This window comes from Leopardus geoffroyi, chromosome B1, assembly GCF_018350155.1.
Source record: "Leopardus geoffroyi isolate Oge1 chromosome B1, O.geoffroyi_Oge1_pat1.0, whole genome shotgun sequence".
NCBI classification, from domain to species: domain Eukaryota; kingdom Metazoa; phylum Chordata; class Mammalia; order Carnivora; family Felidae; genus Leopardus; species Leopardus geoffroyi.
Genome location: NC_059327.1, coordinates 22,188,599 through 22,260,687, shown reverse-complemented (window position 1 = coordinate 22,260,687; position 72,089 = coordinate 22,188,599). Strand labels below are relative to the sequence as shown.

At 38.6% G+C, this 72,089-nt stretch overlaps 1 long non-coding RNA gene across 1 annotated transcript; it reads left to right on the top strand.

The window, feature by feature from the left end:
• The first annotated feature begins 36,098 nt into the window (after nucleotides 1-36,098).
• On the top strand, nucleotides 36,099-68,913 carry LOC123586184. Its single transcript, XR_006706660.1, has 3 exons — nucleotides 36,099-36,283; nucleotides 66,161-66,304; nucleotides 68,569-68,913. It is a non-coding gene; the product is annotated as an uncharacterized LOC123586184 (long non-coding RNA).
• Nucleotides 68,914-72,089: the final 3,176 nt, after the last annotated feature.

Here is a 72,089-nt window from a genome sequence, read left to right as displayed (position 1 = left end):
ACCATGTGAGCTGACAATGATAGACTCATATGGCAAATGGCTTCTTTTACTTACTTACTTATATATTGATTGATTGATTGATTGATTGATTGGCATGCAATACAGAGAGAATTAGCAGCACCAACAGCCTGTCTTCCCGGTCTAGGAGTGTTATTCTCCATGTTGGATATCAAGGTTTCTCCCCATAGCTTGGATATGCCTATTCATGGACACATTCATTGGTGCTTAACTCCTTTTGAACCAGCATAACTGGGCCCAAAATTTGGGTGCTTTTTTTCATGGGGAAATAGGAAGTCCAGCTGGGTCTGAGAATCCCATGGAGATAAACAGGAAACACATGCCCTGTGACCAGGATCTAATCTCCTTATCATTTCCCTTTTCTTGGTACTATCAAAGACTGCAGTTTGCTTCTCGCTGTCTCATATCTCTCAAGGAGGTTATATTAGAAAAAGCCCCTAACTCTTTATGGGATCAACTGCTTTTGTATTTTTTAATTACAGGAATATTTAGCAACATCCAAAAATAAAACTTACTGTGTAACAAATGCTGATAAACACTACTGTTACTTCTGTTATCTGAAACACTAAAAACAATAATAATAATGGCAACAAGATTGATAATTTCTATACCCGCCCCCCTCCTCTCTCAGGGTAAGGAGGAATTATTTGGAATCAATGGAACCTAGTCGGAGCTGATGTCACCCCAAATGCATGGGAATCGGAGAGCCAATTTTGACTTCTGTGGTGCTTAAAATATAAACAGGGCACAGAAAAGCATCATGTAGCTCTGGGCCCACAGTTCCAGAGCTGCTGCAGCTCAGAGGTCATGGACACTGGAAGGAGGTGGGTTCTACCGGAGGATTGGGGAAAAGTTGCCCCCAACACCTTCACCCCCCTTCTTGGGTCTATATTTAACTCACTTTGGAGGGTTTGACTGTGAAAGATACAAAAAGAATCTGAGGTGTTGGAAATGCTTCTCCATGTAAGTAAGGGACAGTTTTCTAAAGAAAGGAGTAGGAAACATCAGACGAGGAGTTAAAAAAAAAAAAAAAAAAGAATAAAACAAACAAAACACAGAATCAGACCCATAAATACAGAGAACTGGCAGTTATTGGGGGGCAGGGAGGGAGGCAGCTCGGCCAAATTGGTGAAGGGGGATAGGGGTACAGGCTTCTAGTTATGGAAAGAATGAGTCAGGGGAGAAAATGTACAGACAGCATAGGGAATACAATCAATGATACTGTAATAGTGTTGTATGGTGACAGGTAGTAGCTACACTTGTAACATGATGTACAGACTTGTGGAGTCACTGGTTGTGCACCTGAAACTCAAGTAACGTGTGTCAACTAAACTCAAATAAAATAAAAAAAAAAAAATAAAAACAAATACAAAATAACAGAGGTGCCTGAGCGGATAAGACGTGTGGTGGGCAGAAAGGCTGTCCCTCCAACCACCTATTTCCAATGCCTTCTAATATGCTTTCCTGGATTTCAGGGATTAGAAAGCTAATGAAAAAAAATCTATTTTTGAGATGCCCTCATTGTAAGGTCTTGGAAGTCATTTAATCCCTGTCCGTCTCATGAGCTGAGTTATGTGGAGTACAGAAAAGATGGGAGACCTCTATTGAGCTAGAGAGGAACGACAGTCATTGTAGCAACTTGATGCTTTGGCTGACCATTGCCTGCTTTGACTGTTTCGTGATCCTGGCACAGGTGGTTTTGTTCTGGAACTAGTACCCGTGGCGGAAGTTCTATGATCCTGTACCTGGTGGTCAGTCGTGGACATAGTCTCTCTCATGGTGGTCCAGGTCTGTGGTAAGGCACTGTTGGAGGTTCAGCCTACTGTCCATTTTTTTTTTCAGCCTCTATAACAATTCTGTGACAAATTTATACACTTTAATTAATTCTATTGGACTGGTTAGAGTGATTTAATTTGTCTAAAATTAAGAACTTGTTAGAAGATAGTTCTCCAGGGGCTTCTCACACTCCTTCTTGTCTTGTTGCCTTTGTTCCTTTCTATCATTTGAAATATGTCAGCATCATGTACAGCCTTAGGAGACACTAATCATATGGACTCTGGAACAAAGAAGAGGTATGCTTACTCAAAAAAAAAAAAAAAAAAAAAAAAAAAGCTGGCCATGTTGTGAAAGGCCCACATTGTAAGACACGGAGGGTGACCTCCAGTCAACAGCCAGCAGGAAATTAGGTCCTCTAGCCCAAGAACCTACAAAGGATTGTTCTGTCAACCGTAAGTGAGGAAGCCTGAAGTGGTTCCTTCCCAATTGAGCCTTGAGATGAAATCAACCCCGGGCGAAACCCTGATTGTGGCCTTGCAGGAGGCCCTGAGATAGAAGACCCCACTAAGCTGTGCGTTGTTTCCTGACCTGCAGATACTGTAAAGTGATGTTGCTGCTTTAAGCTCCCAAATCAAGGGCTGATTTACTAGACAGCAGTGAAGAACCAACACACCCCCTCTCTGAGCCCCAGGTCCTGGGAGACAGATAGACATAGAAGAATCTTGGATCTCGGAGTCATTTTGTAGAGATAAGCTGTCTGACCAGGAACACCTGTTCCATACTCTTCTATGACTAAGAATTTAATTGCTTAAGTCACTGAAATGTTCGGGTGGAAAAACCGCAGCTGGAATGACTTCTGGAAGAAAACTATCTGCCTTCTCTTCGTTGTTTTGTCATTTGCTCGGTATATCCCTGATCCGAATGCTGTGTCGATTTCCCCCCTACTTTCTCAAAATGATTCATTTGAATCTTTTCAATGTTTTCTCCTCTGCTGATTTGAAATTTACACATTCTACTTCTCTTTTTTCTAAACCTTACCCTTAATCTGTTAATATATGTATGTAATGGGTGATTGAATAAGCAGCAGTCATAAATTGTAAACAGAAGGCAACTTTCTCTAACTCCTGCTACTCATTGATTCTATGAGGCAAGTTCACCCCTGTTCCTAGATAAAAATACAGGAAATCCGGGGCGCCTGAGTGGCTCAGTCGGTTAGGCGTCTGACTTCGGCTCAGGTCATGATCTCATGATTCATGGGTTTGAGCCCTGTGTCAGGCTCCGTGCTGACAGTTCAGAGCCTGAAGCCTGCTTCAGATTCTGTGTCTCCCTCTCTCTCTGCCCCTCCACCACTCATTCTCTCTCTCTGTCTCTCTCTCTCTCTGTCTCTCTCTCTCTCTCTGATGAATAAACATTAAAAAAAAAAAAAACCTTTTGAATGTTGTAGCTCTCATTCATGTTACTGTCTAGTGTTTCAGCTTATCTCTATTTGTAATCTTACCAAATTGGTTGTTGTCATTATCATTTTAGTTGGTCAAGGTTTGTTAAGGTTTACCCACATGCTTCCCAATTGTTTTGTTTTGTATTACTACTTGCATTTATCACACTTTGGAAGGCTTCCTTGGGTCCCTTTCCAACATCACACCCCCAGCCCGCACCGCTTTCCTCCCAAATTCTCATATGAGAGATCACTTTTGCCTATATCTTCCTCACTCTTGAAAGGTATTTTCACTGGCTATAGACTTTTAGATTATCATTATTTTCTCTCCACCTCTTGAAGATATAGTAGACACCGTAATCCGTGCCTAGCGAGTAACCACTTTTGCATTTTTTTTTCTTGCTGAAAGAATACTCCAGCCAAATGGCAGCTAAATATCTCCACCCCCAGACTTCATTGCTGCTAGAAGTGGACACTAGCACACTTCTTGGTAATCAGATGTAAGTGAAACCCTACTTGTCATTTCTGCAGAAGGTTTTATTTTCATGGCGGAAAAAGGCAGCTATTGCTGACAAAATCCTTCATTTATTCTTCCTGCCTTGGATGTGCCTGTGACTTCTATAGCTATAGCAGCCGTCATGTGACTTTAAAATTACAAGCAGGAGGGTCCAATAGGATTTGAGAGGCCAACTCTGCCCATCTGCTTTTATATTAAGAAATCTTACAGGGCACCTGGGTCATGATCTCACAGTTGGTGAGTTCGAGCCCCACGTCGGGCTCTGTGCTGACAGCTCAGAGCCTGGAGCCTGCTTCGGATTCTGTATCTCCCTCTCTCTCTGTCCCTCCCCCACTCACACTCTGCCTCTCTCTCTGTCTCAAAAATAAACTTTAAAAAATGTTTTTAAAAAGTCTTATAGTTGTGTAGGACATTCCACGTATGTTGATTTCTTTGTCCCTTTGCACTGGCTTTTCTCTCTCTGCTCTTCTCCTGCCTAGCAGGTTCGTTGTCATTCTGTCTGTAAGTCAAGTTCCAGTTCAAAATTCCCCCCTTTTGTAAATATTTCCTTGACTCCCTCAGGCTAAACAATTCCTTTTTTTCATCTGTGTCCTATCAACTTGTCCATGTTTGTATTAACATTTACCACACTTTATTGTAACTTACTCTTTGAGTCTGCCACTCAACAGATCGTTCGCTCTTTAAGAATACTGGTCATACTTTATTTATGTTTTAACACAAAATAAGTACCTAATAATTGCTTATTTAATGAATTAATCTATGCCTGACAGGCCAGGCTGCAATGTCCAAATATAAACAGTATTATTCAGATGTTTTACCCCTCTGGCTTTCTTTTGCTGAGTATGTTTTGTTTAATGGCTCTTACTGACAAATGAACATAGAGATTCTACAGTTACTTCACGGTACAAATAATTCCTCCAGAAATCTCCCCAGGGATCACTGGAGAAGTTGTTGAGTATGCTCTTAATGAGCTCTCTGTTCCTGGACTACAACATAGAATGTTATGTTAATAACACTGTGGCTTAATTCTATTCTTTCCTCAAAATGCTGAGAGTGTGGGTATAAAGTTTCCTATAAGAGAAGAAATACTATTTTAACATCTGTTAGGCTCAAAGAATGATCCTCATTATTCAATGCAGAATTGGAGGAAAAAAACCAAGATAACATTGAAGAAGATCATCTAGGAGCAAAGTGATTTTACCATTTCAAAACATTTTACTCTTTTACCATCGAGATTAACCAGGCTGCAGAATATTTTCCTTTTCCTTCTTTTTATGTATTTCAATGAGCTTTCTAAGTAGGATTTATTTCAACATTTGTTGAATTCACTCTCTTTTCTAGGATATTACCTAGGGTTTAAAAACCTCTTCGTGTATATACACGAGTGAGCCAGACTCTGGTGATAAGAGAACGTCTCAGAAAACACAAAGACATCTTACTTGTAAGGGATTCATAACTAAAGGAGGCTGGTAAGACAGATGAAGAAGCAATCTAGTTAGACTAAAATAATTTAAACCCTGGCAGAGTAAAACCGTATTTGGAAAATGATACCTTGATACTATCAGACTGGAGTAAATTAAACCTATCATGACTTCAGACTGGGCATAAAATATTTCAGTCGTCGCTAGAGAAACGTTTGAGAGATTGCTAAACTCTCCTTGAGTTGTCATTCTGACATAGTATATATTCAAACTACAGATCCTTTAACTACACATGACATGTTTGATTTACTAGTTGCTCATATTTATTGCTTTGTATCTTCTACTACTGAAAAATATTTCCATTTTTCTGTACACATATTTTCCCCCAATATCTTATTTCTTCCTTGATCCATTCCAAGTGTTCTTCTTTGTATACTTGCTTTAATTAAGGGGAAAGAAAACAACCTTCTGCTCTTTTTTTGTCTTCGTTAAAGTGGAAAATGCTACTTGAGGTGTTGCAAACTTACATCCCTCCAGGAGGTTTGCTGGTGATATAGATGAGAGAGTGGCCCAACCAAGTAGAACTCTTGAGGAGTGGTTTTGTGGGGACTGGTGAGTCAAAAGAACACATACCTTATCTAAAGTCCGTAATTGCCACTTAGCTCTTGCTATTTTCAGTGGAGTATGTGATTTTTCTCCAAACAGGTTAGGCATTCAGATATTCCTGTGAAATCTCCATTTAAAAAAATGCTGCCATATTTGGACATCGAACATCAATAACTGTTTATATCACAAAGGGAAACAATGGAAGAATATATCATTGCCAATGAAGCAGTCCGGTAAAAAATAAAAAAAATAAAAATAAAAAAAATAAAAAATGAATGAATCGAATGTGAACACAATGTAACTTCTAGATCCAGCTCCCAATTTACAAGGATACAGAGAACAAAGGAACTCGTTAAACTACACCACGGGGATGTAATCAGCACAAGCCAGCCTGTAGAGAACTACCAGACCAACAACATAGTTTCTTCAACAAATAATTGCAAGGAAGAGAGAAAAAAAAAAAAAAAAAAGAAAAGAAAAAAAAAAAAAAGATGGGGTGGGAATTTATAAACCAAAAGAGATTTAAAGGTTAAATTAATCAATCATGATGTGTGAACCTATAGACATCCTGATTTTTAAAAATTCTAACATTTATGAGATACTGACTGGATATTTGATATCTGGGAATTCTCTTTTTTAAACATAAGGTTAATGTGGTTATGTTAAAAAAAATCATCCATATCTTAAGCAATTCATATAAAAATATTTATGAATGAAATTTTAGAAATGTATTTGCATTAAGAAAAACCCAAAATACTGGGCACGCACGCCATGTGTCTATAAGCCATGTCTGGCTTATATACAGCCAGTTTGCAACTCCTGATCTGTAAGAATATATGCAACTAATCTACAGTTCTTGTTTCCCATCACCATCAAAAATTCACACATATTAATTATGCTTAAGAGATATAAAGATATATAGCCACAATTTTTACTTGAAGAATATGAAGTATATAAATTAAACCTTAAAGAATCACACAATATCCTCTCCCTCTCACCCACTGTTTTAGTATAATACTCTATAAATATATATCTAATTGCTGGACTGCTGGATTATTTCCCCAGTTGTATGGCAGTTAAGAGAACGCTTCTAAGTAAAACCAAATTTAAATTAGTAAACAGCTCGGGGGTCAATTCTCTTGCAAAGAGTTATTCTGAGCAAGCCATCCCCAGGCCTGCCAGTCAGAGGACATGACACATTGCCATTACGCAACACACAGCAAAATGAGGCCATTTGAGAAATGATCGTACCCTCCTCCAGGGTCCCTGGGGAAAATACATCATTAATGTGTTCGAATCAATGAATTCTAATTTCCTAACTCCAACTTGAGGGAATGAAACATAAGGGATTCCGGAGATCTCAATGCTACACACTGGCCTGAGCCCCACTCTCTGAAGAGTGGCTGTCCCTACAGCAACTGGAATGTTCAGAGCGCTCAATGAAGACTGATCCCTTTCCCCTCCACCCTGCCCATTGCTTAATGGTGGCCTTCTAACCGATAAGCAAGATTATATGATACAGTGTTTCTCAGGTGCAGAGAATAAGTGTGGGTGTAGAGGGTACATATTGAACTTTTTCTGTAATTATACCCTTAGGTGAATCAGAATTCTGAAAGGTGGGGTAGGTCCATGCAATGATAATGAAAAAAAAAAAATCCTTCCCAAATGATCCTAACATTTCATCTTTCTGGTGATGCCCCTGCTCTTGGCCCCCTGCCACCCTCTCCTCTCCATCCCCTGTGGATAACAATTTTTCTAACAAAATAGATCTCAGAATCTAAGAGAATTTGAAAGGATGCTGTCATTCTGGTCTAACCCATCATCTGCTTGAGGAACTCTGTCATTCGGCAGATTTCTTAAGCAGTTACAATTTAAAACTAAATATTAAAATCACAAGAAGTCTATTCTATTGGTCTCTGTTAACTGATTCTTCTATTTTAAGCCATAAATGTTAAGAGAATCTTCTTTTTTTTCTTTTTTAAGAATTATCTTTAGGTTTCACAAAAGTTTACTGGCACAAGACCCACTGTGCTACATAACTGTCTTGAGAGAGAATGCACCCACATTGGGGTTGAGAAATGATTAGGGCCCAGATGATTTCTTTTTGCCATGGAAATACATTTAAAAAAATTATTATTATTTTTATTTATTTTTGAGACAGAGAGAGACAGAGCATGAGCAGGGGAGGGGCAGAGAGAGAGGAAGACACAGAATCTGAAGCTGGCTCCAGGCTCTGAGCCATCAGCACAGAGCCCGACACGGGGCTCGAACCCACGGACCGTGATATCATGACGTGAGCCGAAGTCGGACGCCCAACCGACCACCCAGGCACCGCATGAAAATACATTTCTTAAATCCTAGCACAGTTTATTTATTGTATGGACTGTTTTACAAAGTGAGACTACTAAGCTAAGGGGGTTACATTTTAAATATTAGTGACTTTTTTTGTGCTCTTTGCTGAAAGAAAAACCTACCTACCAATAAAAATTCCTTTGGAGATCATGGATCTTTCCGCAGTACAAATCTTAGCGGAAACCTCAGATGCTAGAGGGATGCAATGTCTTAATTTTTCTCTAATTCATCTTCATTTCTATTGGGTACCTCCACCCATGGTGTAAGGTGACAGTTTGGGGTCCCCTTCCCTAGAGTTGTAAGGTCTGAGAGACTCCGTCATCCAAGACTTTGGCACTGGAAGGACTTGATCCTAGGTGTCCTCTGTACGTGTGGGCAGCCACTGACATGACAGGCAACACATGTGGCTCCTGTCAGTGCACACTGATTATCACTGTGTCATCTTGCATTCCTGTCAGAGAGGTCCTTGTTGTCCTCAACTCAGCAAGGGTTTTATCTGCTACCTTAGTACCATGCTGAGGTACATAATTGTGCAGCAGTACAAAGGCTTCTTCCAATCCCTCATCACCCTCCATGCAGGGGACAATTATGCTGCCTCCAAGCCATGCTGGGTCGGGTGAACTTCTGTGACTGTCTCAGGTTCATCTGACTAAGTACACTCCACAAACCTTGACCTTGGCAATCTTCCTCTACAGGAACGTGCCAGGGAAGCTGGGCACAACTTACTCCTCTGAGGAAACTACGAAAATAGCTTTCCGCTGTAATAGAGCTTGGCCTGGTATGAGTTTCTCCTCTTTTTTCTTTTCCTTCTTCTCTTGCTCTTCCTTCATCTTTGTTTATTTGTGAAAATCAAATTTATTCATTGTATATAATATATGCACAATAAAATGCACTGTAAGTAGTAGGTGGAATGAGTTTTGACAGATGTTCACACCCATATCATCACCACCATCAAGATAGAGAACCTTCTCATCCCTCCTCATGCTTTTTGTTACCAACGTCTCCAATCCCAGAACCAAGCAACCACACAGATCTACTTTTTGTTTCTATAGATTAATTTATAGTTTGTTTATCCCCCTGGTGATGGACATTTGTGTTGTTTTCAGGTCAGGGTTATTACTGTGGAAGCATTCATGTACCAATACTGTTCGAAACACAAGTTTTGGTGTATCTTGGCTAAATACCTACATGTGCATTTGCTGGGTTGGATGGGAAGAGTGTGATTAACTTTACAGGAAAATGCCAAATTATTTTCTGAACTGGTTGTATCATTTTACATTTCCACCAGCAAGGTCTGAGAATTCCAATTTCTTCACATTCTTGCCAATACTTGTATTATTAGGGTTTGTGTTTTTTTTTCCATTTTAGCTATTCCAATGGATCTGTAATAGTTTATCATTTTACCAATTTTCCTGATGAAAAATGATCATGAACATCCCTGTATATACTTACTAAGCATTTGTATATTTTTCTTTGTAAAGTGTTCAAATCTTTTGCCAATTTTAAAAATGTATTCTTGTCTTCTTATTGAGTGATATGAGATCTTTACATACTATCGATACAAGTATGAAATACACTGTAGATATATATTTATTTCAAGTACGCAGATACATGTGTTTCAAACAGTTCTTCCCATTTATACATTTTCTTTCTGTTTGACTAATGGTGTCTTTCAAAGAGCAAAAGTTTTTAACTTTGATAAGGTTAAATTTATTATTTTTTCTCTTATGGTTTGTGTTCTTTTTAAAGAAATGATTGCCTGATGCAAAGTTGTAAAGATTTCCTTCCAACATTTTTATAATGTTAGTTTTTACAATATGTAATACCTATGTCTATTTTGACTTAATTTTGAGGTATGTTGTGAAAGCTAAGGTCAAGGTTCATACTTTCTCCATAGGGACATCAATTGTGTCAGCATCATGTATTGAAAAGATTATAATTTTACCATTGAATTATCTTGGATCTTTCCATGATACTATAGTTTATTATTGCCCATGAGCACATCTCTTTTTTTTTTTTTTTTTTTTTTTTTTTAATTTATATTAAGCCCTGGGGCACCTGGGTGGTTCAGCCAGTTGAGGATCTGACTTTGGCTCAGGTCATGATCTCGCCGTTTGTGAGTTTGAGCCCTGTGTCGGGCTCTGTGCTGACAGCTCAGACCCTGGAGCTTGCTTCAGATTCTGTGTCTCCCCCTCTCTCTGCCCCTTCCCCACTCACACTCTGTCTCTCTCTCTCTCTCTCAGAAATAAATAATAAACATTAAAAAAAATTATACTAAGCCCTGAAATATTTTTTCTAAGTCATTGCATTTTCAAGTAACTTTTAAAATCCATTTATTAATTTACACATTACAGGTTACTGGGATTTTAACTAATCTATAGATATATTTGGGGAAAACTGACATCTTAACAATACTGAGTCTTCCCATTAAATTTGTGTATTTCTATGTACCTTCTTCAGCACTGTTCAACAGTTTTCTGGGCAGACATCTTGCCCCTATTTTGTTAAATTTATCTCCAAATATTTCATGTTTCATATTGACACAGATTTCCTGCCAATACAGTCTATGGTGTTTTCCATGAAAAACAGTGAAACGTTCCTTGAAAATATGTAAGCTGTAATAGCAACTCCATAACCCAATTTCTTTTTTGGAGATCCACCTTCCACGTTAGTACGTTAAATGCTCTGAGCAGTCTTACAGCAAAGACTTCTCTTTAATTCTGGTTAACTAGGTGTTTCCCAGAGGAATTTGACTACGGTAACTTTCTGCTTGATTCCCATTGATGTTGTACTGAATTAAGGTTCTGAGGCAGACGTTGTTTAGGAAATAATAAAATGCCAAGATGATGGTTAGGTCCACCGTAGCCTGTGTCTGTGGGTTGGAGGGTAGAGATCACGTGGCATGTCCCAGGCTTGGGCGAGGGTGCATGAGAACCCTGGCCTCTCAGTCAGTGGTGGAAAGTGACACTGCAGCCAGTGGAACTTTTTCTGCCAGTTATTTATTCAACGTTTAGTTTTGTCTTGGACCTTGTGTGGCTCTTGCAGTCACTCCATCCTTGAGCGGTGTAGGTCAACTACCTGTCAGTAAAAATAAATTCTAATGATTTCTATAACGGGAACTGCTAATGCCTGAGAACACAGAGTGGAGGGGAGTCTCGTAAGGGCATTAGGAACATCCTGAAGCCTTTCCTCCTGATCTTTTAATGCATAAAGGAAACGGAGCCCAGAAACATGCTTTGAGCTAAACGAAGAATAGATGGAAAGGCTTATCTTGTCAAAGTGAGGTCTTAACATTGAGACATATATTAAATGAAATAAAAACAGTTTTTAAGGATTTGAAAAATATGCTAGAAGTGTCAGCATTTATAAACCCAAGGTGACAGCCAATGATTTAAGTAGAAATCATTTCAACTTCTGCTTCTAAGAAGCTTCTCTGTAGTATGACAAGGCTATTTTTGGCAAAAATCAATACAGGAAGATAAACAGATGAATTATTTCTCCGAAGCACTATATATATTTTTTTTTAAATGAGGGTTAACCTTTAGTATATCCATTGGCAGAATATCATTACTAGTGCCAGGAAGGCACATCATGTAAGGAGATATCATCTGAAAAGGGATCTGGATTCAAGAGACAGAAGAGGAAGACTGAGAAAAGTTAAATATTATACACTGACACGATGTTATTTTGTGCATCAGAAGTTATTAGTACCACATATGGTACATATCAGTTTTGACACACTTAGACCCTTTCATTTGGCCCCTCGTTCATGTGTCGTGACTTCCAAGACTGCGCTCTTTGCCTACTCCACAAACAGAATTAAGTTTGGGGAATAAACTACGTCCTTTTTTAAATAATATTCTGTCAGCCACTCTCAGGTTAGTTCTGTAAGGCTTTATCCCCTTTGTAATTCCCTTAAAACCACACACTGAATAGCGTTGGAAGGAATGGTCAATATCTTCAACTCCAGGCACATCCCCAGAGGGAGACCACACATGATCGCGTTTAAGTCCCATCAACCCGGAAATGGAGTCGTTATGATATCACTTGTATAACTGAGCACATGAAGATTGAGAAAGATTAAAGATTTTGCCAGAGATTACATAGCTTGTTGGTGACGGAAATAGGATTTGAATCTACCTCTGACGGTAAACCTGTGTTCTTGCTATTTTGTTCCCCAAAATGAAAGCGATTTTTTTTTTTTAATGGAGGGAGGCAGCTTTTATGAAAATGGTGGCTGTAACACATATATTTCCTGACCTCATTTTCTTTCTATTTCTGTGTAGCGACCAAAATAAGCATACTGATGGAGACTTAAGGATGGGTCTAAAGACTGCATTTTGTCCAGGAAAAAAGAGTTGTTAGGTAGTTTCTGGTGAGAAGCAGAGGCAAAGAGCCAAAGAGAAGTTAAGACTTTTTAAAAGCCTTGGGCAAAGAACAGATCTTAAACTCCCTAAGGGGGCTAACAGAGCTGTTCCTGTGTATCTAATTTAAAATTGTTAAAAGCCATTCTAAGAAACTTTTGTCCTCAGTGAAGGTGTGGTCTGGATTTACTTCAAGTTCCTTTGTTTATAACTTAAAGGACACTTAATGAGAGAAAAATCTTCCTAGATTTTGTCAATATGTGTATTTTAAAAGGGAAATTTATCTTGATTTTTTTCTCAGTTTTGGAGAAACGTATTTGGTTCTGTAAACAGCAAATGTAAATAAAGGCTCATATCAAATGCATCCAGACCTATGGCTGACGTACATCAAATCCATTCTGACAAAAATTTCTCCTCCATTCAGTTTCTGCACGAGGTGGCTCTTGCAAATTTCCTGTATTGAAAATCTCGCCATATTTCATACACATACCTGCAGTCCCAGCTCCCAAGGAAGCAATGTTAGAATTCTTTTTGAAAATACTCTCCAAGGAAGCTTTTGAAAATGAAAATGAAGAAGTTGTTTTGGTACTATAGCCGGGAGTCAGCAATATATCGATGTATGAGTTCACGTCATTCAAGAACCCCCTCATTGGCACGGTGACAAACTGGTAGATGCCATTATACACCCTGGGAGTGTGTGTGTGACCTGGGGTAGCACCACCTCAGAAAACTCCACGTGTCAGGGAGCATGGTGTAGGCACATGGTAAGTGGTCAGAGATACAGGCACATAGCTGGAATGGAAGTTCAACATAGTCTAAGGGCGGATTTCTTAATTTCCAGACGTGGAACAGAAGCTCAGCCGGATTAAGTTTATTTGACCTTGGATCACACGGTGAGTTAGGGGTCAGATGTTACTTTTACCCCCTTTCACAAGTTAATGACTATCCAGCGTCTTAGAGAATTAAAGAGAAAAACTGATTTCTCTTCACTAGTTGAAAAGCAGCAAAAAGTCTTTACAGATGAATAATCCCGGCACTGAATGAACATGAATTATTTTCATGTCCACATGCACATTTTCTTTTAGACAGATATAACTATGAACCAAGGAGAGAAGAAAAGTCTAATTAAGAAAGTATTCCAGTGACTAATGCTATTATAAAATGACAGACAATATGTAGGAACGTTTGAGACAAAAGTACAACAAAAGTCAACAATACGCTGTGCTTTTCTGTCATTGCCCTAATCAGTCTTTCAGTGTTAGAAACACAGTACCTCAGTTCTTCAAGATTTGTTATTATAAATTACATAAAAGAGTAAGTTAGTTATTTCAAGAGTACAGAATTACCTTTGGGTAAAATGAGACTTGGAGAAAAACTGAGAAGAGAAAACAAAGATGGGTTGCAGGTAGAGATACACGTTTACTTTTATACATCCATCTATAATTCTTGTTTCACTAATTCAATATAATTAGATATAATTCAATATAATTTGATATAATTAGAAATAAACCCACTGTTTGATGATAATAGCAAGAGTATTGCATTAGCTTTTTCTATTCCATCAAACCACAAAGTTTTTCCAAAGCCTCAACAGAAATTTCAAATACAACTAGTATAAGGTTGATACAACCATTGGCTTATCACCCATATTTGCTTTTAACTGTTAATCATAAATGCAAACGTTAGATACAAGCATTTGCTCATTTACCCATTCCAAATTTATTCAGGATATACAAATTATTAATTACTTTGTTGGATACTAGGGGGAAAAAAAGACACATTGATCATGGAAACTTGTGCTCTAAGAGTAAAAGCGGAGAAGCCACCTTGCATTTACAATAAGGTGTGAGTGTTATTGTATACTGTGTTATATAACACAACAGAGAGAGCTATGAGAGCGAGTACATTCACTTGATTTCATGGGGGGTTTCCCAGGAGTTGGCATTTGAGCCTTTAATGATTTTTATGATGGAGAATGCTGTCCTATACCAATCTGGGTATTATAATGTCGTGGTGTATGGGAGAAGGCCAAATTAACCAGCTTCTCATTAATACGGTAAGAAACACTTTTCCCTATCTTTTCCAACTTGTAGGAGTCTGGCTGTGGTCTTCAGAAACCAGAGCATTCTGTAAAGTGTTTCACTTGCCACAGGCATTGCTTTTAGTTACATAGAATATTTCTAGGATTTGCTGGGAACACTGCTTAGATACAAGGATTAAATTAGTCAAATCTATCGAAGTGCACACAGTGAAGAGAATTGGCAGTAGTCATTTGAGGCATACAGTGAGATTAGACTTAATGCCTTACAATGGCATTAGATTATATTAACATCTCAGTCTAAAGTACGTTCAAACCAACAAACAATGCAAGCTCTATTTAAAATCTACAATTGTCAGGGCACCTGGGTGGCTGAGTCACTTAAGCTTCCCACTCTTGATTTCAGCTCAGGTCATGCTCTCACAGTTCTTGGGATTGAGCCCTGGGTTGGGATCTTTGCTGACAGCATGGAACCTGCTTGCGATTTTCTCTCTCCTTCTCTCTGCCCTTCCCTATTTGTGCTCTCTCTCTCTCAAAATAAATAAATAAACTTAAAACAAGTCTACAGTTGTATAGATCTTCTTTGCTGCAATTCTTTCTAAAAATCTTTTAATTATACACAGACTTTAAATCGTCTATGCTGTCTGAATTATTATTTTCCTCATTAGCATTTTCTGATAAACTTCACACCCTTTTTGCTAGAAGGCTGTAACCGTGGTTGGTCATTTTCAAGTGCTAAATTTCTTAGGTCCGATCATCATTAGCCTTCCATTATTTGGGTTTTTATTTTCAATGTACTTTTGTAGCTATTCAGATGATTGCAGTTCTAGGAAAAAGTGGTGAAGGTTAAACTTTTATCAGAAGAGTAAATAAACTTAGGGTACCTGGGTGGCTCAGTCAGTTAAGCGGCCAACTTCGGCTACTGTCACGATCTCGCAGTTCATGAGTTCGAGCCCCACGTCGGGCTCTGTGTTGACAGCTCAGAGCCTGGAGCCTGCTTTGGATTCTGTGTCTCCCTCTCTCTATGTCCCTCCCCAGCTCATGCTCTGTCTGTCTCTATTGCTCTCTCACTCTCAAAAAATAAACATGAAAGGAAGAAAGAAAGAAAGAAAGAAAGAAAGAAAGAAAGAAAGAAAGAAAAGTAAATAAAATTATGAGAGATAGATAAATCAGTTTCTGCTGTGTTTAAATATGCTAACCGGCAGGGAAGGAAACAGGCATATGAATCTGTGTGTCTCCACATTTCCAAACCATTTTTCACTGCAATATTTTCTTACTATACAAGTAAATGAATTAGAGTCTGAAATGCTAATGTAAGAACAAGCTGCATGAATTTGAGACCAAACTGACATAATTAATTTGTCTCTTTTGGATTATTGCCCACTAAAAATGCTACTATATTATCAATTTTCATTATTACTTTTAATTTATTAAGCACCCATTGTGTTAAGAACCTCATTTGACACATAGGAAGAACTCTACCATTAGTACCCAGTTCTCAAAAAGAACAATCTTCCAGCTGCAGCTACCTCTTTTTTTTTTAGGTTTATTTATTTATTGGGGGTGGGGGTGGGGAGAGAAAGAGACAATACCAAGCAGCCCCTATGTGGCACTCCAACTTACGAAACTGTGAGATCATGAACTGAGCTGAAATCAAGAGTCTGATAATTCTTTTTTTAAGTTATTAATGTTCATTTATTTTTGAGAGAGAGAGAGAGAGAGAGAGAGAGCGAGCGAGTGAGCATGAGCAGGAGAGGGGCAGAGAGAGAGGGAGACACAGAATCTGAGGCTCCAGGCTCTGAGCTGTCAGCACAGAGCCTGACATGGGGCTTGAACTCACAAACTGTGAGATCGTGATCTGAGCCAAAGTCAGACGCTTAACTGAGCCACCCAGGTGCCCCAAGAGTCTGATGATTCTTTTAAATTTTTTTTTTCAACGTTTATTTATTTTTGGGACAGAGAGAGACAGAGCATGAACGGGGGAGGGGCAGAGAGAGAGGGAGACACAGAATCGGAAACAGGCTCCAGGCTCTGAGCCATCAGCCCAGAGCCCGACGCGGTGCTCGAACTCACGGACCGCGAGATCATGACCTGGCTGAAGTCAGACGCTTAACCGACTGCGCCACCCAGGCACCCCAAGTCTGATGATTCTTAACCATGTGAGCAACCCAGGTGCCCCCAGCTACAGCGACCTACTAAGTGGATCTTCTGTTCATATCCTTGAAGGCACCTCACAAGGTAACTTCAGAAGAGAATACTCTAGAAAGTGATTGGTTGGGGGTTGCTGTGTTTTGTCAGGATGCTTTCTCAAACATTAGCACACAGCAGAATCACCAGAAGGGCTTGTGAAGGTCTGGACTTTTGAACCCCACCTCCAGAGTTTTAGATTCCAGTGATCTGGGGTAGGGCCCGGGAATGTGCATTTCTATTGAGGTCATCGGAACTGCTGAAGCTGCTGGTCTAGTCCAGACGGTGGCAAGGCTGGTGCTGGATGGGGGTACCCAGGCTTCCTCACTCTCGGACACATTCATTCCTACAGAATTTCCCTCACCTCCACCCCCATCTATCCCCACAGTTATCTGCACAGGATCCACTTCTCAGGGCAACTAAGAAGCTTTCTTCAGAACCGTGTCAGCTTTACCACTCAAAGAGAATTTGCCACTCGGTTTCCAACTTTGTAGGTTTCTATTACTCCTGTACTTCTCCTAAGGAGAAAAAATGATTTCCCGAAGAGATGAATTTTATTGCTCAACCGTAAGTGAGCTGGTTAAAACTAAAGTGACTAATTTCTAGAATGTCAAATTAAAAGACAAAGTAGCACTCGGGTCTGAAAGAGCGGCCAAGGCCCTGGCAGAAGTCAGCGCTCCATCAGTGGAAGTCTAAAGCAGCTGAAGCAGCTTTTTTCACACACTTAACTGCTTGCTTCTTTCATATAACTCATTCATTCCCCTGCATTAGGAGACTCAGAAATGCAGCATTGTCATTCTGTACATATCCGCAAACTGGTTCTTCTGGAGAGATGAAATTAAATTTCAACTTCTAATAACATGCAACCAGCAACCCCTGATAGCTTGCTGTAAAATATATGCCTCCTTCTCTTCTTCAAGACCTGGACAGTGTGGTGACAGGTACTGAAGAGATGGGGGTCCAGTCTTTCTGTGTCCTCTCTGCACACAATCTGATTCTTTTTTTTAATGTTTATTTATTTTTGAGAGAGAGAGAGAGAGAGAGAGAGATAGAGAGTGAGTGAGTAGGGGAGGGGCAGAGAGAGAGGGAGACACAGAATGCGAAGCAGGCTCCAAGCTGTCAGCACAGAGCCAGACTCAGGGCTCGAACTCACAGACCACAAGATCGTGACCTGAGCCAAAGTCGGATGCTCAGCTGACTGAGCCACCCAGGTGGCCCCATAGTCTGATTCTTGAACTGAAGTGGGTTTATAATTTGGGCTCCTCCTAGGCAGGCTCCTTAGTCATTGCTCAGACCTAGCTTCCTAACTAGGGTGACAATGTAATTAAAATGTGTATTAGTTTTCTACTGCTGCCTGTTTGTCGTCTCTCCTCACCCCCTCACCATTTATATGTTGAAGCCCTAAGCCCTAATATGATAGTATTTGGAGATGGGGGCTTCGGGAGGTAATGAGGTTTGGATGAGATCGTGAGGGTGGGGTCCCCATGATGGGATTACTGTTCCTATAAGAAGAGAAAGAAACATCAGAACTTGCTTTCTCTTCCATGTGAGGATGCGGTGAAAGGGTGGCCTTCTACGAGCCAGCAGAGAACTCTCACAAGGAACTGAATCCGCTGGTACCTTGATCTTGGACTCCCCAGCCTCTAAAACTTTGAGAAACACATGTCTGTTGTTTAAGACACCTAATGTATGGTATTTTTTATGCCAGCCCGAGCAATACAGTACCCTGAAAAATTAGTACACTTAAAAAAATCTATTACCTGACAGTTCTATAGATCGGAAATACAGCATAAGTCTCATCAGGCTGAAATCAGATGTGTCATTGGGCTGTGTATTTGGAGGTTTGAGGGGAGGATCCATTTCCTTCTTTATCTGGGTTATTGGCAGGATTCAGCTACTTACGGTTGTTAAGTTTGAAGCTCCCCTTTCTTTGTTGGCTGTGAACAGAAGACTGTTTCTAGTTTCTCAAGGCCACGCATATTCCTTGGCTCTTGTTTCTGTCCTCCAGCTTCAAAGCCTGCAAAGGTAGGTCAAATCCCTCTTGTCCTTAGAATCTTTTCTCTTTTCTTTTCTGCCATAGATCTGACTCACTCAGGAAAGATTGTTTTAAAGGATTCGTTAGTTTGGCCCACCCAGCTAATCCAGGATAATGTCTGCATCTCAAGGTCCATGCTCTTAATCACATTTGCAAAATCCCTTTGCTATGTAAGAAAACATATTCACAAATAGCAGGAATTAGAGCATGGGCATCGTTGGGGGACATTATTTGCTGATCACAATGTTCATACAAGGTCATCCTTGCGAAGAGAGCACTATTAAGAAGTACGCCACGATAACAGGAATAAACCAGGATACATTTTCACCCGATTTATGACGCTGAGAGTTAAGAACAGGGTTTAAAATAAGATGTAAGTGTGTGTGTGTGTGTGGGGGGGGGTGGTGGTTATTTGTATGCTGGAGTAAAACGAGTTGAGCTGTATTATCAAGCTATTGTCTAATCAATGAAGTCAAAATAAATATTTTAATAGTGCCTTCTGTAGGCCAGAGGATGGACAATGAGGTATTAAAGAGATGAGTAAGAACTCAGCTGTGCCTTCAAGAAGCTTCCAGCTGGTTTTCCATAGATGTGTTTATAAATGTCCACCTTGATTCCCAGATGTGCTCTAGGTCCACGTGTGTCGGCAGGGATGGATGAGCATTTGCTTGTACATGAAGGGTAATGAATGCAGATGAAGAATACATTCTCCTTGACCGTGAAGGCACATGGAGTGTAGGGATGAGACTCTACCCTCCAACTCTTAGGCCGGCAAACCAGGGCCATTGGGTATAACTAAAAAGAAGATAAAATGAATGTCCTATTTAGAACAATCCTTTAATTAAGAAGTAGGCTACTGGGGACCCTGCTTTAATTAACCACAGAGTACCACATTAACCTTTTCCTATGTTGTTACAAAGTTGAAGCTCTACTCCCTGAGGTGGAATTTCTTCATATGCATTCTGCTATCCTTGGGCATATGCAGATTGAAAAAGAAATTAAATATGAAGATACTATTCCCATTAAAAGATAATTATAAAGCTCAAATTATGCATGGATTCATATGATTGCATAATGATTGAAAACGAAGTGAGTGCTTTGAGACATTCATTGGTCCTAGTTAGAAATGCTTGCATATTTTATAAAAGTTAATGTTTTATATTTATTTACATTTGAATCATTATGCTGTAAGATGAGACTTTTTGGCTTGATAATCTTAATGTTATTAATTCATCATAATCTTTTTATATGGGAGTGGCTATAATTCTGAGTCACATATGTACTATTTCAGCATTCTTGTAATCATCTGGTATTTTATGCATTATTTGAAATAATACTTTCTTCAGAAGCTGTTGTAAAGTTTACATTAAACTTTGGTGTTGTTCCTAGACAAGTATATTTAGAAATTTTTGTAGTTAAGAGGTGTATATAAAAACGCTAGCAAACATGAATGTACTTCTGCACGCATCACTAAACAGAAAATTGAATTGTGAAGCGCTTTCAGATATCCATAATTTACGAAGTTAAAATAGTACTGACTCTATTTTGAGTTATTAGTCGACAGGACATTTAATTTCCTTAATTGTGGCATATAAATCACATGGAAGTGGCTAAAGCTACACTTTAAAGAGAACAATGAAAGAAAACAATTTCATTGCAGAAAACTTGGATGGTGGGGCACCTGGGGGGGTTCAGTCTGTTAGGCTTCCAACTTTGGCTCACATCATGATCTCACTGTTCATGGGTTCCAGCCCCATGTCAGGCTCTGTGCTGATAGCTCAGAGCCTGGAGCCTGTTTCAGATTCGGTGTCTCCCCCTCTCTCTCTCTGCCCCTCCCCTGCTCATGCTCTGTCCTTTCTCTCTCAAAAATAAATAAACATCTAAAAAAAAGAAGAAATCTTTGATGGTTATAAAACAAAGAAAAGTTGCTCTTTTGAGAAGGTAAAAACAACACTGAACATAAACATCTAGCTCTACCCAGAAAATGATGTGATTGGTATCCATGAACATAAGTTTTTACAATAGGCCCATCATGAAGAGAGGAACACTGTGTCAAACAAGTTTTACTTCATAAAGTTTAGAAAATACAAATGTTGAATTCTATTATCATTTTCTATTGCATGCACATAAGTTAATATGTTTTTCAGGTGGTACATTTTCAATAAATACATTTTACCATGGGCATATTTACCAAAGAATGAGTGTGATGAATGTAATTATAATGAAATTAAAATTTTTTCATCTGGAATTAAGCGCCACAAAGAGTAGATTGTATTTGGATGAATTTGGAAGTGGTATATAATGGGGGATGGGAACTGAATATGTTATAGAAAGCAGCTGAGGGAGATGGAAAGGAGATAAATAACATTAGCTGATAATACTACATTGGAAAAGTCTGGGTCACGTAGAAGATTTTAGAGCAAGGGTCTGCTAGAGTATTCAAAATAGATTTTCAATTAAAAAAATGTTAATGTTGATTTAGTTTTGAAGGAGAGAGAAAGAGCATAAATGGGGAAGGGGCAGAGAGAGAGGGAGACACAGAATCCGAAGCAGGCTCCAGGCTCTGAGCTGTCAGCACAGAACCCGACACAGAGCTCAAATTCATTAGCCATGAGATCATGCCCTGAGCCAAAGTAGGACACCCAACCGACTGAGCCAGGTGCCCTGAAATAGATTTTCAATTTTAAAAATTGGGAAAAAAATAGTCTTTTGGGGTGACTGAACAGGTAAGACATGATCTCCGTCCCTCTAATAAGTCGCTGAGAACATCATAAACATGGTTAAGGTAACTTAGGGTCTAAACTGTAATTAAGGAGCTCATCAAGTGTAGAATAAGGACAGAAATCAGAGGGAAAACTCCTAGTCAGGTACGAAGCCATGGACTCATGTAGAGGCCTGACAAAGATGGTGATGGACAATCAGATGTCCAGCGGGACCCAGGCTTAAAGGGCCTTGACAGACACAGCTTACGCTTTGGACTTCACTCTGTAGTGATGTCAAAGCATCAAGGATGTTTTTGAGGGACATGTGTATTAGCAGGCTCAGGACAGAGTAGACAGGGAAGAGATTTGCTGACAGGGTAACACGTTCCAAGTGTCCTGCAATGGTCCTAAGGAGAGCTGTGGAGGGATCGACAGAAGAGAGATACAGCGGAATAGGAAGAAGAGAAAGGCTGGAGAAAAATGGCAGGGCTCTAATTTGGGGGTTTAACGGTGCTATGGAAATAGGCCATGTGTGAGCCAGTTTAGAGACAAGTTGTACGAAAAATCAGAAGTCCTGAGTTTGATTTTAGACATGCTGCATTTGAATTGCCCTTGGGACGTTCCATTCGATGTATCTTCAGCAGGCAGTTAAATATCTGAGTGTTGTGCTAAGAAGAGAGGTCAGATAAAAGACAGAGATTAGGGCATGTGGAACTTGAAACTATGAGAAGAAGATGTGATTACCCAGCGAGAACAAACACATCAAGAGGTGTCCTCGAATACTTAAAGGGTGAGCCGGCGAAGAGCTCTGAAAGAAGCTCAAAGTAAGTTCCCAGAAAAGTAAGAGGAAGGGCAGGAGAGGGTCATGCATCTTGCGTGTGACAAGTCTTGCGATCTGTGCCCCACATGTAGTCCATTTCACCACCGTAGAGCCGACACAGGGAACCCCAGCATGATGCAGTCTCTCCTTCTTAATTACACACAATTTCTTTAGTTATTGGCTGGGGGTTCACAGCCACAGGACTGGTAGTCCTTTTCCTTTCAAGAAGGGAGTTGTTGATAAGAATCAAAAGAAGCATTAAGATGTGAGTCTCTCATCTATTGTGACATCTCGACTTCAGTATTTCAGGTTGCACTTCCCCAATTTTATAAAGTCATCCCAAATACTATTTCTCAAAATTGCAGTCACAGTCCTCCATGTCTATTGGGTTATTTTGATGTAGCACAGGTAATGAGATGGGTCAGATACTTCACAATTCCTCTGTTTCCAAGCACACGTTTTGTCTGGTCCTTGTCAGCCCTGGCAGAAATGGTTTAAAAGAGACATTTTGAAAAGCCGCAGTGTTAGTTCTCTGCTGTTTATCTTTACTGAGCTTACATTATTTACACCAACACTATGTGTGCTATACTTAAATACCCTCTTTTATGTTCCTGTTTTATTGACACCTGAGGCATCCCACATTTATGCTGTTTGTTGGCTTGGAACACCGTCACCTAGAAACAATAACTTTCAAGAAGTGAAATTTTTATCTAGTGATTTCTTTTGGCTAACCTTTTAATTGCGCCTTCATCTTTCTCTGTCATTTTTCTTAGGTCATTGTCAAATAGGTATATTTTTTGCCTTTAGTACTGCTTTAAAAAAATCTTCAAACTGCTATTAGTTTAGTAGGTAATTTATGTTTACTAAACAAGAACAAAGGGAACAGAAATAAAAGAAGAACAAAAAGGCAGTCACGCCATCAAACACTCTGCCAGCATAGGCTTTAAGAAACTTGGTAGAGTTTGCAACTATTCGCAGAACTCGGCATAAGCAGACATAGACGAATCTACAGATTTGATCTCGTTCACTCACAAACGCAATGTTTTTCATGCTTTACGTAGAAATCTCTACTGAAAAATAAAAGAATATCCGAGATATAGGGAAAAGACATTATGAGATCATACAGTTGCTTGGGTGTGCTTCGTCCTCAAGTTTTGTCAAAGAACATCCTTGGGGAAGTCAGGGAACTATTTGACTCCCCTAGCCAATATGTCTGAAAGCATTGAGGGTGTTTCTGTAGCTCTCTTCGGACCCCTGATACTGAGGCTGATCAAAGCTTAGCTCATGTAACAAAGGTAGAAACAAATTCGAATACTTGGCACAGAAGCCCGAGCAGACTTGCCAGGGTTTGGGGAGGAGGGCGGGAATTACGGTAATGTGAATGAATGAGAAGGAGATGGGTGTTTAGAATTTTTGTCAACCTGAACTTCTGGGTTTCTGTGCAAATGTTCATGATTAGCTTTTCCAGAGGACTCAAGGAGAAAGTGTTTACAGAACCGGCGGAGTCGGATATGAACGCTAAAGGGCAGAGTCACACATTCTGATTTCTGAGAAGCTGACTCCAAGAGAGAGATTAGGGTGCAGGAACTTTATTAGGAGCCACCCTTGGAAGTTTTGATCAACATTTACCCACTAAGCCAATGTTTTCATACTTTAAGTAGGAAATCTCCACTGAAGAATATTGGGGATCGTATGAAAAAGGCGTGGTGAGTACATACACTTGCTCGGGTGGTTTGGAAAGGGAGAGAAGCTGGGGTAGCCCTTGAATCAACCAGTTATTGAATAGAGACTGCCGCAAAAGGGGATGACAACCTGTAGCTGAGGCATTTCCTGAAGAGGGCTGAGAACTGAGGACTTTCCTGCTGGTAACACTCTCAGGGGCCAAGGAAATAAATCTTTCGGTCCTCAAGAGGAATCTGTGCCACATCAGGGTGTCCACACCGCCCATTCCTTTTACCACTCAGACCTACTTCTTTAGGTAAGTCGTGGGAGCAACTCCTCCAAGAATTGGAAGTCTCTTTTTGTGGGAAAGTTAGAAGAGAAAGGAGAATAGGACGAAATACTGCCCCAAAGGCTACCAATAGTCTTGAAGGAGCAACAGATATTCACCATCTCTTTATCACCAACCACTCTAGATTCCTACCTTCACCTACCTCCTTCACCTGTTCCAGTGGCTTGCCTGCGGGCAAGACCTACCCCTTTACCTGTGAGGCGCACAAGCCCCTGGTTTCAAGCCTTTCTCAGGCAATAGCTTCTGCATTTGTCTATTTATTGTCAAAATTACTCAAGGGTGTACTGATAGGCATCCAAGGTAATCAGCTGGATGCTAAATATAATTCTCCCTGCCCCCCTTTATAAGAGCATCCCTATTTCCTTCTGATGATCTGTTAAATTACCTCACCAAAGTGGCAACTATTTTGCCAGCAAATCTCTTAGAATGAAGAATATAAAGTGCCATGAACTATGAGCAACCAGAGAGAACAGTTCAGTGGGCCTCTTGCTATGTCCCCCCAAATCAGGGCCTCCAATACCAAAAAACTGAGGTTTGGGGGAATGAGAAGCACAAATTTCTCAAACGGTTCACCGAGAGCGCTGGTAAGCAAGGCCAAGTCGCTGCTTCCCCTTAGTTTCTAGACGCATGAATTCTACCTAATGTGGACACATCATCACGTGATGGTTATTGATTAAAATGTACACTGCCTTCTGGAGAATGATGATAGCAGATGGCTGCTGTAAGCTGGTCATGTAACTTCTGGACTCATCTCGTTGTCTTGTGCCTCTTCCACGACGATGCTTTTTGGTGGACGTCAACATGTGATATGGAAATTTTTGCGCTCCCATGTGTCCGTCCTCATGCTGTATCACACAATCCTTGTACCTGGTCTTTTAATCCTTCCTTCCCCAGACCCTTGAACAATTGTTTTGCTCTCACAGGATGGGGTCATTAGGAAGCAAATTACAGCCTAGAGATCAGTTTCTCAGAAGTTTATGTGGGAGTGCTCTCAGTCAGTACTCACGGAAAGGAAGGAGAGGAAGCTGGTTTGGGAAGAGGGGGATGTAGGCCTACAATGCAGTCTTGATGAAGACCTTAGCACACCCCAAGGGAAGCTCTGAGCCTGGGATGAACCCCATGTCACCCACACTGGATGGAGGCTGTCACGAGGAGGGGTTGTGCTCTGGGTGGTGTAGTATTGTGAGAGGGCTGCTATGCAAAATACAACATATTAAGAGGACGAAAGAAAAGAAATTTATTCTGTCACAGTTCTGGAGGCTACAAGTCCAAGATCAAGATGTTGGCCATTTGGTTCCTCCTGATGCTTCCTCTTGCCTTGGCTTGCAGATAGCCACCTTCTTGCTGTATCTTCGCATGGCCTTTCCCTGGAGCATGTGCATTCCTGTATCTCTATGGGTGTTCCAATTTCCTCTTGTAAGGACTCCAGTCATGTTGGATTAGGGCCCACCCATACGAACTCACTGAATCTTCATTATTTCTTTAAAGGCTCTATCTTCAAAAAGTCACATTTTGAGGTATTTGGGGTTAGGGCATCAAAGTATGAATTTGTGGAAAATGATTATTTTTGTTGCTGGTGCATTTAAAAAAAAATAAACATCATCTTTCTGTGTAATAAAACTCCCACATTTTATTCTCCTATAACAAATTCACTTTAGTTATCCCATAAAGTATTTTTCTTTGGTTTCTTCCTTTTTAAGTTTCCTTACAAAGTTAAAACCGTACATAAGAGGATTTAAACCACGAACATGGCACGTGCCAATATCATTTGTGACATAACATGCATCTTTAGCTGAAGGCTAACTGTTATAGTACTCCCAGCACCTGGGCAGTAAATTCTTTATTCCTGGAGGGGAATCTGGGCAACACATTACAGCATCCTCTAAAGGCAAGTACTGTTACCTACTGAAAGTTTATGTCTCCCGCAAATTCACACACTGAAATTCTAACCCCCATTTGGATGGTGTTAGGAGGTGAGTCCTTGGGGAGGTAATTAGGTCATAGGGGTAGAGGCCTCATGAATGGAATTAGTGCTCTTACAAGGAGAGACTAGGAAGCTTGCTTCCTTTCTGCTCTCTTTGGCAAGTGAGGAAACAACGAGAAGACGGCCATCTACAAACCAGGAAGAAACCTTACCAGAACCTGACCATGCTGTCACCTTGATCTTGGACTCCAGCCTCCCACAGTGTGAGAAATAAATGTATGCTCTTAATGTAATGTTTGTTCCAGCAGCCCCAGTTGCCTAAGACACCGACTCCTTCAAATTGCTCATATTTATTTTTTCTTGTAGCACTTCGTCATAATCCAAATAACTAACACATTACTCATCTAGTGTTCTCTAATTATAATTCAAATACCAGTTCTCTCCAAGCAACATCAATGTTCCTTTCTTTCCTTGATATACCTTAGTATGATGCACTGAGCTTGCTTATTTTTACCCCTCACTCCTCTCTAGACTGTGAATTCCATTAGCACAGGAGCCTTTTAGCATTTGGTGTTTGCTTTCTTTATATCCTTATTTTAAAAATTCTAGCACTGTCTCTGGCACAGAACTGTGCTTAATAAAATATGTTTGAATTAATACGGTCCGGGCCCATCTTTCGGTATGTGTATGTGATGTTGTGGCATTCCCAAAGTCCAGCAATCCTCTAACCAACTGAAGGTCCAGCTGATAAGAAATCGATTGCAAACAATAATGTAGGCCTTGCTCAGGCATGTTTAGGGTCATGTAACTTGAGACAACAGCAACAAAAAATTTTCTGACCCAGATGGAGTAGCCCTTAGCTCTGGATGAAATCACATCATTGATGATTAATTTCTTTGGATTCAGACTTACATTTTCCAAGAGAAATTAGATGCAAAATGCAAATACCACTGGAAGACAAAAGTGTTGCTAGTCCTTAATATTTTTAGATGATTTTGAAAGATGATTTTTTTCTGATTGCTCTCCAGAAGACAGCTGGCTAAGGAATAATGGCGTTTGGAAAAGAGATGTTTTGGTGTTAGGGAAAAAAGGGAGAATAGGGCATTTTGGAGGTATGTTTATTTGACATAAGTCTCACTGAGCTACACAAAGAGAATATGGGGTGATCGAATCTGGGGCAGAAGAAACCAAAAAATATGAAGGAGGTATTAAAAAGAGGAGGGGGTGGCTGCTAAAAATGAACCTCAGCGGTTTCAGAATATTGCCCCGGGCACTCATCATTATTTCTGAATTTTCAATCCTCATCCAATACCTTCATAAAATATCACCTTTTCCCCATAGAAGACTATGATACAGCATGTCAATTCAGGTCAGAAATGAAATATCAATGCAAGCAAACCGGCATAAAATCAGAGAACACAAGATGGTGAAGGTGGTGTTAGTAATTCTTTTCAATGGCCTCTGAAAAATGTATTGGAGAACATCATCCAATGCCGAGCACTCAAATTCATGGCAGTAAAGTTGGTGACAGTCTCAGAAACAAGCAAGCACACAAAACAAAACAAAGCCACTGTCCCCAGTTCACAGCAAGTGATTTATGTTCTGATTCTTGCAAACAAAAATCTTCCAAAATGATGAATATTTTAGTCTGTGATTGAATATATTTTACTGTCTACATGCTCTATGAGTAAAAAGCAGTAATTTCTGAAGACAGTAATCTGGCCATTTCATGAAAATGTAATGTAACAATAGGAATACATAACCTGTTACTGATTTTCAGAGTTAGTAAAATTGATATCTAAAAATAATAGCTGTGTGTTGTGATAGCATTACGGAGCAACATCCTTTCTTACCCCACAACTAAGTTTTCTATTAGGTCAGCAGAAGCAGCTATTGAAAGAGAATTAAATGTCTTTTTGACTATGCCCCCTCTAAATGATGTGCACATCTTCATTCTTTCACTGTTTTCTATCAACAGCAAAATTAGTGATGATAGATTGAAATTTGGATGCAAAATATATAATCAACGCAAAGTGTGAATGTTAGGTGGAACCGCGAATCATCATTCAGTGATTTCATTTTTTCAATGTTACGAAAAGTAAAATTCTTTTCATAACAAGACAGTCATAGTTACTTCTTTCTCCAAAAACTAAGGGTAGAGAAAGCCTTTGAAAAACAAGGGTGATTCAACAGCGTACATTCGGCAAGGGAAAAAAAAGTCTATTTTATTCTGCCAGCCTTCCCTAGAGAAAATAATAGAAAGAGCTCGTAAGGAACAAGCCTAAGGCGCCTCTACATACATTTCTTTTCCTTGTGTCACAAAATCACAGTGCAGGCTGAATTACCTGGGAGCCACTAGTTTTAGATAAGAAATTTCTACAATGGTTTCAAATAAATAAAATGTAAAAATACTACTTTCCTGACAATCTGTGTGAACGCATACTATTTTGAAATATTCTTAATCTGAGTGATAGTTATTATTACTTAGATTCATAATGTCTTTTGTTTAGACATGAAGAATCGAGAGCCAGAGAACACATTTGAAATGTGCAACCTAATTTTATGATGCATAAAGCAACACTTCCCACAGCTGGGAGTTTTGGAAAAATCTTTTAAGTTTATCAAGACAGAGAGGATATTAAATGAATCAGAAAATCAAGGAATTTTTAGGAAGGAGAAGACTTAGAAATGTTTAAATACAACATTTCAATTTTTTTCATGTAAATAAATATAAATGTTTTAGGTAAGGAATTTAAAATCCAAATATTAACCTACCAAATAATTAGATCCTTGCCTTTATATTTTCTTAAAGCATGCAAGCAAAGAAGACCTATGTCTCCCACATTTTCCTCATTTACTGAATTGAATATCTTGATATACCACATACTATTGTCTGTCATTAGTATTGATTCCATCTTCTCAAAGAATGAACTCAGAGTTGGTATATTGTTAAATTTACTTCTCACTGAGTCTGCTTTTCCTACACTCACACTAGTTCCCAGGAAAACTAAAATCACACTCATTGGTTTGGCTTAATGTGAACACGGTCAATGTGATGCCGTAAGTCAGATGTTACTGCCTGTGCCTGGCTGTTCTGGAAAACAAGAGAAGGAGGAATATAGGATATTAGATGGCGACTAGAAAGTTGTGTGTGTGTGTGCATGTGTGTGTGTGTGTGTGTGTGTGTGTGTGTTTATATGTTTGTTTCACAAAAAGTAAGGTGATAGTATCAGCAATGCTGTTCCAGGGCCTACTTTGGCTGCATTTTGCTTAGTCATGTTTTCACAAAAGCTTCGCCTTTTGTCAAATAGCCATGCAAACCTTAGATCCTTAAGACGGAGCTGATTGTTTAAAAATTAATAAACTTGTTACTTGTGGATACTAGTTCACAAGTGAAGTGAGTCTCTTCGTAGTCTTTGAGAATAAAAATACATCATACACGGGAAAGAAGGGCCTCCCACAAAGACCAGTGAACACCGGCAATGCCTGATGAATGCCTTGTGCTGTCAGTGTGACCTTCCACACTGTTTTGGGGAAAGTTTTCCATTTCTCATTTTTGGGCAGAGATTTCCATCCTTTTCAACGCCATTTTCTTATATTTCTCTCAATGTATTTTCTTACGCTAGCTCTTTTCAAACCATTAGGATACATTCATGTACGGTTGAACCGTGTCAATTTCTAAACCCACAAAGTCAAGGAAAACAAAACATGCCTGACTGTTCCTCCTTTGAAAATAGCATCAGTATAAATGTAAAGGTTCATAAAGCTCAGGGAGCTGATCCTGTCTCATCTTTTTGTTAGTGTGAGCAGTTTTTATGTGGATGAATTTCCTGACAACGTGTTTCATGAACTTACTTTTTGACAGTTTCAGTAGACTGCACAGGCAGTGTTCGCCTGAAATGCACTCATTTCAAAACTCCTTGTGCCCATTACCACCTAAAATAACCCTTTTCCATTCTCCGCAGGATTGCTTTTGCATCTGCTTCACAGTACCCTTATTGTAGTGCATTGGTACCTTTGGATTTAATAAAAATTCCCAACATGGAGACTTAACTTTGGAAACAAAGTGTTGTTTTAGTTTTCAAGACTATTTTTCATGACTTTTTAATATAAATTCAAAATTACAGAAAAATTGCAGGAAAAGTTAAAAAACTCTCTTATATGCTTTACTGAGATTCACCAATTGTTTACATTTTCCCCAACTTACTTTATCATTCTTTTACTGTATCCATCTATTATCTATCATCAATTTTTCTATCATCCATCTCTCTCTCTCTCTCTCTCTCTCCTTCTATCTATCTAATTTATCATCTATCAATCATCTATCTGTAATTTTTTTCTGAATAAACGGAGACTAAATTGGAGATGTTGTACCTATTCACCCTGAAATAACTGTTTGTTTCTTAAAAACAAAGACTTTCTTTCACATAACTGTACTATCATTCTCAAAATAAGAAATCTCAACATTGGTACAACAGTATTATTGAATTCACGGTCATCCGTTGTCTCATAAATGTCTTTCGTAGATATTTATTCCCTAGGAAGAATGCAATCTTACATCACGTATTGTGTATACTTGCCATATTGCTTTAATTTCCCTTAATCTGAATCAGTTTCCTCTTAATCTGGGTCAACCTTCCTTGACCTTGACATTTTTAAAGAGAACAAGCCAGCTACTTTATAAATGTCTTTTAATTTGGGTTTGTCTGGTGTTTCCTCATGATGAGACTCAGGTGTTACATTTTGGGCAAGAATGCCACATAATGTGTCCCTCTCAGCATATCTTATTATTAAAAAATGATACTGGTTTTTTCCAATGAGAGCTTTTTTAAATGATGCTTTTCTACCTTTGCCCCTTGAGCAGGAACTGAATGGCCCAGATAGCCAAAAAATGAAATACAACCCAATGCAATCTAGTTTCTCAGCTTCCCAAGAAAGAGAAAAAACAAAATATAGATCATACAAAACTAAAGGGAATATATGTTTTTTTCCAACTTCAGAAAGGTCTTTTCCTTTTTATTTTATATATATATATATATATATATATATATATATATATATATATATATATTTTTTTTTTTTTTTTTTTTTTTTTTTTTTGCCTATGTATTCTTTTATTTTCTTCAACAAATACTCACTGCCTACATGCTATGTGCTGTATTTTTTTTTTCTGCTGGGCACTAAATTCCTTGCAAACATTTGCTACCCAATGACTTCATTTTGTATCCCAAATAATGCTAATTCCATTCACCATGACAATATCAAAATGCTTTCAAGGAGGTCACAATTTCTTTTTAATCATCAATTCAAATAAATAGGTTTAGAACCCTAAGCCTATTTACCAGACTACAACATTTTATCTTATTTACCACTCCTGTTATAGAACGTCCCCAGAGTCTCCAGCCTCGTTCTCTCTTGAGTCTCCTTGTCCATTTCCGATGACCCCTACTCATTCTCTTTGGTTGCTAAAACACTCCTTGACTTTATTTTTCCTTAAGCTGTCCCTGAAAATTCCCTTCACCTTCTCTCAAATTAGGATCTTCAGTTCTGACTTTTTCCTAGAACTCCCAACCTATCTTTATAGGTGCTTTCTGGAAATTTCCCCTTTGACATCTTACAATTACCTCAAAGTCAGCCCTACCCCTGACCTCTAACCCAGTTTTACTTCCTGTATTTCCCCAGGGTAGTGGCATCCCTTTGCTTCAGTGTAGAAGATTCTGGGAGACTCAGAGGCTCCCAAAAATTGGCTTTGACTCCTATGGTAGCTGCCCCTCACTGCTTCTCTCTCTGCTGAATCTTGCTGCCCTCAGCACTGAAGGGTGTTTCTAAGAGCACCCACCAATAAAAGCCGTACATGGAAATCTCTCAGAATCAGTCTCCAAGGGAACCCGAAGAACGAGACAGCTTCTAATCTGCTGGACTTCGAAGGAATAGATTTTAATGATTTGGCAGAAATTTCTACATAGACCAGTGCTTTAGAGAAAGGGAGGACATTGGTCTCTTAGGGACTGACTGATGATAAACTATTGAGTTGTATCCCTCCCCAAAAGCACGGAACAGAGTGAAGCCCCACATATGCTGTCCTGCCTCACCTCATCAAAGCAAGCAGGACTTTATATCAGTCCCCCAAGCAGGTTTCACCAGGTGGTAACAACACTGGGACCTGAGCACATGAGCTCCTGGGCTGTCTGGCTATTTCTATACCTGCCTTACCTACTTGTGAATGCTCTGTTCCATCAGGTGCTTAGATAATGTGACATTTTATGATTTATTTTGAAACTTTTAGAAATAAAGGAATAATAAAGGAATAAAGCAATCTCCCCATGTATTTTTGAAATCCTGCAATGGTGGGTAATACCTACATTTAAATGCTATAATATAACATTTCACCATAAGCAGACTTATAAGGCCAAGAATAAACAGAGTAAATGACTTCAAGAAATGAAAAAAGAGGTAGATTAATAACACAATTCTTTGAAGTAGTTATGAAGGGGAACAAAATTATTATTATATCTATTGCAGGGCCACATGACATTGTGCACAAATCTATATATATTATACTTTCGCATGATGAATTGTTGGAAAGTTAGCCCTTCGATTTGAGTATGACAAAAAAATATGAATCTAGTAACTATTATCCACCCTGTACCTTGCCTCCACTAAAGCAAGTTGCTTGCTTGCACTGAGATTGAATGAAGACTTTGCCCAGTCTTTACATTTGGTAGGGTCCCTGTCTTCTCAACGTCCAGCACGAATAGTTTTCTACTTCCCTCTTTTCCAAATGTACAGTTTGTATTAATAATATATGTAAAATAGCACACATACTTTGAATACCTTATACATGCCAAGCACTGTGCCAAAAACAAACCATATAGTTGGAATTCAAAGTCAGGTGCATTCGGTTAAGCGTCTGACTTTGGCTTAGGTCATGATCTCATAGTTCATGAGTTTGAGCCCCACGTCACATTCCATGCCGACAGCTCATAACCTGGAGCCTGCTTTGGATTCTGTGTCCCTCTCTATCTCTCTACCCCTACCCCCCTACCCCCTCTCTCTTTCTCTCTCTCTCTCTCTCTCTCTCTCTCTCTCTCTCAAAAATAAAGTTAAAAAAAATTTTATCTAAAAAAAGTCAAGTATTCTGTTTAGTTACCACAAAATCACCTTTCTGTAAATATGTGACCTTATGAATGAAATGTGTATATTCCCTCCAAACTCCTATGTCTGAAGCACCAACCCCTGTATGATGGTATTGGGAGAATAGAGCCTTTGGGAGATAATTAGGTTAGATGAGGTCATGAGGGTGGGGCCCTTATGATGGGATTCATGCCATTACAAGAGGAATCATCACAGGGCTTGCTTCCTCTCTCCACCCCCCACCCCCAACCCACCACCTGATTCATGGACCCAAAAAGCCATGTGAGACAACAGAGAGAAGGTGGCCATCTGCAAGCCAGGAACAAAGAACTTTCCAGGAAACAACATTGGCCTACACCTTGATCTTGTACTTCCCAGCCTCCAGAACTACGAGAACTTCTGTTATTGAAGCACCCAGTCTAGGGTATTTTGGCTTGGACAGCGGCTTGGACTAAGACATATGGATTTAATGGGAATGTCAAATGAATTAAAAATGAGAAAATATTCAGCAGAGACTGAGGGGCTTATGTGCCATTAGGACATTTCGTGAGAGTATCCTAATCAACAAACAAGCTACTAGCTTTTACTTTTGAACAAGCTGCCAATTCTTGACAAGGCTTTGAATCATATTTTTATTTTATTTTTCCTTTGCCTAAGAAGTGTAGCATTTATGGTTTTATAATCTTTGAGGCAGAAATAGCTTATGCCAATTTTTCTTAAAGACTCTGTGCCGTATTTTCTTAGTCTCACCTAGCACACGTTTCTGATTTCTACCAAATGCATGTTTTCCCAAAAGTTCTTCTCTTAGACTAAATGTAGAACAGTGCTATCATAAAGTTAGAATTTTAAAGACATCACTGTGTTTTCTATTAAAAGTAGTATTCAATGTCAATTTTCCAGGCAAAGAACAATATCTCAGCACTGCAGATAGAAAATGAAATGTACGAAACATCCAGAAACATCTGCCAGTCTCCAGTGAATACTCTGCAATCAATCCGTGCTATCATAAAAAATAAGAACAGAGGTCTTTGCTTAGCATTACTAGCACACAGGACCTCATTAACTAACTCAGCCAATCAATTAGGGTCACTGAAAGGTGGCATAATAGGACTTTGGGGGAACATAACCGTTTTCCTCATTAAATACTAACAAGCGAGTTCTCCTACTTTCCTGATACATTATGTTTCCTACATTTCCTCCCTGCCCATTAAATATAGTCCTAATAATCACATATCTGCGTATAGCAGCCTGTCTTTTTAACTTACCTGCTGTATCAATTTTGAACATATTTCCCTGATAGTTACAGATTTTCTTCCTTTGGCAAGAATGTCAATCCAAAACAATCTTACCTTTCATTTATAAACCTGCTTGAATCTTTTAAGTAGTCTGGTAATAAAATGCATGGTGGAAAATTTGAGTGACTGTAAAATGAACTGCATGGAAATTGGAACAATGATGAGGTGCATTAATAATGTCAAGACGTGTCCCACATATGACACTCTTCTTGCTATGAGGTGGGTGACTAACTAATTGGACAGGAAATCCCCTGTGAACTGGCAGAGGACATTGTGTTTACTCGAGAAACTGTAACGATGCCTGTGCCAATGCTACAGGACTTTCTCTCAGTTTTAACAAGAGCATATAAAAATGCTCCTGCAGACATTTCCTTACACAGTTGTTATATGAATACATTTCAGTTCAATGACTTTTACTACGGAGAAGCTTTTTCTTTTCTTTTTTTTTTTTTTTTTTTCAACGTTTTATTTATTTATTTATTTATTTTGGGGACAGAGAGAGACAGAGCATGAACAGGGGAGGGGCAGAGAGAGAGGGAGACACAGAATCGGAAACAGGCTCCAGGCTCTGAGCCATCAGCCCAGAGCCTGACGCGGGGCTCGAACTCAAGGACCGTGAGATCGTGACCTGGCTGAAGTCGGACGCTTAACCGACTGCGCCACCCAGGCGCCCCTGGAGAAGCTTTTTCTTAAACTTGTGGTATTTTTGAAGTCATTTATTTAATAGAGGTAAGTTATCTGTATTCGAGTCTGTGCCAGAAGCATATAGTATTGTATGTGAGCACGTATCCCCCCCCTTTTTTTTTTTTTTTTTTTTGACACATTTGCTTTCCTTGTAACTTTCTGTTCCTCTAACAAACCTGTCTCTCTCAATTTAAAGATCTGTGGTCAGACTTTGTGGGTAGTTAGGAACATTGTAGATTGTCTTCCAGGGTGCCTGAATTATTTCAGAGGAGACAAGGCACCTGTATGTGAATTCCTAAAATCATATAAATTTGCCCACCTTGTTTTACAAAAAGTTCAACATGCAGCTGAGCCATTTTTGTTTTGATTTTATTCTTCTTCTAATTCATACCAAATTTGATTTTTCTCTTTTATTTTTTATCTGAGAGAGAGAGAGAGAGAGAGAGAGAGAAAATAAACAGGGGAGGGACAGAGAAAGAGAATCCCAAGCAGGCTCCACACTGCCAGGGTCAGAGCCTGGCGTGGGGCTTTATCTCCCAAATCCTGAGATCATGACCTGAGCTGAAATCGAGGTGTATGTTTAACTGACTGAGCCACCCAGCCACTTCCATATAAAATTTGATTTTTGTATCCTATTATTCCCACATGAAAAAACACTCCTACATGAAATAGTTGAGTTAAATACCAGCTGATCTCTCATATCACGTTACTTTCAATACCCTTACTGGGTGCTCATTTGGAAATGATGAGTCATTTTGTTTCCTTTATTGTTTCTGGAGGACACGTTAAGACATTCATACATCTCATGGAAGAGCTGTCCAGAGTGTAGACAACACAGAAAGTGGTCATTTTGGTCTTTTGGAACTTTAAATAGTTCCCATCACTTCCTGGATTTACTGTGGCTACAGACATCTTCTCCATATAAACCCAAGAAAAGATGGCCACTAATACTGAATAATACATGGTAAGCGACTAATAAATAATAATATTCCCATGAGTGGTTTGCATGAATTTTAAATAGTTGGTTGTTATCATTTAGCAAAATTTATTATTTAGCATGTTTACAAGGTATACTTATCAAACTTAAAACAGAAAATATAGGTTTCACTAAAAACTTAAAACTTTAATCATGGAAACTCAAACTTATTAACAAAAGCAATCAGTTTCTAAATAGAATTTGTTAAATAATAGTTGGCTGGTGTAGCAAATACAACGTGAATATCTAAGTTCTATTTATTTATAAATTCAAGTCACCTGAAGTGACAAAATTTTTCATACTTTAAAAAATGGACACCTTCAGATATAACTGGGGAGTTACACATAAAAGATAAGACTAGAGAGAATCGTGAAATACAAATAAAAGTAGCGTATTGTGGATTGAAAAGTGTGAAAAACGAGGAAATCCTTAATCATTATTTGAATTGTATTATATTCTGATATTAAATTGCATTATAAATGAAAAACTGGAAGAAAAAGGAAAAAGTGTCTCTTAATCCTACTATTCCAAGATAGACATTAGTATTATTTTGATATATATCTTTCCAAGTTTTTTCATGCCTATTTGTTCTTATTAAATTACTATAATAGTAGTATATAGGCATTTTATATACTTCTTCACTTAATATATTCCTTGAGTCTGTGTAAAATTCATAAGTATGTTTTATTGCTGCATATTATTTCATTGTGAAATTATCAATATTTTTATAACTATTTGCCTATTGTAGGTCGTTGAACTTCCCTCCTTCTTCCGTTCATAACGTTGTGAAAGGCATCTTTGTGCATTTAGTACTTTTTCCTTTTTGATTTTGCTCAGAATAAATTCCCAGGAGTGAAATTCCTGGATAAAAATTCCCAAATACTTTCTCATCTTAGCAAAGTATACTTTGGCTGGCTATGGACTAACGATGAGCTGACGAATGTATACTTTTTCAGCCAATGTGGAAGAGGCCAAAATCTATTCTTTCCTTTATTCTCAGAGCAACCCTCAATTTCAGTTGGCACAGGGCCATGCAGAAGAAAAACTACATTACTTAGGCTCTCTTTCAACTTGTGTGGCCACGTGACTCCACTCTGCTAAAGAAGATAAAACAAGATTCAAATTCATTGTGCGGCAGCTTCTAGGAATGTTTGTGGAAGATAATTTGTGGGCACGCTTTGCCTTTGCCTCCTTACTCCTTTCTCCTATGAGCTTGCTAGAATGGATGTGATGACAGGCCCTTGTCATTGCTCCCCAGCATGAGGACAAGGATGTGCCGTACAGGGAAGAAATGGAGAGACCATGGATCTCTGGACAGCCCCTGCCTTTCCAGGCCTGGATAAAAAATGCAGACCTGATTTCAGTAAAACGAGATTGCTCTGATGATTCTGAAATTATTATTACTTTTTAAATCTTTATTTTTTAGGGAGAGAGCAAGTAGGGGAGGGGCAGAGAGAGAGAGAGAGAGAGAGAGGAGAGAGAGAGAGAGAGAGAGAGGTGGGGACAGAAGATCCGAAACCGGCTCTGTGCTGACAGCAGACAGTCCGATGCAGGGCAGGACCTCACGAGCCTTAAGATCCTGACCTGAGCCAAAGTCGAACACTCAACCGACTGAGCCACCCAGGCGCCCCTGAAATTAATATTATTAAACAGAGATGCAGTTGTGAATTTAATTCCATCCCCATGAAAACTTGCCTTCATTAAATCAGTGTTTATAAAGGCGGATCCTAGACCCCTACATACATGCCTCGTTGATTGTTAGCCAACAACTCTATTTTAGTCAACAACTGTAATTTCACAAAGCCATAATGCTTGAAGGAATGTTAACAAGTCATTTGGCAGGGACCTCTTCTTTGGGGTTAGGTTTTCCTGTGCAGATTCGTTAATTCAGAATTGTTAAGTCAGTAGTCAACCGCCTTGCTGGGGACTCCTGGTTGATACTGTTGCAAGGTCAGAGCTTCTCGTGAAAGGTCAAGTCTTGTATACCACAGTGTCTCTATTTTCTTAAAAGTTAGACCAAGGGTCTGATTGAAGTATGTACACTTGGCCACTACACTTTCTGTGTGAGATGAGATCTCTTCCCTTGAATTTTCACGGCAGTGTGCATATTTATTTTACTATCTAGTTATTTGTATTCTCCTGGCAGCTCTCTTTCTGCCCTTTGGCCACTCGCCAGCCCATCCCAACCCCCATTTAAGAGACGGTAGGCTTTTGAAAGGAGAGAAGCCTGTTCTGCGTTCTCCACGGTGGACACTTCATAAATATTTGGTTAATTGAATTAAATTTCTGAAAGTTATTTGTCGAGCCAGGAAGAATGAGCTGCGTGTGCTCTTAATTCTTTACTCCCCTTCAGCATTCATGCCAACTGTTGACTTAAATCACAGGGAGAGCTGAGCAGCCTGGTGGTTTTGTTTACTTTTAAGCGCTCTTTTTTGACTCTGATCGATGAGGTGAAAAGTAATTTACATTTGATGTGTGGCTGTCTTATCTTCACCAGAATGACAGCTGCCTGAGAGATAACTTGTTAAACGTAAAGCGTGTGGATACCCCTTGCTTGCACAATATGCTCTGTCTTACTAATAAGTGGGTGTAAACATGGGCCTATAATTACTTTCTGTTAGGCTTCTCTGCATTTGTGGTGCTGAATATATTCAGATGTTCCAGCAAACAAATCATTTAGCTATTTCACCTCCGATCTGGGGACCGAACATATATTTTAGGGATTCTGGGCTTAAGAGGATGTCTCTACAAATAAAAAGATAGCTTCAGAATTTAGCTATTGTATACACATCATCAGTTCACTTAAGGTCAAATGAACTTTGATCACTGAATGTCTGAAAAACCAGAAAAACTCAGCTCAATCACGATTGTATGTTTAATGAAGATATTTCATTACTTTTTAAAATCATTTGAGGCATGGGCCATGAAAATCATTCTACAAGTTCAGAAACTGGAAGGGCTGTTTTAAGAGCAAAGTGAAATTTGAGGCCTATTTAAATTGGGAAACTATTAGTATCCCTCAATGTATTATTCTTCTTGAGGTCTCAAAAGGGAACATGTGTCGGGTATAGGATTAAATATATTGTACTTAAGCGAAAGCCAGATTGGATGACTTTTGTCTAGAGATTTAGTAGGTTAGTAGGTAATTTCGATCATACAAAGAATAGGATTCCCGTTCCAGCCTAAGGAAGTATTTATGAAGCACTAAGGCAAAGGTTATCTCAAGTGGAGTATTACTGCTTAATATATGCAGAAATCTCAATACTCTCTCCATCTGGTTTGTCTCTGACTGCGTGCTGATGTCAGCGGACTCATGTCTTCAAACCACAAAAGTTACACCACAGGTTAAAGCTTTTAATGACAAAGTGACGAACAAGAAATAACATTTCGGAAAACTGATTTAAAAACTTCCAGATATTTCTTACGGGTTACCCTCTTTGGAATGGAAGAAATTTTACTGAATCACAAGCTGGTATGTCCTTTCACTCATTGGCTTACAAACAGGTTAATCTTTTGTAGGAAATTTTAGAGAAATTCACTTGAAATTTTTTGTATATGTTTATGTTTCCTGCGTTTTAGAAATGATTTTTTTTTTCTGGAAAGGTTTTAGCTGTTTAGTATAAAGATACTGGCCATGATGGATAATTGGATAACAGGCACAATGCAGGTTAAGGAAGGAAATCGAGGGAGAAAGTTTCCTTTTCTGTCACATAAAGCAGACATAACATTTCATCTCTTTAAAATAATGACCCTACACTTAAAGTAGTTATCAAGTCTGAGTTTGAGAGGAAACCAACTATACTAAAAAACATGACAACAAAGTGAAAAGCTTATTCATGTGTTCAGCTACATTTTCGCCTGCAGTTAGGTAACCCTTGAGAATCAAACTTGCATCGAAGAAATTTAGCTTGCCTTCCTGCTCTGATTTACAGCTCAGTGTAACTGTGCCTCTAATAGTCACAAATTGGTTTTTTCTATACAAATGCAACTTGGATAACTTGATGGCAAGGCATTCTTTTGCATGTCCTCTTTATTATTGTGAGATAAAAATTATATACAATAACTTTGTGCCAGAATTAGAAAGTTTCATGATTTATCTCTGAAGCACGGAGCTTGGGGTAATGTTCACATTTTAGTTTTCTGTGTCTATTTTCATGATTTCTGCTTTCCAGGTAATAAAAAATCCATTATGTTGATATGTTTACTTAAGTATATTGCAGCTTACAGGCTGGCATTTAAATTTCACAGAATGCTATTTACTTGTATTTACACTGAGTAAAATATACAGGTCTGTCACTGCATCAGTTTCAAGGATACACCTTGTAACGTCCTTGTGGGGGGAGAGCTTGTATCTTTTTACCATCGCAGTGCCTGGCACTGTGCTAGCTAAAGAATCCATATCTCTTGAATGAATAATGATGTCAAATTATTTCCTTTAAAAGTTATAAATACAACTACCATGAGAAGAATCATCTCCTTAAGATTTCGGTGATGTGGATAAGTTGTTAGTTTTCGGACTATGTTAACAAAGAATACCGTGAATCACATATAAGTAATAATATTACTAGTAAATGCATGTTACACAGATCATTATTTCAGCCACTGCAATACTCTTTACATGTATTAACACATTTAATCATCACTATGACACTCTGGTATGAGCACTGTTTTCATTTTTTTTTTTTTTACAGATGACAAAACTAAAACTCACAGAGGTTAAGATACTTGGCCAATAACACAACTAGCTAGTCACAAAGCAAGGATTCAACTCACAGCAGTTAGCTCAGAAATGTTCCTTTTAAAAACTTTTTTTTAAAGTTTATTTACTTATTTTGAGAAAGAGAGAGAGTACGAGCAGGGGAGGCGCAGAGGGAGGGAGAGAGAATTCCAAGCAGGGCCTGCACTGCCAGCACAGAGCCCAATCTGGGACTCGAACCCACAAACTGTGAGATCATGACCTAAACCAAAATCAAAGTCAGACACTCAACTGACTGAGCCACCCAGGCGCCCCATCAGAAATCCATGTTCTTAATAAGCAGTATTCTTTGCTGCCTCCATAAAATTATCTTGCTTTAATAATGTGAATAATAATAATAATACTTTCCATTTGAAAAGTATTCTGCTTTTCAGTTTGCAAAACTACATTAAATTAGAAACGTATGTTGTCTGTTACAGAATTTTATTTTTTCCTTATTTAAAAAAATTTTTTTTAACACGGATTCATTTTTTTTAGAGTGAGAGAGACAGAGCATGACTGGGGGAGGGGCAGAGACAGAGGGAGGCACAGAATCTGAAGCAGGCTCCAGGCTCTGAGCTGTCAGCACAGAGCCTGATGTGGGTGGGGCTTGAACCCACAAACCGCGAGATCATGACCTGAGCCGAAGTCAGAAGCTTAACTGACCGAGCCAATCAGGCGCCCGTGTCATAATTTTAATACAATCTATTCAAAAGCTTAGAGATTCATTTACTTGGTGATCTTAACTTGGCTGAAAAGAAGTGTATATATTTGTAAATGCAGTTATCAGTGAGGAATTTTAACATTTTTTAGATGGTAACAATTTATTTCCTTTTATGTTCCAAAATGCAAATGTGTGACACTATAGAACAGGGGTCAGCAAGCTTTCTCTTTAAAGAGACAGATACATTTTAGGCATTGTGGCCAACATACGGCTTCTGTCACATATTCTTCTGTGTTTGTTTTTTCAACCCTTAAAAAATGTAAAAAACATCCTTAGCTCACAGGCCTTATTAAACAGAGGTGGCATGGGCCAAAGTTTGCCAGCTTCTGCTATAGAACATCAGCTTAGGGATTCAGGCAAGAAACATTCAACCTACACAAGGAATTCTAACACTGAGCATCGGATTGACAGAATTTTAATGAATTTCCATTAAAAATTTTTGTATTCTATTTTTGCTTCTTTTGGAAAGATTCTGAGTTTATTTTTCTAAGGGTGGCTGAAAATTTAACATGAACAAAATCCCAGCAAGTCTTTGTGTACACACAGACAAGCTTATTCTGAAATGTATATAGAAAGGAATAAGGCACAGAACAGATAAAACTATCTCGAACAGGAAGAAAAAAATAGGAGGAATCACTCTACCCGCTATTAAGGCCTATAATGCCAGTACTGTAACCAAGACAGTGAAATACTGGCAGAGGGATGGAATTAGATAAATGGAAAAGAATAAAGAATCTCGAAAGAGATCCACACAAATATGTTCAGGTGATTTTTGACAAAGGAGTGAAAGCAATTTGACGGAGAAAGGACGGCCTGTGCAACAAGCGCCGTTAGAATAACTGGACCCGTGGGCAAAACAAAAATCCCAACCTAAACCTCACACCATATACAAAAATCAACTCAAGAAAAATTATGGACTTAAACCTAAAGTGTAGAGCTCTGAACCAGTTAGAAAAAAAAAGGGGGGGGGAACTTTCAGGTCAAGTCAAACAGTTCTTAGACTTGACACCAAAAGCCTGACAATTGGGGGTGAAAATTATTTGGACTTCATCAAAACCAAAAACACTTATTTTGTGAATGATGATGGTAGGATAAAAACATGAGTAACAGACTGGAAGAAGATATTTGCAAACCACACATCTGGCAAAAGGACTAGAACATAGAATATAGAGAGAGCTCTCCAAATTTAATAGTAAAAAAAAAAAAAAATAGCAACTGGGCATAAGGCATGAAGAGACATTTCAGCAAAGAGGATAGTCAGATGGCAAATAATCACATGGAAAGATGTGCAACATCATTAGTCATCACGGAAATGCAAACTGCAAAGACAATGAATTACTTCTCATTATTTCTGACTACCTATCGTAATGACTATAATTTAAAAAATAATAATGATAACTCCAAATGCTGCTAGAGATGCACAAAAACTGGATCACGTCCATCGTTGGTGAGAATATAAAATGCTACAGCCACTTTGGAAAGTAGCTCCGCAGTTTCTTACAGAAAGTAAATAGGCAGGTACGATATAAATCCTACTTTTGCACACTTGGGCATTTATGCCAGAGAAAACTTGTGTTCCCATAAAATCCTCTACACAAATGGTTCATAGCAGCTTTATTTGCAATATGCACAGTCTGGAAACAAGCCATTGTGTCCTTCCCTGCATAAATTGTTAAAGAATCTGTGGCGCATCCTTACTTACCATGGAACACTACTCGACAGTAAAAAGGAGAAAACTATTGATATATGTAACCACTTGGATGAATCTCAAGAAAATTATGGTGAGTGAAAAAAGCCAATCCCCAAAGTTACACAGTGTATAATTTCACTTATGTAACGTTATTGAAATGACAAGGATACAGAAATGATGAACAGGTCAGTAATTGCCAAGGTGTGTCAGAGGGAGGATGTGGCTCCGAAAGGGCAGCATGTAGGGTGTCTGAGGTGACAGACCTGTTCTGTTTCTTGACCGTGTCAATGGCAGGTGTCCTGGTTCTGATACTGTACTGCACTGTTAAAAGATTTCGCAGGGGGTAACTGAATAAAGAGTACATGTGATCTTTCCCAATTATTTCTTACAGATGCTTATGAATCTATAATAATGTGAAAATGAAAAGTTTGTTTATAAAATATTCAACAGGAATACAAGGGAATTTTTAGAGAGATTCACACTCTACTTGGGCAGTTACTTACTTTTGTGGTCTAGGTGTCAGAGGTGAAGAGGCTATTACGAAGTATACACAACCTTGTAAAAATCATAATTCTTGAATGGGATGGGCAGGAAGTTTCAACAGTAGCAGCATTTGCTATTATTTCCTTTGGCGTTTTCAAGACTTAATATGGTTCTACTGACAAATATTTCAGAGCTTACAATTTGCCCAAATGCCAGAGAGGAGGAATCTACACAGGAATATCTGACAAGATTTGGGCCAGTTAGACTCCTTCATGTGAATTTGAATATTAGAACTAAGAGAGGAGAGGTAGCCTGGTGGTGGAACCTTTGGAAAGGAGGCTTGGAGATGACAGGAGCCCATGTGCCCACTATGTGAGGAAGCCAGTCTGCAGTAAGAGAGAAAGAAACCAGCAGGCAGAAAGAAACAGAGACAAAAGTCAGAGCAAGAATCTTGGCAATGATTGACTTTCTTTCCCACTTCTCTCTAGAAAAGGAAAAGACCCTGGCTCCCTCTCAGTGTGTTCTTGTGGATGTGTTGCCATTAATGGAACTATTAACGGTCACATAAATTCTTGAATTGTGCTAACTTGTCACTTCTTGTGACCTGAATTTTGGGGAAAGAAAAAAAAATATATAACTTGTATGTACATGTATATATTTATATATATATATTTTATACACATATGTCTATTTTATATATGTGTACATATATATGAATCAGGTCTCATATTAAAAACTACACTCATTTGTTTGCTCTTTCTAAACATAATTTCTGTAGCAAGTTGTTTCCTCACTTATGACATATGGTCTTATAAATATTACCCATGTCAACTTTGGAAGCTATTTCCCCCACATTTTATCTACTTAGAAGAAAATCTTATTTCTCAAACACTAAAGGTATCTTTACTGTCCTGTGTGAGAGATGGTATAAATCAACATGCAAAACCCATCGCCTTTATTTAAGGATCAACTTTCTGTCAAAAGGATGTATTCAGAGTGAAATGAGCTGGGTAACAATACAATGGAAATCCTTTGTATTCATAATTGTTTCTCCCCTATTTGGGATACTTTCTACTCAGGTTGACAGCCATACCTAAGTTTCCTTTCCAAGCATGCTTCCACGGGTAGATTTCTTTATACAAGCATACCTCGGAGGTACTATGGATTTGGTTCCAAATCACGGTGATAAAGCCAATATAGCAATAAAGTGAGCCACCCACATTTCTGGGTTCCCCAGTGCATCTACAATTTATGTTGATGCTATCCTGTGGTTTCTTAAGTGTGCAACAGAAAAAAAAAAAATGTACGTACCTTAATTAAGAAATCTGTTACTACTAAAAAATCCTAACCATCACCTGAGCTTTCAGGGAGATACAACCACCAATGGCAGATTGCCATAACAAATACAGTGATAATAATGAAAAACCTCGAAATACTGTGAGAATTACCAAAATGTGACAGAGAGACCCAAAATGGGCAAACGTCGGTGGCAAATGGTACCCAGAGACTTGCTTGAAGCCATGTTGCCACAAACCTTCAATTTGTAAAAAAAAAAAAAACAAAAAAACCACAAAAACCAAAAAAACAAACAACAACAACAAAACAGTATCTGTGAAGCACAATAAAGTGAAGCACGTTCAAATAAGGTATGTCTGTACTATCAGTTATCCCCTATATGCTGTACACACATTCATGCCAATGTTTCTCCCTGTTGAGATAATCTAGAATTGAAAATTAAACCATGTACTTTTTTTTTTTTTTTGTCATGAGATTCTTGGAGGCTCTTTTAGAATATTCCTCCTCTAGGGGCACCTGGGTGGCGCAGTCAGTTAAGCGTCCGACTTCAGCCAGGTCACGATCTCGCGGTCTGTGAGTTCGAGCCCCACATCAGGCTCTGGGCTGACAGCTCAGAGCCTGGAGCCTGTTTCCGATTCTGTGTCTCCCTCTCTCTCTGCCCCTCCCCCGTTCATGCTCTGTCTCTCTCTGTCCCAAAAATAAATAAAAACGTTGAAAAAAAAAAAAAAGAATATTCCTCCTCTAGCTATCAGTTCTATCAAGGATATATTCAAGCAGCGTATTATCAGAGGAGGTACTCAATGTCTTGCAAGTGATTTCTCATCAGGATGTCTTCCCTGGATGTCACATCACAGTGATATATTACTGGAATGTCAGATACCCATAGCCAGCATTCTCAAGGTGGTCCAGAGACTGGTACATTTTAAAAAATCACCAACATGTTTTTCTCCAAATTTCAGGTTGATTTAGGAAGCAAAAAGATGCTTTGGATAGAGAAGTTTCAAAGACTTTCAGAGTCTTATTATCAGATCTACCAGTATACCAGAGGAATAACTCAGTAATGAATCAAATACATTTTTTACTAAGACTCTACCTTCATTATTATTTAGGAAGTTCAATTTCCTCTGAGATCTAATCTTTAAACGACTGTACATTGGAGAAATTTCCCTAAACTGCCAATGCTTCTAAAGCTAAATGATGCCCATATTAATCTTTTATAAGTTGTTTTTTGACTAGGAAGGGAATATATACATAGTAATAAGTACATTAGAGTTAAAAGAAGAAGTGGAAAAAATTTCTCTTTATACAAGAAATCAACATTAATCTGTTGTTCTATTTCTTTCAACCTTTTGTCTCAGAATGTTTTTCACATCATGGTGCATATAAAATTTTTTATTGTGACTTTTTCACTTAATATTGCAATACTAGCACACACTTGGCTAGATAATTTTATAAACATCTTATTAGCTGTATAATTCCCCATATTAAGAATAAAACTGATTTTATATTACTGTTTACCTTCTAGTGGCCACATATGTTGTTTCCAATATTTTTAGAAATATAAATGTCTGTGGAATATTTTGGCATCTAGATTCTTTCTTTCTATATTTTAGATTTTTTCCATTGTATAGGTGTTCAGAAGTATAATAATGTGTCAATGATCATGAATATTTTTAAGGCTCAGGATCAGCCTACCAAATTGCTTTCAATGTTGCCCAAAGAGCTGAAAGGGAGGGTAGTTAATTTCAGTATAATGAGGGTACAATGTTATGAAGTGGGCGTAACTAGCTAGGATAACATGATGGAGCAACGGAGCTCAGGTTTCCTACCAGTATTTTAGAGTCATCACAAAGGACTTCTCTCTTCTATCATTCAATTTCATTTCTGAAATTCCAGTATAAACATAAAAATTAAATACTACTATTAGATATACAGCTCCAGTACAAATCCTATGTAATATAACTTTCACCACTGTAGCATTTCTCAAGAGTGTTTCTATAGCACTATTCCTATGCCACCCATCTGTCATCGTCCGAGCCAATGAGCCATTTCTGCTAATCACCATGAGCTCATACCTTGACTGTAGCAATACCATTCAACAAGATCAAGTGGGAGAGAAGAGAGTTGGTCCTCTGGGCAAAGTTAAAGGCTTTGCACAAGTTTGGAGGTGAATCTAGTGAGGGAATATTTATCATTTCATTAAATGGATCCTGAGAGTAAAGCTGAAGCTGCTGAAAAGAACACTTTTAAATTTTATATATATCTATCATTGACTCTCTTACAGTTAGCTCACTAATGTCGTACATTTTCTGGTGATAACTCAAAATTTCCTAAAGAAAATTCACCAAGATGTCATCATGATTACAGGTCTTTGGAATAAGGGTGAAAGATCGTGTTTTTGAAGAACTGAACTGTACTGTAATTTTTCTTTATCAAGTCTGACTACTCCTCTTCTCCTTGTTTTGATGTTGTCAAATTGAAAATCACTATTTTATTATATACAAATATTTAATTCATTAGTATTAGTATATGCTATCTACAGAAGGCTTTGACTAGAGTGCACATATTTTTAACATATATATATCACTCTTGGGTGACTATGATTTTACAGCCACTGTCTTATTTTTAAATAACTCTATATTTTTAAAATTCTATGTCTAGGAAGAGGGATGCTCATGGAGGTGATATACATTGCCCAAATTCATTTATTTGGGATGAGTAGATTTGGTCTAGCAAACTCATGTCTTACTGATTTCAGTAGGTGCTGTTTTCAATATACTACACTGACAACAGTTTCCTAACTTTCCACAACTGGTCTCACGAAGTCTAATAACTTGACATTTGCAAAAGTAGAAGAGTTCACAAAAATGAATCAGTGAAATGTGAGCCTACAGAAAAAAAAGCATAGACTGATGTGAAGACGTTGTAGAATATCATATTGGTTTTTTACAGTTTGCATCTTTTCAGTTTGATTATAGTGCCTGTGGGTTCTGATTGCTTGGTGTCTCTTATTCTTCTTGGTAATATTTTGAGTCTCTAAAAAAGATACTCCAGTGGTAGTTAGGAACCCGGAAAAAGGATATGCAAAAGGTAACTTCTGATTTAATCAGAATAATAAAATATGTATTATTTTTTCCTGAACTTCTTTTTTCTCTACCAACCAATATAAAAATGGATGCTAAAGATCAAAAAGACAATGTGACACATAGTGTCCCCTGTTACAGTATGACCTGAACAACAGAATTATCTCCCTTTTGATCCTCCACTTTGATTTATATCCCTGATGTTTTATTTATGTGCATTCGACAGAAAGTCAGTTATTTTTCTCAGATTTTGTTGTATTGACCTCTCTCTGCCTGACACGAATTGCCATCCTCGTCAATAACTTCATTGGCAAACCCACAGCTCATCGAGCACAGGTACTGAACCCCTCTCCGGGGCAAAGTACATATTGCCAATTACCAATCAGTACCTGTGGATTCATGAGGACCGATACATCTCCAGAGCTGTCAGTCCATGAGTTTTCATGAACATTAAATGTATTCCATTAAAGAGGAAAAAGGAGGGGCAGGAGAAGAAAGTCTAAAATGGTCAGTTATCCAACGTGTCCATTTATCCACAGAAAATGAAAACATATACTCAATTTGCCATTTCTTTACTGTAGTCCTATACTCAAGCAAGTTCAGAAAAAACTCCATGGGCAAAGAATGCATGCCAGGTTGCATAAGTCATGACTTCAGATACAAGCATTATTACTTCTGCAAACAAGAATGTCCCTTACTGTTCACACCAATGTCACTTAGCATTCTGTTACTTTTTGATACCTTATTTGTGACTTTATTATAGCCATTGGGCAGCTACACATCATTTTATTTCCGAACAGTAACAGAATCATGTCGGTTACTTAAGAATAAGACATTGGTGGCTTTAATGAGCTAATAATCATGTAATAAAGACCCAGTAATATTTTTATTTCATGGCTCTGTGAAACTATTCCCCTGCATCCAATGATATGATATGCTGTGTTGTAAAGTTGAACTAACACCACAGTGTATTAATAGATCTTTAAAAACAACACTTTATGAGATTTTCTTGATTTTGTTTTATAAGAATCTCCTGTTGATTTCCTAAAAGTTCCTGAGAGGATTGAACTTTAGACTAATTTAAAAATTTGCATCATGCTTTCTTGGTTGCTGGTTCCTAGATTAGTGCAGAAATTGTTTTACTGTTCTTCAAGCACTAATCACAAAAGAGGAATGTCTTCAAGGGAAAAGAAAACAGCTATTTAAATTGAGGCACTTTATTAAATTACTCTGTAAAATTTACTGTTACAGTGGAAATATCTAAAGAATAAAGCTACCTAAACAAAGAGTATTATATTCTTTCCTTACAAAAGTCCTTGTTAGAAACTTGTCATGCAAGAATATTTTTTCCACCTTTCCCCTTTTTTTCTAAATAGCATTTAAATGTTTAACTATCAAATCACTTCATTTTTAGGTGTGCTTTGGTAATAATTGCTGGAATATAAATGGTGTAGATTTATTTTTCGACTTGAGAGCATTTTTATGGATTTCTGAATCCTTAAATGCTATGAAGAGAGAGCAGAATCATGTGTTAGAAAATGCTGGTGATAGTAGGCAACCATTCTAGGTAAGGGAGACAAGGAACTCAAGACTTAATGGCTGAGATTTTAATGACATCAGTGAATTAAAAAAAAGTTAATTCATAAATTGAAATAGTTAAAAACAGAATGGAAAAAATAGATATTTTATATAACATACAAGTATATATTTATATATTAGTTATTACATATTTATGTATTATATTTATATTTTTATAATGTATAAATATATATTTATAATTATATATGTATATTTCTCTGCTTGGGGCAAAATGAAAGGGTGGAGGTGGTCAGAGCCAAGAAATTCCCACTGACTTCTGAGACTAAAGTGAGAAAATGGCTTTTCATCAAACTGATACAAGACGATGGGGTGGAAGAAAGTTCCAGACAGAGGGAAAACCAAGTGTAGAGGACCCAGTGTAAGAAATAGCTGGGTTCGTTGGAAGAACACGAAAAAATTCAGTCTGGGTCACTGCTGGGATACACTAGTGTGTAGATTGCAGGGAAAAGAGATACATTTAGAAAGTTGGGCTGGACCTCCATGTTGGAATTTATACACCACTAATAGGGTTTGAGTTTTATTCTTAGAGTGGTAAGAAAGCCATTTTAGGGTTCTATAATCTGATTGCAAGAATTTTTTTCTGTTTTCTGTGTGGTAAGTGAACAGAGCTGGGCAACAATTGGGTAGGGGGACAGTGAGGAGACCTTTCTGGAAGTCTCCCTGAGAGATGATGGTGGCTTAGAGTAGGGGATTCGCAAGGCATGCGAAGATGAGTGGGCGCGTTTGGGTATTGTGAAAGCAGAGCCAAATGATGATTAAGAGAACGAGCATAATATATTTTTTTTTTTTCAACGTTTATTTATTTTTGGGACAGAGAGAGACACAGCATGAACGGGGGAGGGGCAGAGAGAGGGGGAGACACAGAATCGGAAACAGGCTCCAGGCTCTGAGCCATCAGCCCAGAGCCCGACGCGGGGCTCGAACTCACGGACCGCGAGATCGTGACCTGGCTGAAGTCGGACGCTTAACCGACTGCGCCACCCAGGCGCCCCGAGAACGAGCATAATAACGGACGAATCCCACACTGATAGTCTTCTTTTCTCAAAGGCCAAACTCTTTCCTCTACCAGAATTATAGACCACCCTCTCCTGCAATTAGAATCATCCTAAAGGTGCAACCAATTCTTTTCTTAGTCAAGTGGAATGTCAAACACCTCAGGCTTATAGGTACTGTTAATACTTTCTACCCTGCTCTGATCATCACTGAGCATGTCTCTTGTCAACTGGACTTTCTTGGTCAGACTCTCAAGAATACAAACATGGTCCAGAAAAACACACAAAAAAACCCAAACTCTTAAATACAGAAAACAAACTTGTGGTTGTCAGAGGGGAGGTAGGTGGGGATGAAATAAGTGAAGGGAATTAAGAGGTATAAACTTCCAGTTATTAAAACAAAAACAAAAACAAAAACAAAAACAAAAACAAAAAAACCATTATGTCTTACCCCTTTCTGGAGTGCTCAGCTATAGCCTGTAACGTGGAACAAATTCATAAAAACTAAAGTCAGAAGAAACCCTAAAGAATATTTAGTCTAATCCCTCAGATGACAGATGAAGGCCTTAAAACTTCTGAATTTTAAGGTGACTTGTGCAGAGTCATACAGCCATGGCCAGGACTAGAACTTAGCTTCTTTTTCCAAGAGAGAATATTCTCACTTTGGGCAAACTTTAGCAGTGAAACCTATGCCTAAATTCCTAGCTATAGTGAAATTCCTTTAAAGTAACATCAGGGCTTGTAGCCAGTGGAAATCTGCATGGTCCAGGAAAACAGCACACTATGTTTCTGAGTCATAATTGGAAAACGGTGAACTTGCTTTCCCATAAGGGAACAGAAAAGGGACTCCTCTATGTAGATCAAAAACTAAATAATGTAACATTTAATATTACCCAAACATGAATGATCCATTGGGGTCTACTTATGCTAAATGTACATTTCTAGATGTGGTATTTCAGGATAAAAAAAATACTCATTCTCACTTTTGATACATATTGACAAATTATCTTCTAGAAAGGTTTTATATTCTCATGAGCCATATATGACAAAACCAGGTCTGTATATATTTGGTTCCTGCTCTCAGTTTGGCAGGAAGGAAAAAGAAAGCTCTAAATGAAAGCCAGTCACAGTCGTGAGTTGTGGAATCAACAAAACTCCCTTTTTTTTTTTTTACATTTTTTTTTCCACCGAGAATTTTGTGACCACAACTTTGTAAAGGGAATGAATGGATCGCAGACCTGCTGTACAACGTATCTATTTTCCAAAAGCCAATTTATGATTCTCAGTCATTTCAGAGTTTCAGGTCGAGATAGTGGAGGCAAATGGAGAGCTGGTTCCTGGCTCAGCCCCCTTTCCTGCCCAGCCCTGTTTCAGCTCACATGGAAAGAGCTTTGTGCACACCCACATAACACTCTGGCCTACATTTTCCAGACTCTATTCAAGTCTCTCCCTCAGCAGCTTCTCCTGGGCCACTTGTGACCCAACCGCACATACGAGTGTCTTGGGATATCCTGAGGGCACATGCACAGGGAAGAGGCTCTCACAAGATGCTTGGTAAGGCAGTTTTGAATGCTTGTTGTTTAGATCAGGGTCCAGGAAAGGAGGGCCTTTGCTTCCATGTGCGCGTGCCCCTTGCGCCCGTGGACTGGCTCCCTCGCTCCATGAAGAAGGCTCAGCTGGAGAAGGGCCAGGGTGCTATCTTCAACATCTGGAGCGTGGGTCAGGGGCCTCTCTTGCCTGGATCTAAGCATGGTAATGTTTACCCCAGTTGTGGGAAAAAGTAGCACAGATTATAAAGGATTAGGAAATTAGAGTTGGGAGGCAGTTTCTGTTTTTATTTTGTTTTGCTTTATTTTTTTATTTTATGTTTTTAAAAATTGAAGTAGAGTTGACATATGTTACATGCATTTCAGATGTGTAGCATGGTGGTTCTACAACCTCATATGTTATACTCTGCTCACCGTCTCTCACCATACAATGCTATTATAATTCCATTGATTATATTCTTTATGCTCTACCTTTTGTCCCTATGACTTACTCATTCTGTAACCGGAAGCCTGTATCTCCCAGTCTCCTTCACCCATTTTGCCCCTCCCCCACCCCCTGCTCCTTAGGTTCTGCTTTTAAGTTGAGTTTTTGAGGTAAGCCATTTGAGAAGATAAAGCTTGAATAAAACCTTAATAAAAGAGGGAGAGTTAACGATAAGTTTTCTGGAGAAGAGTATGCTAGGCAAGTACAAAGGTCCTGAGGTAGGAGCATGCCTCGCGTATCTGATGAACAGCAAGAGGTCGGTGTACAATGGAGCGAAGTGAAAGGAACGAGATGAGCTCAGAGAGATGTCGAGCGTGAGGGTGAGGGATGATCATACAGGGACTTATATGGCACTGTGAGGTCATTTCTTTCACTTAATGAAACGGATAGCCTTTTGTATGTCACAAGCGAAAGATGATTCACCTCACGTTTTCAAGGATCACTCTGGTGGTTGTGTTGATAGCAGATTCTTGAGCAGTGGAAGAGTCAGAGACACTAGTGAGTGGGCTATTACAGTTATTCAGGGGGAAAAATGGTGGTAGGCTGTAGACTAGATGAGAAAGAGTTGGATTTTCGATATATGTTAGGATAGAGTCAGCTAGATCTATTCCTTGAGGGTGCAGGTGAAGAGATGTCTCCTATGTGATATTAAAGTGGTGTGGATTTTAATAGCTGGATATCTGATTGTGACGTGTAGGACAGACATCCAGGCTGGAGGTATACATTTGGGTGCTGTGGGCTTGAAGATGGTATTTAAAGTTGTAAGACAACCTAAGTTCGCCAAGTGTTAGCATGAATGAACTAGGAAAAGATTAACTGAGCTGTGGGATCCTCAGGGAGCAAAGGAGCGATCAACAAGAAGGCTGGGGAGAGAGAGTTTGGAAGGAAACTAAGCGGGGATGGTGGCTGCAAGCCAAGTGAAGAAAGTCTATGAAGGAAAAGGGTGTGATCAATGGGGTCGAACGTTATAATGTTCAAGGTAAGGTAAAAACTGAACCAATGGGCCATTAGATTTAGCAAATCAGGCATCATTGTTGGACTTCTCAAAAGCCATTTCACAGAGTTTCATTTGAACAAAAGTCTAAATGGAGTACATTTAAGTTAGAAGGGGTGGAGTAGAATTGGAGAATTACATATAGACAATTACTCAAAAAGTTAAAATATATGCAAAAATCCACAAAAAAAAGGTATTTAAAAACTCCAACTCTCTACTTAAAAATAATCATAGTTATTTTAAAACATTTTCCTTGTGTGTGTATATTATTAAAGGAGTCAATACCATAAACATCCCCTGAGTCATTAATTATTCTATAAAAGCAAGACTTTAATTACTATAAAGCTATAGTCCATGCCACTATACTAGTATTAATTTAATCCTTTAATATTCAGTTGTTTTCTTATTAGTTATAAATGACACTGATATGATAAATGCCATCATATGTAAAGCATGGTAAACATCTCTGACTGTATTTCATTAGAATAAATCCATAGACATAGAATTACAAGGTCAAGAGGTGTGAACATTACTTCTTTTGATATATTCTCCTAATTTTCTTTCTTGAAAGGCAGAACCAATTTATACCCTTTTCATTAAAATACAGGAGGGTACTTTCTATCACTTTTTCGACAAGTGGAGTGTTCATAATTTGAAAACAATGTTATGTTGATAGTAGGAAACTTCTGGTTCATTGGTGTAGTTTGATTTTATTTTGATATCTAATAAATGTGAATATGTTAATAAATTTGATTATCTTAATATCTTGTTTATTGCCTTTTTACTTTTTTTTCTTCTTGTTTTATCTAAATAAGACAAGTTATAGTTAACTTTTCCACGTTGAGATAGTCGCTTTATTCTTATTTTTTCTATTATTTATATTTTTAATTCATCATTAGACATTTATCATGCAAATATACTGCAACTTGAAATCAGGTGTTTATTTTCTTATATTTCAGGTATGGTTTCATTTTATAGGAATTAAATCTAATTTATCTGTATTTTACATTGTGAATTCACATAGGGTCATAGTCTTTTCTTCCCCCCAAGAAACAAATACCTCAACAGCATTTGTTGAATAATTTCTCTTCTGAACGTCTGTGAAATGTCACTTTCATGTTAACCTACAATATTTTATGGAATAAAATATATCCCTAGACTTCCTGTTTTGTTTACAGGAACTCTTCATTCTCACACCAATGTCCCTGTCTTTAATTCTTTCTTTACAAAATGTGTTGAAATCTGGTTGTACCATTCCACGAATGGCTTGGGTATTCTCACATATGTATTCCTCTGGATAAATTTAGAACAATTTTGTCTTATGTTAGTCTAAAATATGGTTGTAGTTTATACTGGAAGTGCAGTCTATCTCTGCATCAATTTAAGTGTTCTTTAAAAAAAAGTTTTAATTTAATTTTATTTATTTTATTTTTATTTTTTGTGATTCATCGAAATCAGAATTCTATTTTATTTATTTATTTATTTATTTATTTATTTATTTATTTATTTTAATATGAAATTCATTGTCAAATTGGTTTCCATACAACACCCAGTGCTCATCCCAACAGGTGCCCTCTTCAATACCCATCACCCACCCTCTCCTCCCTCCCACCCCCCATCAACCCTCAGTTTGTTCTCAGTTTTTAAGAGTCTCTTATATTTTGGCTCCCTCCCTCTCTAACCTTTTTTTTTCCCCCTTCCCCTCCCCCATTGTCTTCTGTTAACTTTCTCAGGATCCACATAAGAGTGAAAACATTTGGTATCTGTCTTTCTCTGTATGACTTATTTCAGTTAGCATAACACTCTTCAGTTCCATCCACATTACTACAAAAGGCCATATTTCATTCTTTCCCATTGCCACATAGTATTCCATTGTGTATATAAACCACAATTTCTTTATCCATTTATCAGTTGATGGACATTTAGGCTCTTTCCATAATTTGGCTATTGTTGAAAGTGCTGCTATAAACATTGGGGTACAAGTGCCCCTATGCATCAGTACTCCTGTATCCCTTGGATAAATTCCTAGCAGTGCTTTGCTGGGTCATAGGGTGGATCTATTTTTAATTTTCTGAGGAACCTCCACACTGTTTTCCAGAGTGGCTGCACCAGTTTGCATTCCCACCAACAGTGCAAGAGGGTTCCCATTTCTCCACATCCTCGCCAGCATCTATAGTCTCCTGATGTGTTCATTTTGGCCACTCTGACTGGCGTGAGGTGGTATCTGAGTGTGGTTTTGATTTGTATTTCCCTGATGAGGAGTGATGTTGAGCACCTTGTCATGTACCTGTTGGCCATCTGGATGTCTATTCATGTTTTCTGCCCATTTCTTCACTGGCTTATTTGTTTCCCGGGTGTGGAGTTTGGTGAGCTCTTTATAGATTTTGGATACTAGCCCTTTGAGCAGTATGTCATTTGCAAATATCTTTTCCCATTCCGTTAGTTTTTCCCATGGCCTTTTAGTTTTGTTGATTGTTTCCTTTGCAGTGCACAAGCTTTTTGTCTTCATGAGGTCCCAATAGTTCATTTTTGCTTTTAATTCCCTTGCCTTTGGGGATGTGTCAAGTAAGAAATTGCTGCGGCTGAGGTCAGAGAGGTTTTTTCCTGCTTTCTCCTCTACGGTTTTGATGGTTTCCTGTCTCACATTCAGGTCCTTTATCCATTTTAAGTTTATTTTTGTGAATGGTGTAAGAAAGTCGTCTAAAGTGGTCTAGTTTCAACCTTCTGCATGTTGCTGTCCAGTTTTCCAGCACCATTTGTTAAAGAGACTGTCTTTTTCCATTGGATATTCTTTCCTGCTTTGTCAAGATTACTTGGCCATACATTTGTGTGTCTAATCCTGGGGTTTCTATTCTATTCCATTGGTCTATGTTTTTGTGCCAATACTATGCGGCCTTGATGATTACAGCTTTGTAATAGAGGCTAAAGTCTGGGATCATGATGCCTCCCACTTTGGTCTTCTTCAAAATTACTTAGGCTATTCGGGGTCTTTCGTGGTTCCATACAAATTTTAGGATTGCTTGTTCTAGCTTTGATACGAATGCTGGTGCAATTTTGGGATTTCATTAAATGTGTAGATTGCTTTGGGCAGTATTAAGATTTTAACAATATTTATTCTTCCGATCCATGAACATGGAATGTTTTTCCATTTCTTATACATCTTCTTCAATTTCCTTCATAAGCTTTCTATAGTTTTCAGCATACAGATCTTTTACATCTTTGGTTAGATTTATTCCTAGGTATTTTATGCTTCTTGGTGCAATTGTGAATGGGATCAGTTTCTTTATTTGTCTTTCTGTTGCTTCCTTATTAGTGTATAAGAATGCAACTGATTTCTGTACATTGATTTTGTATCCTGCGACTTTGCTGAATTCATGTATCAGTTCTAGCAGACTTTTGGTGGAGTCTATCGGATTTTCCATGTATAATATCATGTCATCTGCAAAAAGTGAAAGCTTGACTTCATCTTTGCCAATTTTGATGCCTTTGATTTCCTTTCGTTGTCTGATTGATGATGCTAGCACTTCCAACACTATGGTAAACAACAGCGGTGAAAGTGGACATCCCTGTCATCTCCCTGATCTCAGGGGGAAAGCTCTCAGTTTTTCCCCATTGAGGATGATGTTAGCTGTGGGCTTTTCATAAACAGGTTTTATCATGTTTAAGTATGTTCCTTCTATCCCGACTTTCTCGAGGGTTTTTATTAAGAAAGGATGCTGAATTTTGTCAAATGCTTTTCCTGCATCGATTGACAGGATCATATGATTCTTATCCTTTCTTCTATTAATGTGATGTATCACATTGATTGATTTGCGAATGTTGAACCAGCCCTGCATCCCAGGAATGAATCCCACTTGATCATGGTGAATAATTCTTTTTATATGGTGTTGAATTCGATTTGCTAGTATCTTATTGAGAATTTTTGCATCCATATTCATCAGGGATATTGGCCTGTAGTTCTCTTTTTTTTTTTTTTTTTTTTTTTACTGGGTCTCTGTCTGGTTTAGGAATCAAAGTGATGCTGGCTTCATAGAATGAGTCTGGAAGTTTTCCTTCCCTTTCTACTTTTTGGAACCACTTGAGAAAGATAGGTATTATCTCTGCTTTAAATGTCTGGTAGAATTCCCCAGGGAAGCCATCCGGACTCTTATTTGTTGGGAGATTTTTGAAAACTGGTTCAATTTCTTTGCTGGTTATGGTTCTGTTCAAGTTTTCTATTTCTTCCTGTTTGAGTATTGGACGTGTGTGGATGCTTAGGAATTTGTCCATTTCTACCAGGTTGTCCAATTTGTTGGCATATAATTTTTCATAGTATTACCTGATAATTGCTTGTATTTCTGAGGGACTGGTTGTAATAATTCCATTTTCATTCATGATTTTATCTATTTGGGTCATCTCCCTTTTCTTTTTGAGAAGCCTGGCTAGAGGTTTATCAATTTTTTTTTTTTTTTTCAGTAAACCAGCTCTTGGTTTCATTGATCTGTTCTACAGTTTTTTTTTAGATTCTATATTGTTTATTTATGCTCTGACCTTTATTATTTCTCTTCTTCTGCTGGGTTTGGGGTGTCTTTGCTGTTCTGCTTCTAGTTCCTTTAGGTGTGCTGTTAGATTTTGTATTTGGGATTTTTCTTGTTTCTTGAGATAGGCCTGGATTGCAATGTAGTTTCCTCTTAGGACTGCCTTCGCTGCATCCCAAAGCGTTTGGATTGTTGGATTTTCATTTTCATTTGTTTCCATATATTTTTAAATTTCTTCTCTAATTGCATGGTTGACCCATTCATTCTTTAGTAGGGTGTTCTTTAACCTCCATGCTTTTGGAGGTTTTCCAGACTTTTTCCTGTGGTTGATTTCAAGCTTCATATCATTGTGGTCTGAAAGTGTGCATGGTATGATCTCAATTCTTTTATACTTATGAAGGGCTGTTTTGCGACACAGTATGTGATCTATCTTGGAGAATGTTCCATGTGCACTTGAGAAGAATGTATATTCTGTTGCTTTGGGATGCGGAGTTCTAAATATATCTGTCAAGTCCATTTGATCCAATGTATCATTCAGGGCCCTTGTTTCTTTATTGATCCTGTGTCTAGATGATCTATCCATTGCTATAAGGGGAGTATTAAAGTCCCCTGCGATTACCACATTCTTACCAATAAGGTTGCTTATGTTTGTGATTGTTTTATGTATTTGAGGGCTCCCATATTTGGCGCATAGACATTTTTAATTGTCAGCTATTCCTGATGGGTAGATCCTGTAATTATTATATAATTCCCTTCTTTATCTCTTGTTATAGCCTTTAATGTAAAGTCTAGTTTGTCTGATATAAGTATGGCTACTCCAGCTTTCTTTTGACTTCCAGTAGCATGAAACATAGTTCTCCATCCCCTCACTTTCAATCTGAAGGTGTCCTCAGGTCTAAAATGAGTTTCTTGTAGACAGAAGATAGATGGTCTTGTTTTTTATCCATTCTGATACCCTATGTCTTTTGGTTGGAGCATTTAGTCCATTTATATTCAGTGTTATTATGGAAAGATATGGGTTTAGAGTCATTGTGATGAGATCACATAGAGACATCACAATGACTGTAGGTTTCATGCTTGTAGTGATGTCTCTGGTATTTTGTGATCCTTGCAACATTTCACTCACAGAATCCCCCTTAGGATCTCTTGTAGGGCTGGTTTAGTGGTGATGAATTCCTTCAGTTTTTGTTTGTTTGAGAAGACCTTTATCTCTCCTTCTATTCTGAAGGACAGACTTGCTGGATAAAGGATTCTCGGCTGCATATTTTTTTCTGTTCATCACATTGAAGATTTTCTGCCATTCCTTTCTGGCCTGCCAAGTTTCAGTAGATAGATCCGTCACTAGTCTTATGGGTCTCCCTTTATATGTTAGGGTGTGTTTATCCCTAGCTGCTTTCAGAATTTTCTCTTTATCCTTGTATTTTGCCAGTTTCACTATGGTATGTCGTGCAGAAGATCAATTCAATTACGTCTGAAGGGAGTTCTCTGTGCCTTTTGGATTTCAATGCCTTTTTCCTTCCCCAGATGAGGGAAGTTCTCAGTTATGATTTGTTCAAGTACACCTTCAGCCCCTTTCTCTCTCTGTTCCTCTTCTGGAATTCCTATGATACGAATATTATTCTGTTTGATTGCATCACTTAGTTCTCTAATTCTCCCCTCATACTCCTGGATTTTTTAATCTCTCTTTTTCTCAGCTTCCTCTTTTTCCATAATTTTATCTTCTAGTTCACCTACTCTGTCCTCTGCCTCTTCAATCTGAGTTGTGGTCACCTCCATTTTATTTACCTCATTTATAGCATTTTTTAGCTCCTCATGACTATTTTTTAGTCCCTTGGTCTCTGTAGCAATAGATTCTCTGCTGTCCTCTATGCTTTTTTCAAGTCCAGCGATTAATTTTATGACTATTATTCTAAATTCTTGTTCTGTTATATTGCTTAAATCGTTTTTGATAATTCATTAGCTGTCGCTACTTCCTGGAGTTTCTTTTGAGGAGAATTCTTCCATTTCATCATTTTGGATAGTCCCTGGGTGGCGCAGAACTGCAGGGCCCTTCCTCTGTGCTGTCCAGAGTAATTTGTGTTGGTGGGCAAGGCCGCAATCAGACACGATGTCTGTCCTCAGCCCACTGCTGGGGCCACAGTCAGACTGGTGTGTACCTTATCTTCCCCTCTCCCAGAGGCAGAACTCACTGTGGAGTGGTGTGGCCCTTGTCTGGGCTACTTGCACACTGCCAGGCTTGTGGTGCTGCTTTGATGGGATCTGGCGCATTAGCCGGGGGGATCTGCAAGGTGAACAGGGGGCGGGAGGGGCAGGCTTAACTCACTTTGCCATAGGTTGTCCCCTGTAGGAGGGGCCCTGCAGCACCAGGAGGGAGGCAGACCCATCGGAGGGATGGATCCACAGAAGCACAGCGTTGGGCGTTTGCACGGTGCAAGCAAGGTCGGCGACGGGAACTGGTTCCCTTTGGGATTTCAGCTGGGGGATGGGAGAGGGAGATGGCACTGGCCAGTGCCTTTGTTCCCCACCGAGCTGAGCTCTGTCTTCCAGGGTTCAACACCTCTCCCTCCTGGTGACCTCTCACCTTCCTGCTCTCTGAGCGGAGCTGTTGACTTACAACATTCATGATGTTAAGTCCTGCTGGCTGACGGAACTCGCGGAGTCCAGCCCCTCCACGTTTGCAAGCCAGACTCAGGGGCTCTGCCTTGCCAGGCGGTCTGCCCTTCCACAGCTCCAGCTCCTTCCCTCCAGTCCGTGTAGCGCGTGCCGCCTCTCCCCACTTCCTACCCTCTTCCGTGGGCCTCTTGTCTATGCTTGGCTCCGGAACGTCCTGTTCTGCTAGTCTTCTGGCAGTTTTCTGGGTTAGGCAGATATGGGTGGAATCTAAGTGACCAGCAGGACGAGGTGAGCCCAGCGTCCTCGTATGCCACCATCTTCTGACGACTTTATTTATTTATTTTAAAAAGTTTTATGGTGACAGACCCAAGTCAGTAAATGTGATACAGCACATTAATAGAATAAAAAGTAAAAATCATATAATCATTTCAAAAGCCGCAGGAAAAGCATTGCATAAAATTCAACATCCCATTTTTGATAAAAACTCTCTAGAGGTTGGGTATAGAAGGAACACGTCTCAACGTGATAAAGGCCACATATGACAAGCCCAAAGCTAATGTCATACTTAACAGTGAAAGGTTGAGAGTTTTTCCTCTAATATCAAGGACAAGACAAGGGTATCCCCTGTCAGCTGTTTTCCAACATAGTCCTTGAAGTCTTAACCAGGGCAATCAGGCAAGAAGAAAGAAATAAGATTGCAGGATACAATATCAATATACAAAAACCAGTTTCATTTCTTTACACTAAAACACATGATCCAAAAAAGAAAGAAAATAATACCATTTATAAAAGCATCAAAAACAATAAAATACTTATGAATAAATTTAACCATGCAGGTGAAAGATCTATGCATTGAAAACTATAAGACTTTTATACAAGTAATATAAAAGTAATATAAAAGACACAAATAAATGGAAAGATATCCTGTGTTCATAGATTAGAATTAATATTATTAAAATGTTCATACTACCCCAAACTATATATAGATTCAATGCAATCCCTATCAAGATTCCAAGGACATTTTTTACCAAAGTAGAAAAAAATAATTCTAAAAATTGTATGGAACCACAAAAGATCTCTAAGAATCAAAACAACCCTAAGGAAAAAAAAAAGAACAAAGTGGACACATCACACTTCTTGATTTCAAACTATATTACGAAACTATAGTAATCAAAACAGCATGATACTGGCATAAAACACACACACACACACACACACACACACACACATATACACACGCACACAAATGGAACAGAATCAAAAGCCCAGAAATAAACCTTTGCATATATGGTCAACTAGTATTTGAGAAGGGAACTAAGAATATTCAAAGGGAAAAGATAGTGCTTTCAATATAGATGGTGCTGGATGGATATTGACATGCAAAAGAATGAAAGTGGGCCACTATCTTAAACCAGTTATAAAAATTAACTAGAAATGAATTAAAAACTTAAATGTATGACATGAAACCAAAACACCACTAGAGGAAAATATAGGGAAAAGGCTACTTGACATTGATTTTGGCAATGATTTTATGGATATGGTACCTAAAACATAAGCAATAAAAGTAAAAGTAAACAAATGGGACTTTGCCAAACTAAAAAGTTTCTGCACAGAAAAAAAAAAAAAAGCAAAATGAAAAGGCAACCTACAGAGTCAGAGAAAATATTTGCAAACCATATATCTAATAAAGGGTTAATATCTACTCTCTCTCTGCCCCTCCCCCATTCATGCTCTGTCTCTCTCTGTCTCAAAAATAAATAAACGTTAAAAAAAATAAAAAAAAAAATGGGGCTCCTGGGTGGCTCAGCTGGTTAAGCGTCCGACTTCAGCTCAGGTCACGATCTCGCGGTCCGTGAGTTCGAGCCCCGCGTTGGGCTCTGGGCTGATGGCTCAGAGTGTGGAGCCTGCTCCGATTCTGTGTCTCCCTCTCTCTCTGCCCCTCCCCCGTTCATGCTCTCTCTCTGTCTCAAAAATAAATAAACGTTAAAAAAAAATTTTTAAAAAAGGGTTAATATCTAAAATGTATAAGGAACTCATACAACTCAAAAGCAAAACAAAGTAAAACAGAAAAACTCATAATAATCCAATTAAAAATGGTCAAAGAACCCGCATACACATTTTGCCAAAGAAGGTATTCCACTCTCCAACAAGTCTGTGAAAAGGTGCAAATGTCATTAATCATCAAGAAAATGTGCATTAAAACCATAACAAGGTGTCACCTCACAACTGTTAGAATGGCTGTCATCAAGAAGATAAGAGATAACATGTGTGGGGAAGATTGTGGAGAAAAAGGAACCCTGGTGCACGGTTGGTAGGAATGTAAATTGGTGTAGCCACTGTGGAAAACAGTATGGAGGCTCCTCAAAAAGTTAAAAGTAGAACTACCATATGATCCATCAATTGGACTTTTGAGTACATATCTGAAGGAAATTCAATTACTATCTTGAAAAGATAACCACACCCCTGTGTTCACTGGAGTATTGTTTACAATGGCCAAGACATGGAAACAACCTGTGTCCATGGACAGATGAATGGATAATGAAAATGTGGTATATAGAGAGAGAATGAACTATTACTCAGCCATAAAAAAACTGCCATTTGTGACAACATGGATGAAATTTGGGGGCATTTTGCTAAATGAAATAAGTAGACAGAGAAAGACAAATACTATATGATCTCACATATATGTAGAATCTAGAAGAAACAAACTCATAGAAACAGAGAACAAATTGGTGGTTGTCAGGGATTAGCACGAACTTCCCTTATGTCTGGGGCCTCCAGCTATTCTAGACTGGGATACTAGAATATCCCATATACATAAAGTATACGCTTATACTTTAATGATCTGTTAAAATCTTGTTGATTCTCCTTACTCACGAATATGATGGTTAGTTCTTTTCCTCAGGATCTACCACAGATGATACAGTTCATATGCTTAAAAAGGCTTATCTCTCTTTGCAATTCAGGTTATGAGTTTCCTTGTGACCTCATCTCCCTGATGGGCCCATAGAAACTTATGATTTGCATTTTATATGGTTCTCTTTTATAGTTGATTGGGAGTGGGTTTCCTGTGTGGGTTTCTACATACTAAATGGAAGTAAAAAATCCAGGTAAGAGTTAAACTCTTACCTTCATCTGTTGGACTCTGTTTATAGTACCACAGTTAAATTTGTTCTGCTTATAAATAATGATTCATAGCACAGATAGCTTCCATGAATTCTTCTGTTTTTGCTCATGCCCTTAGCACTGTAAGGATGAAGATACTTATCTCCAAAGGTACTGTGCATCTCTGCTCATCCACTCTGAACTTGACTGTATTGAATAAGCCAAATGAAATAAACACGGGGGAGGATACAACATGTGGCCAGTTGGAGAAAGATCATGACTTTGTCCCCACTGACCAGTCACTGTGGTGTATGGAATGGCTGTTGAGGTCTTACAAACATCTTACGTGCATCTCTAGCTTCATTGTCTAGCATTCCTGCCTATAAATGCCATACAGTAGCCGAAGTGAAATACCCACCATTTCCCACACATACCTGAATTTATCTGCAAATGCTGATTTTCCTTCTGTAATGCCTTTTCCAATCTGCAAAGGTCTTCAGTTAATCTAAACTTCAAAGAATGGGGTCTGGAGCTAAGGGCTGCAAGAAGGGACAAACTAGTAGATGCTTAGCAAATTCCTTTTCTTAACCCACAGACTCTAGCCTTAGGACCAAAGCCTGGTGTGTGCACCAGGCTTTGAGTGGTTTCCCAGTACTTCTTTGTGGTTCAATGTCAGTATTTGTGCAGTAAATGAACCATATGCCCACTTCCTCTGTAACACTTTGAAGAAAGCTCATTGGAATGATGGAAATGTGTAGTGCTCTCTAGTCATTCATGAAGTTCAAAATCTAGATAGAGCCACTGGTAAGATTTGTATCTTTCAAACCAGACATCCAACTTTCCATTATTACAAGGAAATGGAAACAGAATTTGTGTTCCCTTTTGCTTGGCATCCTTCAATCTGCAAGGAGTGATGACCAAAGAATTGCTGAGAGGGTGAGCCAAGAGGGAGCTGGTGACATTGTGGAGTATGGCGATGCCATTTGTTTTCTCAGATCATATTTGAGACTTTTTGATTTTGGGGGAGTAAATTTTCTTCCTGCTGACAATAAAGGTAATTATTGTGTCTTGAAGAAACTGCTTAAAGATCAAATTTAGTTTCCTTACTCTGCAAATGAAGGATTTATTCTATGGATTAAACACATTCTACAGTAACGTTCAGTAGTTCTTGGCTACATTATGCATTATACTTCCTCACACAGTGTTTTCTGGGTTGAATATAATGGGAGAAAAAGGCACGCAGTAAATGTGGCTTTTGATTTTATTCTTCTCTGCTTCCTTTTGTTCAGAGTTATTCACTTACATGAAATTGTGTGCCGAGGGCAGAAAGCAGTGTTGCTGCCCTAATCTTTCATTGTAGCCTAAAACACAATTTGACTATACAGAGTCCTAAAAACAATTACCCGTAAGTATTTCCATAAAAATTTCAGTTATTTCTTTGTGAGTTTCCTGTCACAAATGAAAACTGGATGGACAGGGGAAATATGTGAAATCTTCAAAGCTATACTGAGGAATGGGATTGTTTCTACTTGCTTGGACAAGGAAATATCAAAATAACCAAGTTAGTGCATTTAGTAATACAGTGGCTTCTTAAAGAATTAGAATTAAAAAGTCATTAACAATAGGCAGTACATTCTAAAGAAAGTGACCTGACCATTTTGGGCCCATAGTCTTTGTATTCCTACCTCCTCATGAGTAGCTCAGTTAGACAGCAAAGACAAAATGGAGATGAGCAATGCTTTTTTTCAACAGAGGTTGGTTCAATTCATTCATTCTTCTTTTTCCACAGAATAATGAAAGATAGAAAGGGAAATCCTTTTAGATGGAAGAAAGAGAGTAGAGTGTGTGTTGGGGCAGGGGAAGTGTGTATTTCTATTCATCGGTGCTGGAGTGTTTCCTGTTTGGCCCCCTTCAAATTTGCTAGAATCAAAACCTATCTAAATACTTTAACTAGGTGAGGAGATTCCTGGAGTGACTCACCAACCGCTTTTTTTTTTTTCCAGGTTCCACATACCTCCAGGCTCATAAATATTCAGAGTGCTCAGACTACTTCTAAAGTATATATATTTAGTCAAGAGAACAACAGCTTCAGTGCTGCCCAGAAAAGCTATGCTCCACACTTGTGCCTCGTTCACAATGGCTTCCTGGTAAGTTCACTCTGTGACAAAATTCTTCCTCACTGCTTTTGTCCACAGGACTCAGGTCTTTTTGGTGTTTATGTTACTGCAAGTATGCTTTCAGCTTTCTGTCACTGTCCAAATTCCTGAAGTCCCTATATCACCATCACCACCCCAACAGCGTATCTACCAAGAGTTCTTTCTGGTTCTGCTCCAGTCCGCTACTCATTTATTCCTCAGGATAAAGAAATCTTCTTTTAAAAATATTCTCCAGGAAGCCCCTGGAATCCAGATAGTCCTGCCCAGGAGCTGCAATGGAGTCAGTCTTCATCAGACTAATTTCAAAGTTACCAACTTCTGGGTTTTTCAGTTCGCTTTCCAGAAGGAAGTAAATTTGGTTCCTAAAACCTTGCTTAGGTATGCATTTCCTCTTTCTTCCTGCAGTCTCTACCTTGTTTTTAAGAGCTTTTGCTTGAAATAAATAAATGCTTAACTCTTGGGGAACTAACCACCTAAGAAAATATGCCAGGTATGATAGAGCAAGAAGGAAATATCTTGAGAACCAGGCTGACTTGGACAGCACAGTCTACTTTTCTTGATTAAGCCTCTTAAAAAAATTGTATTCCGTCCACATTTTTCTCATCTCTAAAATGGGACTAATAAACATGCTCATAAATTAACTGTGGCAGATAAGTATGAAAATATACCTGAGACATTCAGTATGGTGCCTGACCCATAGAAATATGCATGATACTTTCTTGTCCCTTATTTTCTTGTTCCTCTTCCTTACCTCACTCAGACCACTTAAGTTGAGCTCAAAATAGAAAATGTACAGGTACACTTTAACATAACTGACAGAGGGAAGTCCCTGTATCTTATTATAAACTATGGAACCATACTTGTATTGACATTAATCACCTTCTTCCAAATATACTCTGGTGAAAATTGCTATGATTTCTGTCTCCAGTTAAATCAACTGCTCTGATCTTTTCCTCCCTCCCTCCCTCCCTCCCTTCCTTCCTCTTTCTGTGGCTTTCTTTCTTTCTTTCTTTCTTTCTTTCTTTCTTTCTTTCTGCTTTTTTTGATTGAAACAAAGGTGACACACAATGTTAGCTTCAGACGTACAACATAGTGGTTGGACAAGTCTATACATTATGCTATGCTCATCACAACTGTAGCTACCATCTGTCACCACATACTATTACAGTGTCATTGACTATATTCCCTATGGTGTACCTGTTATTTTCGTGACATTCAATTTCTCTGATTTTATCAAAGAAGAAATATACTAATATTAAAAAAAATTTATATATGAACACTTACTCCAAAGAGATCCACTTAAAGCACTTCTGAACAGCGTATGTGTTATCTTCAAGAAAACTAGAGATTGGTGAAGTTTTGCTTCACTGTTTAGATGCCTATAAGAACTGACAGAAAACCTTTGCAATAACCAAAGTGTAATTCTTTCTTGATATTTTCATTTTCTCTACTATTTACTGAGAGAAATCTGGCTTAAGTTAGAAAAGTAGTTGGCAATCAGTAAGCACTTCGGTTCAAGATGTTATAAACTGTCAAAAACCAAACTTTCCAAGGCGATTACCTCTCTTTGGCCCTATTACATCTCATGATTGAACTGTCACCTACTTGTTTTATTCATTATGATAATGGATGCAGTGGTAAACGTATGCAAAGTATAGAAAGTCAGGTTACGGCTTGTTAGGAAGACAGTTTGATAGGCCATGCATTTGAACATTTGGAAGATATTAGTCAAAATCTGAGATCTGTTTAAGCAGGCATCTTGACAGGAATGGTAACACATTTACCATCTCTACAGTCAATAAATTGCTTCCTTACCTCCAGATACCTGTTGTGTAATAAAATGTACCTTAAAATGCATTCAGGGACGCCTGAATGGCTCAGTCGGTTAATTGGTTAATCGTCCGATTTCAGCTCAGGTCATGATCTCACAGTTCGTGAGTTCGAGCCCTGCATCAGGCTGTCTGTTGTCGGCACAGAGCCCGCTTCAGATCCTCTGTGCCCCCTCCCCATCCCTGTCACCTCTCTGTCCCTCCTCTGCTCCCTCTCTAAGAACAAAATAAACATTTAAAAAATGCATTCAAAAACAACTTCTTTCTTTCCTCCTCCCTCTGCCCCTTCTTTTTCCTCCCTCTCCACCTCCTCCCCTGCCCTATCTCCACTCCTTCCTCTTTTTCCTCTTCCTTCCTCTTCTGTGCTCTAGAAGTGTGTGGAAAAGACTTCTTGCTAAATGACTATACATTTTTGTTCTCCCTTAGGTGAAGAATCCGGATTTTATTGGAGGAGGTAATGAAGTCACCTAAAGTATTTCATTTTCTAGTACTCTTGGTCAATTGTCGACAAAAGTATTGTGTGGGCTCTCTCTGCCAAAAAGAAGCTGACTCAGCTGCTTCCTGGACTGTGAACAAAGTGGCAGAAATTTGGGCAGTCAACTTGGACTATGAGATGACCTTGGGGATAGAAGCCACAAACTAGGAGGTAGAAGAGAAAGATGGAAGGAACATGAGCCCTGAGTACTCTGGAACCTGCAAAGTTTTGCCTAAATACTCCAGATTCCCTTTGCCTGAGAGAAAAGTAAAATTTTATTTTGTTTAAGCCTTTTATATTTTGTGTTTTTTTCTGTAATGTAGAGCACATCAAATTCTAAGTGATAGAAGTAACATTTTCGGTTCCATGGAATACTATTTTTGTTCTAGGTGTTTTGATCAAAAAGTAAATAAACAAACAATCCCCCAAAACACTAAACTACCATAAACAATAACAAGATAAAACAAGAACCAAGGAGGTCAATTAAGTTCGTAACACATTTCAGTCTAAGGCCTACAGGTAATGCCTCTATGTCAACGTCAATCTAATGCCTACAAGTCTCCATAAAAGAGACTAAAGGAGTCTATAGGAGCACATTAAAGGCTCTGTAAATTACCAGAGATAGGAAAACGGGTTAACTTTGACCCAGCCCCTCCCAGAGATAATTATTTGTCTATGATCCCTTTCTTGTGAAACACTTGTTAATATTGTGGATAAGTGACACCACAGGAGCCATTTTAAAATAGAGCCTCAGCAACCACTGCAGACAAACAGCCTTTACTCGCCTTTGTCTGAACCTGGCCAGAGCCTTTGGACCTGGAAAAACAGCAACGGTTTTAAACAATTGCTGGAGAAGTCAGAAGGAGAACGGACACCCTGATCACAAGAACAGTTGTGGACTTTGTGCAGTCACAATCAGTAATCAATCAATGCAAAATCCAGAATAGCATAGCTTGTTAACACCATAGAAAACTTTTTCTTTTCTTCAACTCATGGAATTGCCCCTTTACTTTTCCTGTTATGCTTTCACCCTACAAGCGGGACACTCTTTGGGTTTCTACCTCAATCTGTGTTCCCTGAACCGGAGTTCTAGGATACCAAAATTAATGCTCATTTACTTCTCTTTGAAGCTCTTATTTGCAGGTTAACTATACCTTATAGAATATAGTTTAGGAAGCTGTACTTCGGTTTAGTTTTAGGAAACATCACTTTCGAGACTGCCCAGAATACTGGGCTTAATGAAGTCTTGGACTGACTGAGAAAAACGAGGAGCGCCTCCGGCTCTGTTCCTAACCGCCTAGTGAGTCCATCTTCCGTAAAATAAAGGACTTTGAATCAGATTGCCAATTAGCTTTCAGCCCTACACTTCCATGAGGTCAGATTAGGTCTGACAAACAGTTATCTTTTGGGTGTTCTTAGATGCAAGCATATGCGAATAACCTATATACATATTTTTTTTTTGAAAAAAGCAGAATAGAAAGTCTCATATTTTAAATTCTTCCCCAGCGTCAAAGAAATGTAACCAAGAATTAAACATGGTAATTTTCTCACAACGTTGTTTCCTGACTTCCTTTACAGTTACCATATTTTTTTCTGTCATGGTTGCATGGGCTGTGGTTACCTTCGTGAGGTAATTGCAGGATGGAGTGGGGTCCACTATTCAGATGGAGCTCTGGAGGTCATTGATAGCTCTTAACTAATTTACAGTTCTTTAATTCTGGCTTGAAACTGTTGACAAAAGCAACTAACTGCAAACTAATGCTTATATCAAAGGCCGGTTTAGGGTTGGTATAATCTGTGGGAATATGATTCTTTATACTGAACAGAAATGTCTTCCCAACTGGCTGAACTCAGTGACTCAAATAAATTGAGAAGGAAGAGTATGTAAATGCGTTTTCACTTTTGGCTAACCTCCTTATGTGTGCAATTTGACAGTTTTGCTTTACGAGTAGGAAAAGTGACGAAAAGTGTACTAATTTTTCACAAGAATATGCTTTGTTGCAAAGCAACAAATGCAAACTCACCAAAATGGCTTGACCACTTTTTTATTTCAAATTTTTAAATTGAATTTTGGAATGTTTTCGTATGTTTGTGTTTTATAGAATTTAACTTTGAGTACTATTTCTGATAATAGGTGTTTTCACACGTGAAATTATCCTAACATTGTTAAAAATTGTAGAGCAGTCATGGAGATAGACACTTGAAGCTGTCCAGGATAAATTCAGTATAGCTGAATACAAAACAAAACAAAACAAAAACTTCAAAGGACATGAATCTAAATTTGCACACCAGAGGAATTAAGAAGGGATTATTTACTTTAACTTGGATCTTCTTAATTCACTACTTTTCCTCATAGTTTTGCCATAGACAGTTAAACCAACAATTCACTGAGAATATATTTGGACGGATAAAACATAGTTTCACAGATCTCTTTTGCAAGCATAAAGAAAGATACACCAAAACCCACACATGTGTAGTCACCTCTAGAAGGCTTCAGTTTGTATTAGGTATTTGGCTTGGATGCAAGCCTATGGAAAACCAGCTATGCAGAACCTCTAATTCATTCATTCATTCATTCATTTTTAACGTTTTTATTTTATTTTTTGAGAGACAGAGACAGAACGCTAGTTGGGGAGGGACGGAGAGAGAGGGAGACACAGAATATGAAGCAGGCTCCAGGCTCTGAGCTGTCAGCACAGACCCTAAGGGGGCCTGGAACTCACATACCCGACCACGAGATCATGACATGAGCTGAAGTCAGACGCTTAACTGACTGAGTCGCCCAGGCGCCTTTATCTCTCATTCTTTTAGATCATGTGGGATTGATGGTGAGGGTTGCAAGTACAAGTCATATATCAAATGCATTTGCTATGGCCAACAGCACAAAATGAGGCTGCTTGTTCCGATGTTATTTATTATCTGCTTTGGGTAGTGTTCTTGGTTGCCTTCAAAGACTGTGAGTTTAGATATTAACACTGAGTTTAAGTTACATAAGCTCTGGTCATTCTGCGACACTTTATCAGCAGACATAAAGTGCCAATTCACTCTGTTTCTGTGGCCCAGTCAGAACACTGGACAACAATCACTAGATCACATTGCTAAGGGCACCTCACTCAGGCCTAGCAGACTGTGCTGTAGGCTGCTTGGATAATGCATTCATGGCCTTGCCCTCAGGATCCTCACTGAAAATTGTGTAGGACAGATAGAACGGATTATATGGCCTACTTTCACTTCCCTTATCTCCCTTGCTAACAAAACCCTGACTTTGCTCATTTACCACATGATCAAGGAAATGACCTCATCCATGGCTTGGGTGAATCTCAATTAGACTAAGTAATCATGGTAGTGTTATGTTCATGACTTTGATCATTCAAGTTTGGGCAAGTGACCCAGATGAGGCCGATAAGCCATCTGGAGGGGATTCTAAGATCTGTTTTCTAGCTCTTAAGGAGGCATGGGGGACATGTGTTTC